At 36.9% G+C, this 60,948-nt stretch overlaps 2 protein-coding genes across 3 annotated transcripts; one reads left to right on the top strand and one right to left on the bottom strand.

Annotated features, from left to right (window-relative positions):
- Nucleotides 1–9,135: 9,135 nt before the first annotated feature.
- Nucleotides 9,136–40,939, bottom strand: senp7b (SUMO specific peptidase 7b). Of its 2 annotated transcripts, none has more exons than XM_081385577.1 (22): nt 40,762–40,939; nt 39,131–39,235; nt 38,875–38,975; nt 38,377–38,628; nt 38,184–38,272; nt 35,961–36,142; nt 34,635–34,932; nt 31,901–31,998; nt 27,557–27,697; nt 24,708–24,741; nt 20,752–20,961; nt 18,518–18,750; nt 16,507–16,589; nt 15,108–15,224; nt 14,909–15,028; nt 14,611–14,703; nt 12,738–12,874; nt 12,036–12,100; nt 11,847–11,890; nt 11,603–11,671; nt 10,355–10,505; nt 9,136–9,511 (listed from the first exon to the last, which is right to left on the bottom strand). In XM_081385577.1, the coding sequence occupies exons 1-22, from the start codon at nt 40,801–40,803 to the stop codon at nt 9,365–9,367; spliced, it is 2,811 nt and encodes a 936-aa protein (XP_081241703.1). In that variant the 5' UTR covers nt 40,804–40,939; the 3' UTR covers nt 9,136–9,364. The 2 variants fall into 2 exon arrangements, with proteins under 2 accessions (XP_081241703.1, XP_081241704.1); XM_081385578.1 differs by having other exon boundaries at nt 40,771–40,936.
- A 610-nt stretch (nt 40,940–41,549) lies between these two features.
- LOC308701924 (CD276 antigen) lies at nt 41,550–45,568 on the top strand. The gene is made up of 4 exons (XM_081384403.1): nt 41,550–41,714; nt 42,589–42,629; nt 42,718–43,038; nt 44,473–45,568. The coding sequence occupies exons 1-4, from the start codon at nt 41,683–41,685 to the stop codon at nt 44,595–44,597; spliced, it is 519 nt and encodes a 172-aa protein (XP_081240529.1). The 5' UTR covers nt 41,550–41,682; the 3' UTR covers nt 44,598–45,568.
- The last annotated feature ends 15,380 nt before the right edge of the window (nt 45,569–60,948 follow it).

Here is a 60,948-nt window from a genome sequence, read left to right as displayed (position 1 = left end):
TACCATGATATTAACATGGTACTCCACGAAGGTAAATGTCTGTAAGCAGTTCTCACCTTGTTGATGTCATCGAAGCCGCTCCTACCCTCTGCAAAATACCATAAAAGTCAGTTTTCTTCTTTTTTTCGTTTGCAAGAATTTTCTGTATCTTTGAACCAAGTTAACAGTGTTGATTTGATAATTATTTGTTTGGTATCATTACATAGACAAGGATACTTACACTTGATATCAGAGCAAGGTGCTCAGCTGACTGGCTAAAGCTCCGGCCAATGTCAAACACGCTAACACTGCTGTTTTGACATTTCCTCATCCAGATCTGGTACTCTTCTTTCTCGGGTAAACGATCCCAGAAGATTTTGAAAGCTTCCCAAACTGTTTCCTGGCACACTAAGGAACAGAAACAATTGCAAACATAGATACACATTCCAATAAGCATGCAAACCCATACAATGCAAACACACACTTAAATAAGTTGGGGGTGGGGGGGTGGGGGGGGGGTTACCTATTTTCGACTAGTTCTGAATACTTTTACAATTCAGTTTAACAAAGCATCAATAAATAGTGTATAAAACAGTCAATTTATGTTAATTAGTTAATTAGCTTTAGCAACACGCTAACCTAAAACTGGAATCAGTCGCGAATTGAATCTCCAGAGCATTTTGCTAATTAAACAATGCACTTTGTAGATTTGCTGTCTATAGTGAGCTCCAGAACACTCACTTATGAGGTTCAATTTCAGTGCCTGCCAGTGTAGACAGCAGACAGTTAGGCAGCTCACTAGATTTTGGAAAAGATCTAGTGAGAGAAACTATAAACAGTGGAGAAGAAATAATCTGCCAAAACACCAGCTATGAACTCCGCTGTAGTGGAAATTGACATCACTTATAATGGATACCCCTTTCATTTAGAAGACAGAAATAACAGAATTATTTCTTTATTTCAAAATTGAATAAAGAAAAAGCAATAACTAACATAATGGAAACATCTCTTATCCACACACGTCAATTGTTCCAGACAAAGTTTTCTTTTATTTCTCAGTTTGTGAACCAAAATTACTATTTTCGGTATGCGCCGCATACTTTCTAAATGTATCCAAGCAAGTGGAAAATTAAATGCGCAGATGGAGGATGTTAACCCTTGCTAGACATTTTGCGGCTCCAGTCGAAATGTTCCAGCTACATCTGCCCGCCATACCGAAAATGTATGACGACTACCAGAACTCAAGTGCGTAGGAGGGCAGAGGTCACCAGTTTTCCTGGCAGAGCGAAGGATCTGATCACTGTCTACAGTGATTCAGTAGCATTGGGGACTTCAGGAGAGCGAGAGGGAGAAATGGGGAATTCTGGCCTTTCCTACTGGAACGACACATTTTGACAACATTTGACTAACAGTGCTAGACAGACACCCCAGATACTTTGCCAGCCACACCTTCGTTATCAGTTTTAAAGGGAAAGTTCACTCCAAAATAAAATTAAAAAATCCTTATTTACTCAACATCATGTTGTTTAAAACCCATATGACTTCAATTTTTCCATGGAACTCTAAATAAACCACTTTTGGTTTCCATACAACCAAAGTGAAAACATTTTTAAAAGTATCATATAAGTAGTTCAACTAACTTGCACGCTATATACAGTATCAAGCACAATGTTTGTTTTTACATTTTTTAGGGGAAATAATTCCTTTAGCATATAGTGGGGACACATTAATGTTTTATTTGTATTTTTAAATCAATTATTCACTCAAATTGTTATGGTGATTATATCATTTGTAATAAAAAATGGTATTGAATTATAAAAATGCAAAATAGACACATTTACAAGTCGTTGCAGACTTTTGGACCCCACTGAACATGTAATAAAGCATCAGAGTGCCCTATAATAGGTTGCCGCGGCTAAATGTAATCAACTTTCCATTGACACACTGCAAGAATAACCTTTAAGTAAAATGGCAACACTTGTTTCACGAGTTGTCGTAATTAGATTCACTAGGGTCATCTGGGTCCTATTAATGCAAACAGCGAGAGACATTATTCTCAGCGGTGGTCTCCAGCAGGGGTTTAATACTTTGATTGCATCTAACTTCAAAATGCTAATATGTGATCTTTAGAAAGAACATCGATGTGGAAAAGTGTGTTGAGTGCGTCTGAATATTTGTGCATGATTATATGTACGACGGAGACAAAGAGAGCGTGTGTGTCTGTCGTTTCGAAATCGTGGTTCAAATATGTGGTTACTTGGATGTTAATGAAAATGGTCAGGTTGGCTTAGTTTATTAATATTGATGAAAAGTGGAGCCGTATTTTTTCTCACATAATGATCTCAAAGAGCATCCATTTACACTATAGAAGTCTTCTGCAACACACTGTACCTTTACAATTACCATTCTTGGCCACTATCCCAGAAACGCAAGTAAAACCGTAAGAAATGTCTGGTTCTTACCTCGAAGGTGAAAGTAGTTGAGATGATTCTGTACAGCCTGTTTCACCGTCTCATGTGAGCAAAGTTTAACTCCATTGGGGAACAGAAGGTCTCTCTTCCGTCTGGAGAGAGCCATTTTCCCCTCACCAGACACATAACTCAATGTTTTACCTTTACCTGCCGCCACTGAGCGATTCAAAACGTCATTGGCATCCAAAAAAGTTGTATATCCATTTGCTAAATAATCCTCATGAGTTTCAGCACCTTATGCAGAACGAAGAATACATGGTCACAAGATTGCAAGCATCACAAAACTCCTCAAGATCCATTTGTAGAGTAGATACATACCTGCATCAATGGAACAGTGTCCGGTCAACGAGAATAGTAACACCACAGCCCACCAAATGCATTTAAAAGGTACATCAGGCATAATGATTCCTTATTCCAGCACACTTTAGAGAAAAATTCTTCAATTTTTAGTTTACGAACAGCTGTAATTTAGGCATCCCTACTTGCAGCCCCAAAAACTAATCAATAGAGTTGAATTAATTAGTCTGCATTGTCAGAACATCCTTTCCTTGTCACAGAGGGATGCGATCACGTAGCTTTGAGCTGACGTCTCCCCATGCGGCTTAGCAGATGGCTCTTTGGAAGATTTTTCTTGCCCACTAATCCTATTTGTTAATTCTTCTGAGGAAGCTTGTCGAGAAGTCAGTGATACTCTTTTATTGCTCACCTGTAGGATCCGTCTGGATGCAGAGACATCCATATTCTGATTTGTGGATTAAGTCCTGTAATTTATGGTCTGATGCGTTGATGAGTTCAATTATGCGAGTGGCTTCGTTGTGCTCCATGGCTGCTATTGTGTGCAATAGGATTTCAATCTGAAGAGAGTTGCAATGATATCACTGTACGTGGTTAATTGCGCAATCTACCGTGATGCTACAAGGAAAGATCTCTTGTTAAATGTTTGACTAGATGTGACATCTTCTAGGGTTATCCCTTTGTCTACAAGTTTGCCACGTGCTGTGACCAAACAGCTTACAGGGACTTCATCTTTATTGGGTTTTGGGTGTGTTCCATCATGGCAGGGATAGTACGAACAGATGGGCACAAGCATGAGCCAAATAATACCAGGTTCGGTAAGGTATCAATGGGTTGGTGGAGGATATCAAAAGCAAAGCTGTTCATTCAACATATATCGAGTTAAATTTTACTATAAATTACACTTTGTAAAGAGAAACTTTGAATGTTGGCTTGGCAAAGCCTTGTCTGGAAGCTTAAGTTTAGTTTACAGTCTGAAGGTTATGTAGGCGTTATGCAATTTGACAGAACAATAGATAGAACAATAGAACAATAGAACGAAAGAACGATAGAACGATAGAACGATAGATAGATAGATAGATAGATAGATAGATAGATAGATAGATAGATAGATAGATAGATAGATAGATAGATAGATAGATAGATAGATAGATAGATAGATAGATAGATAGATAGATAGATAGATAGATTTTCATGTAGTTCAGCTGTCATAATAATAAATGTCATTTCATGTCACTTCTTGTTTAGATTAATATAGTTTTAAAGCAGAGTTATTTTAATATAATTTATGTACTATAAATATATAAATAAATAAATAAATATATATATATATATATATAATCAGCATATTAGAATGATTTCTGAAGGATCATAAGACACCAAAGACTGGAGTACTTGCTGATGAAAATTCAGCTTTGCATCACAAAAATAAATTACATTTTAAAGTATATTAAAAAAGAGAACGATTATTTTAAATTGTAATAATATTTCATAATATTACTGTTTTTTTTTTTTTTTTTTTTTTTTTAACTGCAGGCTTGATAAGCATAAGAGACTTCTTTCAAAAACATTAAAAATAGTAACGTTTCCAAACTTTTGACTGGTACTGTATATATATATATACTATCATATTATTTTGAATACGCTTATATTTGTATATTTTCAATTTTCATTTTAGTTTAAGTTTTAGTCATTTTTTTTAGTTTTCTGTTTCCTACATACTTCAGTTATAGTTTCATTAATTTAAGTACTTATTTCAGATAGTTGGCAAAGCAACATTTAAGTTTTTAAGTTTTTCATAAATTTCTCATCAATCATTTATAGTGTATTTCATTTCAGCTTTATTTCATTTAACGGTAACCATTTTTAATCATTTCAGTTTCAGTGAAACAACAACAACACTGTTTAAAATGCCATAGTTCTTAATTTTTTTTTTTATGATGGATTTAAAAAGTTTTTTGGGAGGGACAAGGGTAAAGCAATAAAATCTATACATAAAAGGCATTTGAAAAAAGATTTTCAAAAATGATTATTATTATTATATGAAGAGGACTCACTTATCCTGACAAGCAGACATTTTGCAGTAGTAGATTCCCATTATCACTACTACTTTCTTCAGCAGGAAGTTGTGTAAGAGTTTAGGTAACGTTTGGCTTCACATGTGTCCTGATAGAAAGAGAAAGGAAAGGCTGGAGCAGGTCATCACGGCACATCACCTATTGAATTCAGACAGAACGCTCGGCTCTACCTGCTTTTTTGGACTGCAACATTATGTCTGCCATCCAAGCGGAAAAGACAAAGTTAGTGACAGACTGCGACAGTGACATTTCAAGGTTTAATCATTAGACGTTATTTATTGGATAAAATGGTAAATAGTTGGATGCTCGCCCGGCGGATTATCCGGGCAGTTGTCCAGAGAGCCGGATAAAACTGTAATCGTCACAGACACTTCCACTCACATTTACCGTACTTGCTTGATATGATTTAGCAGAAAGCCACTTACAGTTCATATGCACTTCTTAAATATTTGAACAGAGAGATGTTTTGTAGAAAGTCCTGGCTGCTCTTTTCCACTCAATGAACGTGAATGAGCTATGAAAATGACTATATTCTGTGGAACAAAAACAAGATGTTTATGTTTTTAATGATTATATATCCAATGTATTGAATATTGTACAGCTTAGTATTATTTATATAATTAGCAATTATATCATTAATTAGAAGTATTATAATTAATAACTAATAATAATAATATAATGATTATTATTGTTATTACTAAAACAAGGATGTGAGTGGCCAAACTATTCTTAATTAATTTTGATGATATAACAATACGAATAATAATAAAAAGCATATACTATAGTTACTATAACCCTATACATGTAGTTAATTAATATTAGTCAGTACTTAAATATATAATTACACTGTAAACCAGACACCTTTAAGGTCAAAAGTGTAAACAATTAATTAAATAAATGATTATTATTACAATAAAACAAATATTTAATAATACTAATTATTATTATTATAAAATATTTTTTTATCAATCAGATCCTTCCTGGTTTTAATTGCTAGGACTGAACCTGAAACCAGAGGCCTAGTTGTCAGAGTAGATTGCGGGGCATGAAACAGGGTTGAGGGGTGTGTGCAGGATCCCGTGTTTTCAGAGGCTTTAATTCAGCTCTAATCTCAGAGTCTAGTCCAGATTAACTAATCTAGTGCCATTTAGTGTAAAGTTGCAGCACTGGGGCATGACATTGCCTACCTACTTCCATTGTCAGACCTGATTAGGGGAAAGCCCAACAAAGATCCTAAATCCCACTGCAACATCCCAGTCAGACCATGACTTAAAGGTCACACACACACACACACACACACACACACACACACACACACACACACACACACACACACACACACACACACAGAGAGAAGGAGAGATCACGGTTAGAGCATTGCTGTCCAGCTATGATGTGGGAGAGTCAGTACAGTTCTCCAAAATCATATAGTGGAAACAGTGGGGTTCAAAAGTCTTCTATAATGCATTCTATTGTAATAAATAAATAAATAAATAAATAAATAAATAAATAAATAAATAAATAAATAAATAAATAAATAAATAAATAAATAAATAAATAAATAAATAAATAAATAAATAAATAAATAAATAAATAAATAAATAAATAAATAAATAAATAAATAAATAAATAAATAAATAAATATATATATATATATATATATATATATATATATATATATATATATATATATATATATATATATAATATTATCAGCAAATCAGTTAGATTGAAAAATGCATTCAAACTTTTTCAAAAATAAAATAAAATAAAATGTTCGGGGGCCTTTTTAGTGAGGCAAAAAATAAAAAAAAGGTATAGGGAAGTGGCGATTCTTGTACAGGTACAGCAATAATCTCTTAATTTTCCTTGCGGGAATCCTTTACTATCCTCAGGAATAATCTCCAAGTCAACAACATTTGAATTAGTGAGAGAAAGAGATGGCACCCTGCAGCGGGCAGCTTTAAATCCCATTCCCATCCAAACACCGCCCATCTGCTCCGATCACCAACACTCGCCTGCTCTCCTTCAGTCCCACTCCGTTCATGCATTCAACAGTATTCCCCAATGAAGGATGAGCTTGATGTATGATACTCATATTGGGATCATATATATACAAAACGGACATCTCTGATTTCATCACATTTTCCGCCATATTGGATTTTGTCCAAAACTTGTTTTTTCCAACTAGTCCTAGGGTTTTCGCTCGATTGGAACCAAACCAGGGCAGAAATATTAGATGGAGTCGATCACTAATTATCAGAATTTGTGATTCACCATCGCGACAAAACGTGAAGTGGGTGTGGCCACTTTTACTAAAATGGCTATAACTTTTGAACGAAATGAGATATTTTCACCAAACTTGGTACACATATGAGCAGAGTTTGGCTGTTTGGTAGCATGAAAAGAGGGATAAACCGTTAATCCAAATGACTTGAAAATGGGGACAGTCCCGTATCTTGAAAAACATGGCCGCCACCGAACAATGAAATTTGAACACCTATTAGACAAGGTTAACAGAGGCTGATCGGAATGAAACTCAATGGGTCTGTTTGACTCATGAACCCAAAGGTCTGTGAGAATTTTTTACGCATGTGTGTATATGATTGTGGTATATTACGTGATGTTTAACACATACATGCAATATTCATATCATGTTAGGTCTCCTCATTCTGCATCAAGAACCACTAATGCATGGTCATTTTTCTACATAGTAAACATAAGTTATTCTATGATAAATATATGAAATAGTAGACTGATGGTGAAATTTCACCCTAAAATCAACAGAAAAAAAAACAACTCTTTATATTTTGTATTCTGACATTATTTATAAGACAATTAAGCATATTACAGCCAAATATGCTTTTTTTATATTAGGTTTTATATTCTAACTATTCACCCTGACACTCTTTGTAATTTTTATTTTCTTTGAAATAGCCACAAATTGCACAGCTAGCAAATGTTTCCATTTACTACTAAATACTTAAATTCTTCGTTGTCATGCATCCAATTAATACAAGTCTAAATCTATAATTATTTTCTTTGGAAGCAAAATGCACATGTAAAACCAATCAGCGTGGGCCATCAAACCTTTTTCCAAGTGAATGCTTAAAGTAGCGCAGCAGGGGTTGATAATGCCTGTACAGTGAAAGCTAACTTTCATTTTCTTTCAAAAACTTTAATTTCTTTTCATCAATCTCCATTTTGAAAGTTTTCCATTAATGAAAAGCATTTTAAATATATGCCAGGTACTGGATAAATAAAGTTTATTATTTTAGGAGGCAGTGAGGGGTCCAGCTGAGCTCTGGCCAACTCACACAAACATTAGAGAAAGCAGGCCGAAGCTTTGTTTCAATTTAATCGCAGAGCAGACGGTCGTGTTCTCTTGTGCCTCTGGAAAAATAACTGCTTTTATGTTCTTCTTTTGTCTTTAATGGACCAAATAACTTCATTATGGGGCTTCCAGAACTGCTTGAACTCTCAGGAACACAAACATGCTTGTTTGTAGTGATGGCACTATTGGTTCCAGCTGCGGCTGTCAGGGATATCTATTTAGATTTAGTGACGTTCAGTCAGTAAAAGCATTACGCCGAATAAGATCATTTGGAAATCTGCGGTTAAAACTCTACGTCAAAATCTGCTAAGGGAACAAGAGTTTAAAAAAGTGACTTTTCACTATTATTTACAACAGGATCTGCATTTTAATGGTTTAAATAAAAGATTTTTGACTGAAAAGCAACACATGTCAGTCTCTGAGTAACACAAACTTCATTTGGTAAAATAAGTATAATGACCTACGCAAAAAGCATTTAGAACATCTCGAGCACATTTTATAATTACCCAAGCATAGTTCACCACTCATGCATGTTATCACAACCGTGACTTGTTGTCGGTTGGTTATACACTGCTGCTGTTGATTATTATTAGTAAGTATGGACTTGCTACTGATAATATATGCACAGACACGCTGCTGTGAGCATGTACGATACGCTGCTGCATGAATAGACATGCATCAATCCTGCAGCAGATCTAGACAGGTGGAGCTGGGGGAGGTGGAGGGGTTCAAAGGAACTCTGATAGCGCACTGCAGGACTAGCTTACAGCAAATACTGAACCAGACCATTTAAATATTGAGAAAGCAATCTCATTGGATGCAGGATCAGCAGAGGCCAATCATCCGCCATGCGGATATGATGTGATAGCTTGCAGATTGCATGTAAAGGACCTCTGCGCCCTGTAGAGTTTCATCACTTAAGTATACATATATATACACGTATGTATGAGGTATTGAAATAAGAAATTCAAACTCAATTTAAAATATTCAACTTTTTTTATTCAAGTAGACTAAATTTTTGTGCAGAAATCAATAAAACGGATGAAATTGAAGTCACGTTTAAAAGCCATTTTAATACAAATAAATACAAAGTTAAATTATAAATATATCCTTTATCTTTTAATCAGTAAAAAAAACCTAAAACAAACAAACAAAATGACAGGCCCTAATTGTTGTTTGTATACCGAGAGGGCATTTTCCCGCAGTTTTTATTTGAGGCTGTGCTCAGCCCCGCCCCCTTGTCTCCGGTACAGCTGCAGCACCAGCTCCCGCAGCTCCCTCCTCTTCATGCGCACCTGATTCCGTGGAAACCAATGCTCCAATCGCAGAGGGAGATCAAAGTGAACCACTGGATTCTGAGTGGAGAAAGTTTAACAAATCAAGGACCGATTTATGGCATATCGCTATTGAGTCGGCACTTATTTTGAATAAGTATTCACTTCACAACCGCTAAAAAATACGTCCTATATAGTATGATTGTTATCTGGATGTACTACATTCGCCATGTTGTCATTATCACGTGACCTATCAGTATTGCGTCGCTTCCCTGCCATTCATAAAACCTCTCTCGTGGCCTCATGGGATAGTAAAGTGCCCATCGTATCCACACTTCAGAATCTCGCAGGAAGTAGTAGGTCATCCGGGGACTTTTGCCTACTCTGTGAATTCGGACATACTTCATTTGTCACACGCTGTTTTTCGCCTACTATATAGTAGGGAAGTATGTGATTTCAGATGCAGCCCATGTAAAGCTGACATTTGGAAGCTGGTTAGGACACTGTAAAATAAAGTGTTACCTAAAAATCACGTGTTCTGCATAGGATTGTTTTTTGCGATGGTTCCCTGGCCTGTATTAACTTTTTTTTCTTTATCAACTAATTCCATACTTTAAAGTATGTAGTTTTCCATTTCTAGCGCAGTACATGATTTACTACAAACTGGTGCTCAGTTCAAGGCTGCAGACAAAACAGGTGTAACTTGAGTTCCTGAGATCCCAATCTCTTGCGTTGCTGAACGGCTGAGCGCAAAATGTCAGGCAACTTGGATGACCAACGTTTCTCTAGTGCTGTAACGTTAGACTGTACTCTGACATTTAGAACTGAGGGAACTAAAAAGCACTGACCCGGTACAAAAAGCACCACGTAGGCGAGGTATCGGGCGAAAGCCAACATTTTGCGATCAGCTCAGTATGAAGGTACCTGTAGGAAGCTCTCCACGTACTGCAGCAGGTACAGGCCACAGTCGCTGCTGTTGTCCTGGAGCGGGACCCTAGAGAGACTCCCACTTAAGCTCTCACTGGTAAAAGTTCGAGCGCTTCCTTTCCGAACCTCCCATTCCACCTGCAGGTACCTGAGGGATGACATCACAGGTAAATCACAGGGATGAGGTTCTCTGACATGACTGAACACAGTTAAACCTGTTCAATCTAGGGCTGCACGATATATCAAAATAAAATCAATATCACGATATGGCTTAGTGTGATTGTCAAATTGCGCAGGCTGCAATTTAATAAATATATGCATATGCGCTACACGTTCCAGAGTGAAGCGTGGTATTTATACACCTGATATTAAGCGTGTAAATGAACTCAAGCTTCACTCTGAAACCAGCAGTGCATATTTTTATTAGCTGGGAACTCGTCAAAATAAATATTAATGCTGTGAAATGAATAAATTGCATTTCTCAATTTTTATAACGGTGTTATAACAGATTTATTTTTTTATATTTTTTTTTTTAGTAATCAAATTAAAATATTTTTTCATTATTTTAGTCATATTGAATTGGTCAAAAACTATGGGAATGTAGCCTATAAAAACTCAAGAAAACAGATTTTTTTTAATAATAAATCACAAAATTTGAATACTTTATTATTTTATAGTAATATTGAACTGGTCAAAACAGTGGGAATGAGGCCTATAAAAAGTATGAAAATATCTCCTATGAAAATATCTCAGTAGAGATAATTATTTTATTTTATTTTTTACTTTTTACACTTGCTAATAAATTCAATTTATTGAATTTATTGAGATCCACCAATAGCACATCACAACCATCCAATCAATTCCTGATGAACAAAATCAAGTCCGCCCTCCCTGTTTCACTCGGATATACGTCACAATTTAAAAGAATAGATTATCGTTCTCCGTTTCAAGCTGACTTCAGTCTTCAGAGTACAAAGCAATTTTTCAGCCTTTTAAAAAATGTATTTATATATAAAATCACCCCAGTCACTCATTAATGATTAATTCTTTCCACAAATAGCTATTCAAGTCATCTGGGGAAAATGTATTTTTTTTATACCGCAGAAAAACTAAATAATTGCATTGTCAGTTTAGTTTCCAGTATCATGCAGCCCTAGACGAAATAAAGTTAAACATCAATACAAATATCAGCAATTGCATTAATCCATTCCCGTAGTTGTTATTGCATTCCGGTGAATGACTCACTCTCGTAACAGTGTGTAGATCCGCTGGTGGTAAGACAGCTTTAGAGAATCCATGACCAGAATACAGGGCCTGAGGTTCAACCGGGGAAACAGACAAAACAGCGGATCAGATAACGGGATCAGGAACCCATCTCACCCGAGGAGCCCTCTTTTAGCACGGCAGGCTAATACAGTGTCTTGAAGAAGTATTTGACCACATGATATTTGCCCCCTGAGATCAAGATCAAGAGAATGAAGATTTGTACCTCCTGCAGACGGTCTCTCTTGTGCAACTGTGTGCTGTGCAGTCCTAAAAACACACACAAAGACCCATCAGATTCCTTCATGCTGTTTTACTGTACATGAAAATCAGTTAATAAACTCAAACTGTAACGTCAATCCAAAGATTGAATGATGATATCTGAGTATTTAAAATGTGTGTGTAGTGAGATTACCGGTAGGTCGTGTGATCTCGGCTCACTGGGTTTCAATCCCTTTCCTTTTGGCTGCTGTGAATTGTCTGGAATTACAGAAAAGAAACGTTATAAATGTATTATTATAATTTTTTTTTTGTGTCTGTTCTGTAAGTTGGTTTCTCTTTACGATAAGGGCACAAAATTGGAGTGAGAACTATTAGATATGTTTAATGAAATATTTTATTGTTTAACCAAAAAATGATCTTTCATGAAAAGAGAAAAAAACCCAGACTAATAGAGAATAACTTCAAAATTCATAATTAGTCTGACAACAATGGCACACACACACACGCAACCCTGTTACTGTTCAATTTTCCCTGAAATTCTGACCTACGAAGTGACATCTGAAATAAATATTAATGTTATTTACAGTTTTATTTAATATTTAATAATTATTTTGTAAATGCTATAGTTAGTAAATAATTATTTAAAGAACACATTTTTTTTATAAAAAAAAAAAAAAAACATTCTAATAAAAATATTTTCTTACACAAAGTTTACAGTTAATTGCATTCATCAACCTCAGCTATTGAACACTGATACCAATTATATTTATAAAAAAAAAAAGGGATAGCATAATCAAATTTAATAATCAATTCAACTTCAACCTTGGTAAAAAAAAAAAAAAAAATTTAAATAAAATCATATATAAATATATACATACATACATATTATACATACCTCTTTGACATTCCCCTGCAGAGCTCCCTTTGGCTGTCTGGCTCCCATCCCGGGACACAGGGCCTTTGTCTCTCCACTGTACGTACTGAGCCCGTTCCAGACCGGGGAAACAGATCACCACGAGGTACCAGTGAGCCCTGGACAGACAGTAAACAGAGAAAACAGCAGAGGAAGTGGAAGTCAGTGATCTGTGATAAAGCCTTATTTCCATCGCCAAAAACATCCTGTAGGTCTGGATACTGATACTGCTTAAAAAACAACAACATTTGTTCTTCTTTTGATGTTATTCAGCTTAAACATAATATTTCTGCATCTGCTCTGAAATGACAAAAAAAGAAATAATATTTACCTACATATATTTCAACTAAAACTATTATGTTATAAAATTATATACTAAGTTTAATCTGCTGAAATTCATGAGAAATATTAATATTAAATGTATTGAATGCTGAATATAGAATGTATTATTAAACATTATATTATATAATGTCATGCAAGATTTTTTAAGATACATATAAATGGATCATTTGTTAATGTACGTTAATAGAAATGTACCAAGATACTAAGGATTGCTCATGCTAATTTGCCAAATGAAAGTGCATTCAAATGTGAAAATGAACAATTCGCCAGCACAATCATTGTGAAAACACTGTGCATATTTGCTATTTCACCCAGTCCTAGAACAAGTAATCCCTGAACTGGGAGAATGGACATCCCCAAGCTTTGTGAATCATCTGTGTGCCATGTCATACGTATGCGAGTGAATGTCCGTTTCAGTGAATGTCCTAATGTGCCAATTTGCTTTTATGAGAACATTGAGTACGATGTCAGAATTCCCTGTTCCCTCTCTATTAGAACAGAGACTTGTTTGACCTTGTTAAAGTGATTTATCCTCTCGAACATAAAGCACAATCCATTATCCTCCGCTGTTCTCGGATATTAAACCACGCTGAACATCTAAATGGGGCTTCCTCGTTCAGCTTGGTCATAAAACGAAAGAACAGTCTGTAACGTGAGTTTGAGATTTACTAACTATTTGTGAGGATTTGTTAAGTGTCTATTAGTTTTGTCTCACTTTTTTTGTCTCACTTCACTTGTTGGGAATTCACTCTGTTCCAAAACATCAAGTTTCTGGAAATATTGATTATAAATAAACATACACACTACTGTTCAAAAGTTTAGGGTCAGTAAGACCCTCTCCCAAGGTTTTTTTTTTTCTCCATTAGGTCACCTGATGAAGTTTTTCGGTTCCTTGCCACTGTTGCCTTTGGCATGCTCAGTTGGGGATATTTGGGGATATTTAATTTAATTAATCAATCAACAATACTATTGATCAGCATTACCAAACGTGGACGTTTTCCACTAGAAATATTGATGTATCATTTTAATTTAATACTGTGAAGCTGCAACCTGTGTTGTGAAAAGCGCTATATAAATAAACTTGACTTATTTTTATTGTTTTTTTAAATAAAGGAATACTTTTATTCAACAAAGACGCATTCAATTGATCAAAAGTGCCAGTAAGCACAACATTGATAATAATAATAAATGTTTCTTGAGCATCAAATCAGCATATCAGAATGATTTCTGAAGGATCATGTGACACTGAAGACAGGAGTAATGATGCTAAAAATTCAGCTTTGATCACAGGAATAAATTAGCCTACACTTTTAAAATATATTCACAAAGAATTTCTTTTAAATTTAATAATATTTCTCAAAATTTCTGTTTTTACTGTATTTGTGATTATATAAATCACATATACATATACATATACATATACATATATATATACACATATATATATATACCAGTATTTGGTGTTCATCTGAATCGTGCACATGTGTGTTTTACATTTAAATTCCCCACTTACTCCTGATTAACGGGTATAAAAAGGTAGTCTTTGCTAAAGATGTCCACGTGACGGGTCCATGTTCTCACTCTCTGATGTCGTCTGTGTGGGGCTCTGTGGGAAAACACCACATGGACATTCCCATCAGCATGAAACTCACAATTTAGCAAGACATTTAGGAACTGACTTTAACTTTAGGGTGTACTGTCACTTTAAACGCTTATACTGGATTTAAAGAGACAGTACACCCAAAAAAGTTCCTTTAGTGATTCTTGCTGGAAACCAAAGACTGTAAAAAGGTCTTTGAGTGATTTCTTACGTGCTGCCGGTCTCTTCCGGGCAGCTAGTGTCTTTTCGAGTAAGTTGTTTGTAGAAGAAGCTGCTGAAGATGTGAGATCTTTCGGCCACATCCTTGTCGGCTCTTTCCAACAGAAGGTACCTGAAGGGAGTATTCAGTAGTAGGGTAAGGGAAAATATTACATCACATTTCACAAGCTCAGAAGCACCGTTGGACTCACTTGAGGTAGAAGTCGATGATGACGTCGTTGAGAAACTCGCCATCCTTGAGGCACTCCAGGTCCTCGGTTGTCACTGTAATGCCGCCCTTGGAGGGGGGAGGTGGGTACTGGATCAGCCTGGTGGAAAATTTTCAAACAAACTGTAACTTCAGCTTCCAAAAATAAAATCCTCTTTGCTAATCATGACATATCAATATTGACTTACAAATTAAATCTTAATTTCACTGCCTGTATGGAAACTTCAACAACTTGATGGAAAGTTAGTGGTATGGAAAGCTCTCAAAAGGGCCAGGGAACGTCAACGTTTGGGTTCCAGCTACTGAGCTTATGGCTTAATCATTGCTTTCAGAAGAGAAATTAAAGGTGAAATATGTCATTTCTGCACCTCTAGTGGCACCAAAAAGAATTGTAAAAATAATGGCAAGTTAAAACAAGTTTTAAACAGGCAGCCAAAAACTAAGGTAAGTCAATCAATATAAATAAATATGCATGTTATACAATACTTCAGTATTTATATGGATAATATATGAATATTTCTTTTGATTGTAATGCATTGACAATATAAAAAGTCAATTATTTAATTCTGCAAACAACATTTAGAAAAAAGTGGTGCAGGGATAATGTATTTTTGTAGGTAAAAACCCAGAAACGAGTTCAATTTTAGCCCTTCCGTTTCCATCGTCCCAAAGTCAATGTTTTTTTTTAATGGGTTTTTGGTTAAATGGCTGAAATAAGGTCTGTGGAGAACATAAGCTCAAGTTACTTTCACGTTTTTTTGTCTATGGCATAAAATACATCAGTAATACCATGTGATTTTTAAAGATTTTACTTGTTGTCAGGGACATTAATCATCATCAACAAGTAAACTCATCTTCTCACTAGCCTCGTTATGTTTAGAATAACGCTCTTGCAAACTATTATAATGCAAACATTCAAGAAATTCTTTTTAAAAATATGTGACTGAAAGAGTTGTTGAAGCTTAACGACGGTGACGTTGAAGTCGTGCGACCGTAGAGTAGTTCGTTCATAGTCTACGTTTAGCTTTTTACTTCTGGTGATTGCATTTAGGCTTCAAAATTCTGAAGTTGTGTTCATTTGTGAAGATTATCATGATGAATAAAACATGCAAGAATCATAAACTTTTCTTGATCACAGAGCTGATTTTCGGCAATAATTCAAAAACCATTGAAAAAAATCCTATTGAGTTTTTGTCAAGTGAACCAGGATAATGCGAACTTCCAGGCTGACCTACAAAAATACATTACTTAAGCACTCTATATCACATTTTTGTATTATTTTAAATGAGTCTGTATACATGAAAATATATAGCTGCCTTTATATTTTAGGAAATACAGTATCATCATATTGGGGGGTACTTGGCATTAAACATCAACAGTACCTGCGGGCTAAGCTCTGTTGGCGGCTGTTGCTCCGGAGAGGTCTCCTGACCGTCGGCAAGCTGCTGGTCTCACTCACGTTCTCCTGTTGGGGAAAAGTGAACCGGGTCAGATCACTCTAAACAGTTGGTGGTACTCCAAACACCTGTGGTTGGAGAACCCGAACCTACTGACCTTCTCATTAGCTTCGGTTTCCACTCGAGCATGCAAATGGAATTGGATTTTGTTGAAAAGAGGATTGTAAATATGGGTTGGGAAAATGTAAAGAGAGCAAACATGATATACTCAAAGTGGCAGTGGCGATATGGGTTCAGAAAAAGGAAAATGAAAAGTGAGTAGAGCGACGCCATGTGCTCTCTTTAGGGCGGATAGCCGGGCTTCATTTCTGTTGAGCGCTGAGCCAGATCATAAAACGCAAGAAAAGAAAGAAAGGAGAACGCGTCTGAGGTGGCCTACTTCCATCGCTGCCAGCTGGCAACCATCAAAAGCGAAAAAGAACGTGTCACACCCCAAGAGCCCTGACGCCCACACGCAGATGTTGCCCCAAAAAAGACCTACATGCGTACTAAAGTTGTAGTACCCACAAATTGCAGCAGCCGTGAGCCCACGCACACGTAATATAGACTCTGGAGAGAGTGACACAATGGCCACTTCCACAGATCCAGAGAGAAAGGGAACTGCGCAGCTACTATCCCTAAAAGCAGCCAACTTTCCTTCTCCGTCTCATATCTACACACCAACACAGCCTCCATGGACCATGGCTAACCTCACTCCTGCTCTTATATTGGGCCGTATAATTCCTCTGGTGCCTCTATCATGCCTGCACTCAAGCAAGTTCCTGCCAATATCTGGCCAACCCATTGAACACTGGAAGAGGAAGCAATGGAGAGGGGCATAGGAATGGATAGATGGACAAAAAAAAAAAATGAAGGCATGAGGGAATGAATGAATGTATTATTGGACAAAGAAACTGAAGGAGGAATGGATGAATGAATAGATGGATGGATGGACAAAATAAAGGAAGAATGATGAAAGAAACTGAAGAGCAGATGGATGGACAGAATAAAAAAGAATAGATAAATGGATGGATGGATAGAAGGATGGACAAAAGAATGAATTAAGGATGAAAAACTGAGTGAATGGAGAGAAAAAAGAAAAGGACCAAAACAGATGGATGGAAAAAATGAATAATGGAAGAAAGAAACAGATGGATGGATGGATGGATGGATGGGGTGGATGGATGGACGGACAGAAAAAAGGAACAGATGATGCACTGGTGAATGGATGAATGGATGGCAGGCAGACAAAAGAAAAGAAAGGATAGCACAGACAAGATGGATGGATGGAAAAAATGAAAAATGGAAGAAATAAATGGATGGATGGACAGAAAAAAAGAAACAGATGATGCACTGATGAATGGACGAATGTATGGACAGACAGACAAAAGAAAAGGAAGGATAGGATAGACAAGTGGATGGATGGATGGATGGAAAAATTAATAATGGAAGAAAGAAACGGATGGATGGACAGAAAAAAATATAGATGGAAGGACAGACGGATGGACAAAAGAATTGATGGACAGACAAAAGCATGGATGCCAGGAACAAAGGAACAGAAGGATGGACGGACAACCAATGTTTGGATGGATGGATTAAAGAATGGATGAAATTATGGACAAAACAATGAATGGATGCATGCATAAAAAGATGGATGGATGGACAAAAGGTTGGATGGATGGATGAACGGACAATGAAATCGATGTTTGGAAGGATGGGTGGATTAAAGAATGGATGAAATGATGGAAAAACGATGGATGGATGGATGACAGACGGACAGACAAAGAAATGGATGAATGGATGGATGGATGCATGGATGGATGGAAAGACAAATAAATCGAAGTGTGGAAGGATGTATGGATGGATAAAATAATGACCGGATGGAATATATTAGATGGAAGGACCAATGGATGGATGGAATGAATGGATGGATGGACAGACGGATGTGTGAGCTGACCTTTGCGGTGTCCTGTCCAGCGTCCTTCACGTTTTGTCCCAGCAGTGAGAGGAGGTGTTCGCCGCGTGGGTGATAATGAAGCTGATTCAGCCCATCCGCCCAGGACAGAGCGTTACTCAAAGTTTCCTGACCGTATTTCAGGCCAATCACGTCCATGAGGGACGCCAACAGGGCCGTCTGAAGATCCTCTAACTGACCAGTCAACACCAGCAGGACAAAAGGACAGGCCTGTCCTGGAAAAACAATAGAACAATATAAACCACATTTGTTCATTTCTTTTTTTATTTTATTAATTGAGTTTGTTTCATTTGATTTGTTTGTCTGCAGCATTTAACTCCGATCAGATGGTGGATGATCCATCTAGAAATGCTCACTGGGTGGCCAAAATTAATAATAATAATAAAAAAAGAGTTTGCTAACACACATACACGCCACATAATAGAACTCCAAACACATGAGCACCAGACTGAATGAATTAATCTTTTAATGGCCGCCGATCACACACACACACACACACACACACACACACGCACTGCAGGTAATGCCTGTATGTTAATGCTTTAATACTGGTTGACGGCTCGTCACACAAGCTTCGATAACCGCATGGTGCCATTAAAACTGGCTGCGCTCTCATTACAGAGATCAAGGGTGTGTGTATAATGTGTATACTAAGCAGGGTGATAATCAAAGCCAATTAGAAAATAGGGTTAGATGTTTAATATACAGTTATGACTAGCAGGATTTTAGACCACTGTTCAATGTTATTATTATCATTAATAATAATAACATTGAACAGTGATATTATTATTATCATTAATAAATGTATTGGTATGCTGTTTATTGTATAAATGTTAATTATTGAACATGTTATTGAAAATAAATCACAATTAAGAGTATAACAGCTCCTAAGTAAAGCTGTTTATAGTAGGACTGTACTATTTCTGATTTAAAAAAAAATATTTTTAAATACATTTTTTAGTAATAATAAATATTATTATTATTATTATTATTAGATAAAAAAAATATTGAAAAAATAAAATCAAGAATTTAAGGGAAAAATTAAATAAGTCTTCATTTCATTTTCAAAAGATGAAGCTTTCATTTTGGCAGAAAACCGCAGGGAGCCCTTAAAGTTTCTATTTTGTTGACAAAAGCCGGTTTATAAGTGCTTCTCATTACAAGTTTGGGAAGATATTTGGTGCATGTTGCGTTACCAAAGGCAAGTTATAAGTGAACTTTTACATTTACTGTGAACTGAGCCGATTTAAGACACTGAAAACATTGAATCATGAGCAGTTTGTGTGTAAAAGAACACAGTGCCACACTTCACTCTGAAACACGCAGCGCACATAAGTTTTGAATTAAATCGACTTGATAAATCGCACTAAACCATATAGCGATTTCATTTTGATTTTGATTAATCAGCCCTCATTTATCAATAATTAGCCCTAGTTTAAAAGTTTCTGAGTAACATCGCAACTTGCCACATTAATATAAAACATATTAATGATACAATTTATAAAAATGCTATGAAAATTGTATTTATTTAAAGTTTTTAGAACCAGATCTGCTTAAAATGTTCATTTTAGCACAACTACAACTGTGCAATAGCTACAACTACATATTTGATGTCTACTATATAACTTCTTTATGTACCATATTTATGGTATTTATTTATAGTCATTAGTGAAATGTTTACTTTATTTTAAATTCTTGATTACACAAGATAGTAAATATGACTTTGATATCCATCAAGACAAGCCTAAAGTTCGACACATGCATAGTACAACTGATTTTCTATACTCTACAAGATGTGAGAGGGCAGCACTGAGTCGTATCATTTACAAAACATTCGCTCCGAACGATAGAAGAAGAAAAGTAATGGATCCGCAGTCGCATGCAAAGTTTAGAGCAAGAACCAAAACAAAAATGATGAATGCTATGCTGCTTTGTTTTGTTTTTAGAACAGCGTGTTGTTTTGTATTGTTCGTTCTGCACTCTTCGACTACTGCATATTGCCACCTAGTGGACGCCTCTGTCTTAACATTCACCTTGTGCAAGCACTTATGTATGTGTACCATCCACGTAAACAAAAATTGGGCAAAAATTGCCCTTCGTGGGCAATTAATGACAAAAATTACGTTGCGCGGACCATCGTTGAACACAAGTATTCTTTGGGCTTAGCTGCAGCTCATGTGGATCCATTCCAAGAAATCTCCAGTACAGGCCCTCACCTGAAGTGTGTACTGTGTGCAGCACAGACAGCTCTTTCTGAAGAAGCCTGGATTGAGCATCCGACACCACGAGGAAGAGGAGAGAAGGGGCGGGCTCTTCCGTGCTCGATAACAAACCGCCGTCACGGGACAGTCCACCATCCCACACGCCGTACAAGCATAGCTGAGAGCATGACACGCTAACGGCTACCTCACCCTCCCCATCCACACCTACAAATACAAGAAACAAGCAGGATTATTTCACTTTGGTTACAGATATTTTAAATACAGTATGACGAAGCTTCGCTAAAAAGTAAAAACAAAACTGTTGAGTAAATGATTCAATGATTTGCTCAAAACATACTAGTCAGTGCTAGATAGTATTAGATGGAAGGACAAAAATTTTACTTTAAAGGTCCCGTTCTATGCCCCTTTTCACAAGATGTAAAATAAGTCTCTGATGTCCCCAGAGTGTGTATGTGAAGTTTGAGCTCAAAATACCCAACAGATCATTTTTTACAGCATGTTTAAATTGACATTTTTTGGGGCTCAGAAAAACGAGCCGTTTCAGTGTGTCCCCTTTAAATGCAAATAAGCTGCTGCTGGACGACACAGGGGGCGGAGCTTCATGAGCTCGTGCTCAGTCTGTCAGGAAAAATTCATCTCACGGAATGATGATAATATCAGAAACTCTCAGTAACGGCGTTCATTTCGAGTCGGACAATAATGCCTACAGAGTCAGAGTGCTGTATAGAGATGAAACAGGTATGGTTTAGTAGTTTAATTACGGTTATTATAACGTATTTGTCATCTGCTTGTAGGCTATGTATCCATTATTTATTAATAGCCTACAAGTCTGCTGTCTGAATGATGATCAAAAATGTACTGATGAGTTTAATAAAGTTTATTGTACATCACACAAAAGATGAAGCGTCAGTTTTACTTCAGAAAATCACCGTAAGAGCTGAGTAAACACAGTAGGCTAAGCTATAAGAAGTGCGCAAGCAGCCAGTAGAGTTGAGGGAGCATTCCTGTGGGCGGAGGTTAGTCAAGAAACGGTTCTGGTGATGTCACTAATGCAGGATGTAGAGGGGTGTAGTCCAATCGAGCCGTTTTTTGTAGTCTACTTCTGTTAAATAAAATATCTCGCTTGGCATTGAACTTTGAGCTTTATAATTTTACAGATATTATTTATGCTCTAACAGCAACATTACACACTAACTAAAGTTTGAAACATGGAATCGCATGCAACGGGACCTTTAAGTCAACATTTGTGGTCTATTTTCCTGTTGAATTTCCGGTTTATTTTGTTAAAGTCAACATAAAATCAAAATTGGCCTATTTACTAAAAAAAATATTTTGATATTTAATCAAAATGTATTAACTAGCTCATCCTCCAAAACCACTAGTCTATTCCGTGGACGTCACTCAAGCTGTGTCCAAACATCACACACACTAAGTAGCTACTACATTTTATGACCAATGACCTTCGCAATGTTAAAAAAGTACGTTCTATATAGTATAAATGTGTGTATGAATGAAATCTGGACGTTCTACATTCATCATGTTGTCATTGTAACATGACCTACACATTCACAACTTCTCTCCCTCCTTTTGGAATTTCATTAGAAATAGTAGGTCTAAACTCTTACAAGTTGGTCATACTACTTTCTGCTCGTACTGATTTTTTGCTTACTATATAGTAGGCATTTTCTAATGCAGAGTTAGACTGCACATGTTAATTATTAAAGCATAATGCTAACAAACAGCAAAATAGCTATTTAGCCACTGATTTAACAAACTAGCAATGGTGCATTATAGTACGGAACACCAATTTATTGCGATCTAAAGTGCCACCATATATTTTCTCTTGTTAAATATCCTCTTTCCCTCAGAAAGTCACAAACCTATCCCGAAGCCTGCATAACTTGGCACAAATGATGTGTTGTATTGTCTCTGGAGTGGGTAGCTTATGTACAAAGACCATAGAAAGCTAAGAATAGAGAGCCACTTGTCTGAAACCCTCATAAGCATCTTATAAGCATCTTATACACACACAGGTGCTCTATTGAACACATTCAGTAATACTGGGATGACTAAAGTCACGCAAATACGTTCTCTGCTCTTCCTCTGTCTCACACACATAAATAGAGCCTTAATCTGAGCCGTCTTAACGGGAGAGGAGGGAGAGAGAGAGAGAGAGAGAGGGTCACAGACAGTTGAGGAGAGCTGTCACCCAGGACAAAACAGGGTGAAGGGTCAAAGAACTCTGCAGTCTGCTGGACGCTGATCCAATGAGCGAATCGGGTGTAATTACACTTCTGGGCCACATGGGGCAGTCTTTGCATATAAACTATGTATAAATCATCAGAAATGCTCATTGGATGTTTAAATTGTAAATCATTATTACACTAACTCACTCTTCTCTTAGCTAACATGCATGTGTCATACAATATAATGTGAAACACCTGCTTAAACGAGTCTGGTTTTCAACGCTCTTTCCAGCTTGAGCACCAGACTGAATAAATTAGTCCTTTACAGTAATGGTCACACACGCACACACACATGTGCAGACACACTTACGGTTAAAGAAAAAAGTTAAAAATATACATTTTATATAATTAGATAATTATAAATAATTATTAAATAAACTATTAAATGATTAAAGGGGGGGTACAATGGTGTTTCATGTATTCAGAGTTGTTTACGGTGTTAAAGAGATGGATTCTCATGCTTAACATGGCCAAAGTTTTTTAAAAATATTTCGGACGAATAACGGAGAATTTCTGTGCCGAAAATCTTACTTCCGGGTTGGTACAAGTTTCGGCTGTTTGTTTTTTTTTACCGTGGATCTAATGACGTAGACCAGAGTGGAACTCCTTATATGAGCATTTCTCCCGGAAAAGCGAGACCGCGCACCTCAACGCGCTTCAACAGGAAATCATCGGCAGCGCTGCATAGTGTCTCCAAAGTGTTTTTGGTGAGGGAAAGCTTACTAAAGAACCCAGCGTTAGGAACAGTGGATGCAGAAACGAGTTGTGTAGACTGTTTGTTCCCTGCATTTCGACGATGAATGTTTTATAAACAAAGCCCAGATCGACGGATTCTCTCTATGGCTCTGGCTTCGCCCATACGGCCCGCCTCCAGACGCTTGTTTTTTTCCGGAAAGACTCGGTACAGCCTATTTTCTCTTATAAATATAATAAAACTAAAGACTTTTTGGAGATATGAAGGATGCAATACTACTCTATAGGTACTCAAGATTAACAGGAGATTGAGTGAAAATGAGCATTTCACCCCCCCTTTAAATCACTATGTTTACATTTATCATTTTAAACTAATTGTATATTGTAGTATTTTTTACATTGTTTAACTAAATGTAAATATATTATCAAATAATTATTAAATAAATTATTAAATCATTTTATTTTACAAAGGTGTAAGCATATTAGCAAATAAATAATTACATCATTTTATATTTATAATTAAACTATCATTTGAATTTGATATTCATTTTAAAAATATTTTTCAAAAAAATATAAGATGAAAATATGTTATCAAATAATTATCATACAAATTATTAAATGCATTATTCCATTAAATAATTTAATTTAACAATTACATTTAATTGAAATTGAAAATTTCAAAGTTATTTAAAAAAAATATTTTTTATACAATTCGGTGTAAATATATACAATTAATAATACATTAAATATGTTAAATATTAATAATACTTACAAGTATAATAAATATAATTAATTATTACATAATTTTAAAATTAGCCTTATATTGTATTATTATTATTGTTAATTACTATTTAGTATTTAGATTTATTAATGATTTCAAAAGTATTTATTAACTTAGATGTTGATGGTCAGGTATCTTCTTTCTAGCTTGTTCTTTCTCCTCATTTCTCAATCCCTATAATTTGTTTAAAAAAAAAAAAACATCAACAACATATTATTACTTGTAAATACCTTTCAGTGGTACAGAGATTCCTTCATCTGTGATCTATAAAAGAAAGAGGGAAAACATTGCATTAAAAGAAAAGCCAAACATGGACGGGACAACAAAAGGACAAAGTCTGTCCATTAACAGATTGAATATATAAAAGAGTTATTCTGCTGTTATTGTGCCACAGATGGAAAAGCAGAAAGGAAGAAAGTCACATAAAAAGTGGTTAATGAAACCAAACCAGAGAAGAGGACGTTCACGCTGGGATTCGTTCTGATAAAGACAACAAATGCTTGACACTTTCTGTCCGTTCCAAAAGTGAGCTTCCTCGCTCCTACACTGGCTGTTTGCTTTTCCAAACTGATGCTGATGCCAAACTATACGCATTAATATTCAACATGAAGCAGGATAAATGTATAGAATAGACACAATTTGTGTTAAATACAGAGGTAAGTTTTTGTTAGGCAAAAATGCATAATTTCTTTTTTTATTTGTTAGTGCACAAAATTGAAATTATATAATTTACATGAAAACTAAATCAATTATTTTACATGTGCCAATTAATGATGATCATTTTGAATTTGCAAAAATTACTTGTGATCAGTGAATCATGAATTAATTGACAAATCACATACTTTTCAAATAGTTTTATTAAAAATAATGTAAATATTATTTTAAACTACTGTGTGTATCTGTAGTAATACATTATAACTATTTTTTTCTTACTTTGTCAACCATCTTTTTTTGCTAAGCTCATAATTTTTTTTTTTTCTTCTTACTATCCAACATCTTGGATGTTTTTTACTGAGATAATATTTTTTTATATAATATTTTTATTATAATCATTATTATCTTGGATGATTTTTACCGAGATCATATTTTTTATATACTATTTTTATTATTATCATTACTATCATTATCCACCATTTTGGTTGTTTTTACCGAGATTGTATTTTTATATACTATTTTTATTATTATCGTTATTACCATTATCCACCATTTTGGCTGTTTTTACTGAGATCATATTTTTATAATACTATTTTATTATTATCATTAGTATTATTATCCACCATCTTGGTTGTTTTTACTGAGATCATATTTTTTATATACTAATTTTATTATTATCATTATTATTATGTACCATCTAGGATGTTTGTTTTTTTTCTCTGAGATCAAATTTGTATATTATTATTATTATTATTCACAATAATGCAATTTTTATATTATTATACATATTTATCTTGTTATAAAATACAATTATATTATTTACATATTTATCTTGTTTATTTACAACCTTGTTTCACACAGTTTATATATGACAAATTTGTTTACTTTTTATGGTAAATAGAGGCAGCTCTCAAGGTTTTGGAAAAGAGATGCACCTGTTAAGCACATCATAAACACATCCTAAAAACCAGCCCCTTCATGAGACCTTAACTATTGCTTAATGGCTTGTAAAGAGAGAAGAAAACTCCCTGAAAATAACACTGTGTCATGTGCTGTTGAAGCATTACTGGACAAACAGTGATAAGCGGTGCTGTTCTCCACGGTCAACAACAATCGTTGTTGTTGTTGTTCTAATCAAAACTGCTTTCTGCCGCTCTGCAGTGTTTGGGGTTCAACAGTTGGAATTTTCTGGCAAACAACGGTTCTGTTGGTCTCTTAATCACATCTGCAGAGCAACGCAGACTAGCTGTTGTTCTGTGGTTTGTAGCAGGACCGGCCAATTAAAATACTGGAATAACAGATGTCCTTCATTAAACAAACAACAACAAAAATCAAAACTGCGTGATTGGCCAATGTGCAGAACGAAAGTGCTGGAAGCATGTGTTGGAAAATGATCCAGAGAAAACTGAAAGATCCACCAGATAAGAGAAATGAAGGGGTCATGACATGTGCTTTTTTATTTTAATGTTGCTTGAGGTTCACATATAATGTTAATAAAGTTTTCACACAAAAAAAAAAACAATATGCGGAGAAACTAGTATTTCCAGACCCTCTCTGTCTGAAATGATCCATTTTTAAAGGGATAGTTCACCCAAAAATGAAAATTAGCCCATGATTTACACACACTCAAGCCATCCTAGGTGTATATGACATTCTTCTTTCAGACGAATACAATCTGAGTTATACTAAAAAATGTCCTGGCTCTTCCAAGCTTTATAATGGCAGTTTCTGTTTTGAAGTCCATAAAAGTGCATCTATCCATCATAAAAATGCTCCACACTGCTCCGGGGGGTTAATAAAGGCCTTCTGAAGCGAAGCGATGAGTTTGTGTAAAAAAAATATTCATATTTAACATTCTAGCTTCTGGCCAAACGGCCATACTCAGTCTACTTACGCCTAAAGCGCAACTTACGAAACTTGTGACGTCAGAAGTCGCATTACTCGCATAAGCTGAGCTTTACACTTAAATGGAATCTGTATGTTCGTTTGGCCAGAAGCTAGTTATTTTACTTTATAAAGTTTTAAATATGGATATTTTCGTACACAAACTCATCTCATCACTCCTTTATTAACCCCCCGGAGCAGTGTGGAGTTTCTTTATGATAGATGCACTTTTATGGACTTCAAAACAAAAACAGCAATTCACTGCCATTCATTAGTATAACTCAGATTGTATTTGTCTGAAAGAAGAAAGTCATATACACCGAGGATGACTTGAGGGTGAAATCATGGGCTAATTTTAATTTTTGGGTGAACTATCCCTTTAAGAGGCGGATCCCTCTTCTAAAGCTTATCAGTAAATAAATACCTCATATGTCAAAAGATCATATCATGACCCCGTTAAGATCTTCCGGCTGATGTAAAATGGTCACTTTTCTAATTTCTTATAATTATGAATGATATTATCAGCGCAAGACTTTCTCACCACAACGGTCCCGTTAGCCTGTGCCTCGACTGTGTCGTAATGAAGTCTGGTGAAGTCCAGTTCCATGATGGAAGGCACTTCTACTTTGGTCGTTGATCTTTCACCTCCTGCGTTTGCCTTTGGGCTCTTTTGGTTCCCTGACTGAAGCGTGAAGAAAGAGAAAGTCATCAGAGAGAGAGAGAAAAAAAAAAAAGACCTTTACTGTTAGCTATAACATTGTTCGTGTAAATAGACAAAAATTTGGCCAGAAATATGGCTCAAGTTTTTAAAAACTTCAATAAACTTGAAATTACTTCACAAAATTACTTGCTTTTGATACATTATTTAAACCAATTATTATTGCCTCGTCGATATTATATATGTATTTCAAGTCATTTTAAAGGCTATTAACTTAGGTCAATTTTTTATGATCATTAAAATATTATCCAATTCCTCAATTAATTTCCAAAATAATCATTGACAGCCCTAGATTAGTTACATTTTAATTAAAATGCACCTGTATTGTTTTGCTTTTTGTGACTTTCACTCGAATAAAAGACTATTTTTCCAGTCATATTTTGTCATTGACAATTTCTTATAGTGTTTCTTAAAAATATCATCTCGTCTCGTTCTCATGAACCCAATAGTGTGTATCGTCTCGTCTCATTTGTAAATTTATCCACGGTGACTTGCTGTCGTCTGAATTGTGTTATTCTCATTTTCCTTGGACGTAACGGAAATAAACAAAATCTGCTTTTCTTGAAATTACAAAAGACAAAAGCACAGCATGTTTCTCATTTCGTCTGCATGTCAAACTGAAGGTGAATACACTAACTGATATTGACAAACACCTGAGTCGTATTGCTCTAATCAACCTCAAACATCCCGACCCTGTGATCAAGAGCCCAAAGCTTCTCTCAAAGGCGTTTCGAGTTCAGAATTGAGCAAAAATCCAAAATGCTGCCTTCCAAACTTACAAGCCTCTCATACCAGGGAGCCACAATGGATTTGTTCACCTGTCACGAAAAACAATGCTAACTGAAGATGTGTCCAGCTCGGACAAACAATTCTTACCATTCTGACAATGGACATTTGTTGAAAGAGTTTGGTGAATCGTTGTAAAACTAAGACAAATTCAAAACTCCACAACCATACTGAAGGAATCTAGACTTCAAAAGACAGATGTACATGTTTATTCGGCACGGTTTCAAAGCTTCTTTAAATGAAGAGTTACACACAAACGGGAGTATGTTAGGATAACACTTATGGGGACATTTAAAGATCAATAAAAGATGTACAAAGTTTACGATTCCACATTGATTCTGCCACAGAAAAGCATTTATTCACTAGTACTGTTTGAAAGTTTGGGTTAGGGTTAGGGTTAGTTTTTTGTTTCTTTATTGAAAGAAATGAATACTATTATTCAGCAAGGATGCATTACATTGATTAAAAAACTGACAGTAAAGACATTTATAATGTTACAGCAGGTTTATATTTCAAATAAATGTTCTTTTGAATTTTCTATTCATCAAAGAATCCTGTAAAAAAAAAATCATGGTTTCCACAAAAATATTAAGTGGCGGAACTGATTTCAACATTGATAATAATAATAAATGTTTCTTGAGCAGCAAATCATCATATTAGCTGATTTCTGAAGGATCATGTGACACTGAAGACTGGAGTAATGATGCTGAAAATTCAGCTTTGATCACAGGAATAAATTTAATTTTTAAAAATTCTAAAATAGTAAACATGTATTTAAAATTATAATAGTATTTATGACTAATTTTTTATATATATGTTTTTACTGTATTTTTGCTAAGAATGAATGCAGCCTTGGTGAGATACTCCTACCAACCTCTACCTTTTTTAAATCGTAAACTAAAAGACAATAGAAAATATCAACAATGCTTTTACATTATCAACATGCTTTTATTATCAATGTTAAAGGGCACCTATTATGCAAAATTCACTTTTACATGGTGTTTGAACATAAATGTGTGTTGGCAGTGTGTGAGCAAAACCAACCTAGAATGATAAAAATCCACCCAGTAGTTTTTTTACTATCTCAATAAATCATAAGCACTGTCTCAGAACGCCCTGTTCTAGATTTTCCTCATTGTGACGTAGAAATGAGCTAAGCCCCACCGACGTGATTTGATTGACATCTGGTTTTGGCATAGACCCCGCCCTCGGTGATCTGCATCCTCAGCGACAGCCGGTAATGTCTCCTAAGAAGTGTAGGTGTTCTGTTGTGGGATGTAAGAATGGACATACTAGTCTTCACTGACATCAGAGGCACTGAAAACGCAGCGGATGGATTTTATTTATGAAGAAAAGGCACCACTTAAACTTCCTAAATACGAGATTCATTTTCTGACTGACTGTTTAGTGAACGAGGGTCAAAGTTAATCCTAGAGTGTGGATCGTTGCCTACAGTTCGCGATCCAACGTCACCTCCAGAAGAAGTGTATTTTATGATTTTTGAGCAAATAGTCATTTCAATCGATGTCAGCCAGTTCAACAACAAATGCGTCTAAAGCTATTTATTGTCGTCGTCAACTCGTCATAGGATGTCTCAACAAACAACATCAGACAGTTTTATGTCACGTAGGCATTTTTTTGCAGCATTTACAAATGTAAATAAATTAAGGTCTGCTCTATCTCCATAGACAGTAGGCTATATAAACGTCTATCTCCCTCCCCTTAAGAAATAAATAAAAAAATTAGTTTGTACTTCACAGTAGTGTGTGTGTGTGTGTGTGTGTAGTTTAAAAAAATTGCGCGAACGTTATCACAGTTCGTGTGTGTGTGTGTGTGTGTGTGTGTGTGTGTGTGTGTGTGTGTGTGTGTGTGTGTGTGTTGCACATCCATAATGGCAAAAGGGACGCGATTAAAACTTTGTAAGTACAGAAATGTATCAAATAACCATTCCGAGACGTTTAGTCCATTCTCTTTCGTGTTTATTCTGTGCCGGACTCTCTTCATCATCTAGATCCAGCAGCAGGGCGGGGATATGCAGCTCATTTACATTTAAAGTGGTAGACGCCAAAACAGCTCTTTTTAAAACAGGCCCCAAAAATGACATTTTCAAATGGTTATAATAAATTAACTGTGCCGTATTTTGTGCTGAAACTTCACAAATGCATTCTGTGGACACCCAAGACCAATATTACATCTTCTAAAAAGGGGCATAATAGGTGCCCTTTAATGCATTCAGTTTCTTTTTAAGAAAACTATATTATGTTTACATCATGTATGAGAATATGCAAAAATGCAATAATAAAACAACTTTAACCACAATTTATGGACTTAATTTCACATGTTTTTGACACTGACCTGTAAATTCGGGGTTAACCTAATTGACCTGTTAGTCATACGGGGTGGGCACAATGGATAAGACACATGCCTTTGGTGTGAGAGACCCGGGTTCGAATCCACTGTGAGACACCAATGTGTCCCTGAGCAAGACACTTAACCCCTAGTTGCTCCAGAGGCGTGCGACCTCTGACATATATAGCAATTGTAAGTCGCTTTGGATCAAAGCGTCAGCTAAATGAATAAATGTAAATGAATAAATGTAAATGTAAATTAATGTTTCGCCTAATGAGTTTGGCTGGTAAGTGGAATTTTTAAGAGGACCTATTATGCTTTTTTACATATACAGCTTTTTATAGTGTGTAATGTTGCCGTTCTGCAAAGTTACGAAGAGTTATTCTCTATATCTCCCTGAAACGCCTTAGTCTTGAGTTTTCATCTGGGAACAAACACGTCACAATATTCATTATTTAAGTAATTCGCAAAATAAAATGGCGAGGCCTGGTTGAGTTAGTTAGTAGTGTGTTAAAACTCGTGGTTATGGCAAGGGTGTGGCATTTCCCAAACACGCTCGAAACAGTTGACCAATCACAACACACTGGTCCAGTCGACCAATCAGAGCACATTGTGCTTTTCAGAAGGAGGGGCTTCATTGAGACAGGAACTAAACTGAACATTACTGACAGACTGGGAAGAGACAGAGGAGCTGCAACAATGTTGAATAAGTGAAAAAATACAGTGTTTTTTGAACATTGGAGCATGAAAAACTATTCTAGTAGATCCCAAAAGCAAAATCAAGACTTTGTAAAAGTCTATGTATAATTATGGCCTCTTTAATTGTTGAGTGTCAATAATAAATGTCACTAGATATTATTTTTGTTTAGCATCCCGGCTAGGTTTGATTCATAAATAAACTATTTGTAACATAAATAGGAACTTTTGTAATCAGCTTTTAAGTGTGTGCTAAATGAATAAAAGTTCATTATACACAGTCATTAACTTGAGTGTGGACATATCTTAAATCTACACCCTTTCTTTATCCGTTACCTGAGCATCCCTGATCCCCTCAGAGATCCGCTGCTCTTGCAAACTTCCAGAGACGTCATTCATCTCCTCGGCTCCTTCATCATCGCTGGACAGCACGACTGAAGGGGAAAGAGATTGACCAATCAGAAGCAAGCACCAGAACTATGCGTTAAAATGCCCTTGAACAAGAGGTCAGATGTTCTTTCTTCCATTGAAGCACACAGGATGTTCTTCAAAACACGAATCAAAAGGTTTTGCACATCATATGCAGATAATATAATTTGCGATGAAAACTATATTAAATTAGGAACGAATGAAGAATAGAAGCAGTGGTCTCAGACTTCTGGACCACACCGCACATGTCTAAACGTTCTGGAGGACAAAAAAAACAAACTTCAGGCCTCCTAGATAAACTTCTGATGCTACATTTTCCAATGAGGTAAATGTGAGTGTTGACAGATGTTTCCTTCAGTAAACAGTTTGTATGTGTATTTGAAAAGTTCACATGATTAACATCATCAAGGGTCGAATGATCGTTTTTACACTGTGTTCTTACAATTCAATATTATGTTTTGAATTGGAAAGTTACCGGCCAATTTTTACTTGCATTTGGCGCTTGATGAGTGTTAATTGTGGACCATGTATTTATCTTTTTCTCTTCTTCTCTGCAGAAGAGGCTTCTCTTTGGCTGGGTCCCATAATGGGCTTTGGGAGAGAAACGGGGACATGGGTAATCCTCTCTCTCTTTTTTTTTCATCCTTCACCTCCTTCCCTTCCTCTTCCTGTCTACCAATTCATCAGAAAACAATAACAAATTCAATGCTGCCCATCTGGTTTTGCTACATTAAAAATGGCTCATATTGGACATATTTGCAAACTAAGTGGACATTTGTAAGCCATTCAAATCAATCCAATCGAATCCTCTTTGTCAGATCATCACTAGAGGAAAAAAATGAATGTGAACTAAAGCTTTTAACAATGGAAAAAGGATTTATTATTTTTTATACTTATTAGAAAAATTATTATTTTAGGCCAGATCTTTTCAATGAATCAGTTGATATGGTTCACAAAACCAGTCTGAATGAACTCATTGACTTTATGATCTGGAAAAGAAGATTATCAGTGAAGAATGAAGCTGTTTCTCAAACAAAGCTATCTTAAGACTTTAGAAGAACTGTAACAATGTGAAGGTGCATAATTAATGACATAATTACGTTTTTTTTTTTTTTTGGATGAACTATTCCTTTAACGGCAACCATAATAGGGGATAAAGAGTTTAGAACGAGCAAGTCCTAGCTGATCATGAGGAGGAGGATGGTGCATCTGCGCTCCTCTCTAGCAGACAGAGGTGTAATGGGCTTTACTCAGAACTTGAGGTCAGGATTGTAGTAATCTAGATTGTGAGAGTGAATGCTGCTATTCTGCACACCTCACACTTAAAGACATTAATCTTTATAAGCTCATCCTTCATCCAATGACAGCTCAGAACAGACGCCACCTCCAAGTACAATGGGACCGACCGTCTCTGAAAATACTTAATTTTTTAACAAGTTGGGTTAATTCAGTTTCACTCTCTTTTTTTACGTTCACACTTAATCTGCATTTCTAAATCCAGATTCCACTTTGTGCATTAGTGGAAGTTTACAAATTTATTTAGTGATGCACAATATACTATATATTTAGGGATGTTGGTTGAAGAGATTCCCCCTTCCATATGTAAAGCGATTTGAGTACCTAGAAAAGCGCTATATAAATGTAACAAATTAATAATTGTAACTAATTATACATCTGTTCAATAGCAGTTATCAGAAATAGGCTTCTTTTGTTACCTGTCAAGTTAATTCAGTTTCACTCTTTTTTTTAACGCACACACTCACATAAAAACTGTATTTCTTAATCAAGAAATTTTTTTTATAGAATCTATCAAAATCAGAAATGTAATTGTGCATGTTAATTTCCTCTATTTTTACATTTAGATTAAGTTAAGTTAATCTTTAGAAACACTAATAATGTATTAACATTGTTAAATGTAATCTTTAACAAATCTCAAGATGAATATCCATTTTTATTATGTAAATTATAATGTTGTGATGCCTAAATTTACTTGTAGCATTTAATGATTTTAGTTTTTAGCCACAATACTTAAGAATTTTCATATCAGCCCAAAACAAAACATTCTAATCAGCTTATCGCATTTGTCAGAATAAATGTAATTTTGGTGTATCTTTATTTTTTATTATTTTTATTTATTATTATTACTTACTATAAATGTCAACAAGTTCTTTGATGGCACAAGTCATATCTGGGGTCTAAAATGTCATGAATTGACTTGAAGACTTGAAGTTTTTGACTTGGGCGAGTAAGCAACCACCCAGATCACCATAGCAATTTCACAGCAAAGTTCTGGAAACTCCCTGTGGTTACGAGTTTTGCACAAGCAAGCAACATTCACATTTTTGTTAGAAAATGTACATATCTAGTTGGTTGTTATTTTGACCTCCTGACCGTTTCCAAGAACAAACCTGGTGCCTCTGCCAATCAGCGTGTTTAAGAAAAACGTCTTCCATTAAAGGCAAATGCAGCAAGTTCACTTTTTTCAAGTGTTTATGGGGTAAGCTGGCATACACATGCATGCAAAAGCTGTTAAACGAACTACCCAGCACCCTGGAGGGTAAGAAAGTTTAAATAAGGCTAGATTGCCCTCAATGTTTGAGAAGTTGTGGAAAGAATCAAATGAAAAAACAATCAAACGTACTTGGCTCTGTGGAGCTGGGCTTGGTTCTCTTGTAGGTCTTGCAGAAACTGTGGGGCTTCCTCCTCAATCTATTGCAGTAAACAGACCCAAAGGGGTCTTTGCTCTTGGCCTCTGGTGGGGAAATCAGCAGGTTTTTTTTAACAGGCACAGAGGTGGTAGCTCTTTCTCCAGAGGACCTGAGATGCCTAGTTTGAGCTTCCTGAACTTGGCGGCCTGAATGGCTGGATTGATGATTGGACGGTTTGGAAACAGATTCTTCATTCGACACATTTCCATTCTTGTTTTTGCTTGCTGCTTTCTGGGGTCAAAATACAAGGGACAACAAAGAATAAAGTGGTTACAGATGGCATAAAGGATCCTTTTGAAATATCTAATATTTTAATATTTACTAGGTAACATGACTGAACGCTTCAGAAAGGCTACAAAGCAACTTGAACGGTAGAACTATCCCTTTAATATTTATGACCTAAGACTTTGCTATAGTAGGATTTGTAATATAGCCATCAGTTACCATTACAAGCTAATGAATATTTAAGAAGCCTTGCTATGGTAAAGGCTCAGATCATGAATATTACTGTAAGTAACAGGACTGGAGGGTTTTGAGGCAAGATCACATCAGTATGACTTAATTTATATTTATGAGCGGTGAAGGTGAAGGTATGCTTCATGAATATTAATTAGGTAACATGACTGGATGGTCATTGTGACCTCATTTATATGTCAATACATTGTTCTGGACACTCTAGGGTTAAAAAGCAATGTCAGACCTAATAAATAATTATTAGTCGACCTTTCCATGGTAGGATTAGTAAATTCACCGCCAGTGTACCAAGGACATTATGACCCAAGAAATATCTACGAGCCTTACTATGGTAAAGGATTAAATCAAGAATATTATCCTCATACTTCTGGAAATTTAGAGTCAAGACTGCGGCATAGTTCATTTTTCACGTAGCAACATTGCTTTGAACCAACTAATATTTACAAGTCCTATTACGGTGAAGGTTTGGTTCATGAATATTAATTAGGCAACACACAGGGTGGTCCAGGTTAATATTCATGAGCTACGGCTTTACCATGAACTGCATTATGTTAAAATAATGGCTCATAAATATAAATTAGCTCAAACTGACGTTGCTTGCTTCATAACCTTCCTGGGTACAATGGTTAATTCATGATAACTGGTTATGTAACATGACTGGATGCTCCAGTAAACAACACCCGTCTCTAATTAATATTCATTAGCTAAGACTTCACCTTAGTAATGTACTTTATTGACGTCTGGACTTGACTGGCTTTCACTGAATGACAAGAACACCATCTCACCTCAGAGACGGCACAAACAGAACCTGTGGGCTTTAATTTGCGGTCAGTCTGCGAGACGTGATCCAGGTCCTCTGGAGTAGACGACCGCGATGTCTCTTTCGCCGGAGAACTGCCTTGTGTCTCTTCCGTTTCTTCATCCTCATGGAAAAGCCCACATGCCTCCAGTTGCCCCGGATCCAGGCCTAACAAGATGGAATGATGGAGAACTTGGTTAAATAAAAAAAAAAGAAGAAGAAAATTCTAGGACTTTACAAGCAGCACATAACCTTCTCCTAACGACTTTTACGCACTCTCCAGTACATATAAAATGGCCTTATTGAGCAAATATCATTCCTCCACCTTGGTGGAGGTCACATCAGCCATGAAACGGGGCTAAATCGCCAAAATCCCCAGAGACGTGGAACTAGACAGAGTATAAGCGAGAGGGCCAGCAAGAAAGAGAGCAGCAAGACCATTTTAACAGATCCATAAAGTTAAGCATTTGTTTATTTATCAGCGATCCGAAGCCAGGAAAACTCTGATGCCGTCCAATATTATGTAGAGCAGGCAGTGAAGGAGGGTCAAAGGAAAGGAGACAGCTGCGAGATGTTAAACATACCGCCTGAAGCACAATGGAGGGAAAGAAGAGAAAGACAAAGCTGATCATTAAGGTACTTAGAGATGCAGAGACTTAGTAAAGCCCAGAAACTGAGCATTTTCCCTCATTAGCTTCTTGATAATCTACATCAGATATCTCAGCCAAAGTTTACAGTTTACTTTAACTGCTTATTTAGTTTAACGATCCAACTCATTAGGGAGAAACCAAAGTCTCTTTCTGAATTTCACAGGAACAGTCATGCTATATCATGTTTGTGTTTTTGGCAAGAGTCAGTATATAGGTCAATTTTCTGAAGATTATGGTGTGCACGTCAAAAACTCTGTGCCACAGTTCTAAAGTGGTTGCCAAGTCATAAAAAGGTGTAAGTAATAAAATATTTAATAAATTATATAAACATTATATAAAAAAGATATAATTGTGAATGTTAATAGGACACTATTAAACTATATATATATATATTATTTATGCAATCTACACCTTGTATTATATAAGTATATATTTAAAAAATTAATATTATATATTAACTACATATGTATTTATAAATAATGTAAATGTGTACTTTTTTATAATAAAAAATATATAAATAAATGTATAGTAAAATAAATGTTCAAAAAGTGGAAAAGAGAGAGTGAAATCTGAATTGAATGTGAATCCAAGAAAAGAGTGAAACCGAATTAACCCGACAGGTGAGAAGAGAAACCTTACAAAACAAAATGGTTTTGCTCGTTCATTAGAAGCCTAAAAGCATTTTGCACTGCCATACAGCACTTGCGAAGATGTATCGATCTTATTATCATTAACAAAGGGTATGTTTACATGACAACGATGCACTAAATGAAACATTTTTTCTTTGTGTTTTTGCGTACAGACAAAAATATTGTTAAAACAATGCCTATTCACAAGGATCCGTGAAAACGACTAAAAACGCTGTATGTTGCTGCCAGGCCAGTAGATGGCGATGTCACTTTGTAAAGAAACACTACACACCTATAGACCGAACACCTAATGCCAGTGCATGACATCACCATTTGCACAAATACACATTTTTGTAGTTTACACAGAAACGGTCAAAAACTTGCACTTTGAAACCCGTTTTCAAAACTTTTCAGGCCCCCAAAACGGCATTGTCGGGTAAATGAACGGCACAAACGCAATAAAAGTTTTCAGTTTTTAGCTGAAAACGGTGTCGTTTAAACAGCCCCTAAAGCTAAAAGAAAAACCATTAATGTTAATTGAAATAAATTACCAGAAATAAAATATACTTTTTGTAAGCAATATTTCAGTTAGTTTCAAAAGCAACATTTCTAATTTTCATTTAGTTGAAGTTGCTTAGTAAAATTAAGTAAAATTACTAGTGCTGTCAAATCGATTAATCGCATATGACATATAGTTTGTCTTCTACATAACATTATGTGTGTATATATATATTATATTTATATATATCTATGGGTGTGTGTGTGTGTGTGCCTGTGTATAATATAATAGTACATATACACATATATTACGTAAACAAAAACTTATTTGTTAGATGCGATTAATCGCGATTAATCGCGATTAATCGATTTGACAGCACTAAAAATGACTAAAACTAAAATTAGTGATGCTAAAATAACACAGGGATGAACCTCTACGAATCTTGAACGAGCTTTCAGACGCCCCCGAATGGTTCTCATCATGGCAGAGAAGAGTATCCGACGCTCTTTTGGGTCTCCAACTGAAACACATACACATACATGTTATAAAACCCACTAGATCATACCATTATCTCCTTCTCTAGACCATGTGCACTAACCGCCACACCATGGTTCCGATTCTCACCTGCTATTTCCTGGGAAGTCTCTCCCTGCGGAGGGAGTTTGACACTGGGGTCTGAAACCGGTCGTCTCTGACAACTTATTAGGCGTCCCGTTCGCTCGAACAGGGCAGACTTTTATTGCCTGTTTGTTCATTTTAAAACTAAACAGCCCACGTGTGGATCCTTTGGGAAGGTTATCCGAGCAGGCGCGCGTGACGCGGCCTGGCGTCCGTGCGTCAGGTGAGAGATCCGGTCTGTCACCGCTGAGGGATGGCCTGATGGGACACAAATACAAATAAAATGAGCCGTTATGCAACTGATAATGATATTTTTCTCTTTAAATGTGGCTCATATCCTTGTTACAATGTATGTTAAGTATGACTACTTAAAAGTTGCAATCCTAGGTTTAATACTTAAGGTTAGGGATTGTTTCAAATCTTTCGGCTCAGCTGTTCTCAGCAAACACCAGTCTCAAAGTAAATAAACAGCTCCATCTAGTGATGGTTTATCTGAAGTCTTACCTCACAGATTCACTCCTCTGTCCGTCTTTTGACAGCTTATTTCCATTAGAACTGGATTTATGAAGCGTCCTTCCATTAAGAGTGGTTGAACCCCATTGCATCTGCGAAACGAGAAATGTTTGAAGAACAAAAGGAGTGGATTTACATTAAACTACAGTATTAGCATTGACTTATAGAAGCTTATCTATTCTCTCAAATGAGACTGTGAATGGAGAACACATTTATATGGACATTTGTCTATATGATGTTACATTACCTTGTGCGTGTTGCTGTCCTGCAGTCGAGACAGTGGAGACTGCATGTCAAGACTGCATGAATCTGACGGCTGCTTCTTTTTGGGGATTCTGAAGGGGACATCCATCTGCAAAAAAATACAATAATTGATAGGATTTTCAAGTCAGAATGTATTTGTAAACTCAGTTCACTTTTACACCATAATAAATCAACTTTATAAACTATAACAGAAGTATAATTTATATAAACAGGGTTTCTGCAGGTTTTTAATGTAAGACTTTTTTTAAGAGCAAGTAGCCTAAAGAACATTTAAGGAATAAATTGAAGAATTTAAAGACAAATTGAACAATTCTCAAAATGCAAATGTCTAGGAAGCACACAATGAGTTAACAAACTTCCAACAGATCTCCATTACTTTTTAATTCATTTTACAATAGAATATTCCACTAGAATATGGAAATAGCCATAACTTTTAGTGTGCCCCCAAAAACATAAAAATAAAAAGTGGTTCCAGTACAAATGTCTAAAGATTCATAATTCAAAATACATTTACTTGAGAATCAAATTCTGTGAAATTGATCAAAATGAAGTGAGTTTATGATTAAAACAAGAACAATCATCTGCCAATATTGTTGAAAAAAGGTCATATCCCACTGAAAGATATTTGTACTTGATTTAAGAATAAACTCACTTCATTTTGAAACATTTCTCAGAAAAAAAAGACTTTGTATCTTCATTTTGCATCTCAAGTAAATGTATCAGGATTTAAGGATATTAAAGGATATGTGTATTGGAAAATAAGTCAAAATGTTTGCAGCACAAGCAACATTTAATGCCATGACTTTATGAATTTAAGGCTTTCTGCTCGATTTTAAGACCTTAAATTGTGTGGATTGAGACTTTTTAACATTGATTAATACTATTACAGTCAATTATTACTATGAATCACTTTCGGAAATAAAATCAAACTTAAGTTTTACAAATAAAAGAAGTTCTTAAATATAAATATACAGATATTCTGCTGCAATTTACACATACTTTGCAGTTTGATCTTTAAAAAGGTACTGAGTGTTCCAAGTGCAAAATAATAATAATAATAATTATATGAATTGTGATATTGGCAGCCTGAATATTTTAAGTTCCTACTTTATTTTTACAAACCAAATTTATATGCAAAATTGAAATCTGTCCAAGTAGCTCAGGTTTGTAATCACTGTTTGATCTTTCTGTCTTCCATAATTATTATTATTATTAATAATTAGGCTAGTGTACTTCATCTGTACGTAAACAACAGTGACCAAACCTGTCAAATATATCAGAGCAATCCAGCAACCTTAAACATCCTGAAATCCCTCATTCGCATGGGGTTGAGATTTAACGTTAACGTTATAAGACTGTTTAGATGTTTATATGCCCACCTGACAACCAAAACTGCTAGTCACTAATCAAACACAGATTCGAGTATAACACACCATGCACGAGCTAATCTTGTATAATTTTGATAATATAAGTGTCTAGAACCTCTAGATATCATGAACGTGATTGATATCAAACAGTTTAAGCTTTTAGCATTGGCTGTTCAACTCCAGGGCCATTAATATTGCACATCTGAGCTGATATTGGTCTTATAAGCTTCATAAATGCCATACTTACAGCACACACCTGTCTGAGACTCGCTCTATAAATATCAGGCATGGGCTATGAACGGGTAAAGGCACTGATAACTCATTCTGGTCAGCAGAATAGCAATAAGTGCACTAAGAAGTGAGCATCCCTCTTTCTGTTTATGTCCGACGTTTTTCCCGAGTCTTCTTCTTCTTCTTCTTCTTCTGCAGTTGAAAGTTGTGGCGGGTAAATAATCGGAATCGTGATTGCGCCATCTCCTGGATGAACAACATCAAGCATTATTTGTTTGTCAGGGTTTATTTCTAATGCAATAACATTCAAACAAATCAGAAGATTATACCAAACTAAATAACATTGCTTAAGATCATGACAAAAAGCAGCATTGACTAATATGTTCCATGTCCATATCAACTGTAGCCTATAGGCTAACAAATTTAACTAGTATAATATGGAGACGTCTTTTTGGAAATACCCAGTGTTACTGATTTTATTGTTCGTTTTTGCAGTGTGTGGCTCGTATGATTTTTATTTTAGATTAAGGTAAGCTCTTTAAATTAAAGATAGGCTATGTATTCGAAAATGAAACAAACATAACAAACACACCAGTGCTGTTATATACAAATATTGTATACAAAAGTTATACAGTATAATTTATATATTTTATTCATATAATGTGTATTATTTATTTTACTCGACAATAGATATATGTATATATATATATATATATATATATATATATATATATATATATATATATATATATATATATATATATATATATATATATATATATATATATATATAAAAAATAAAGAGATGAGAATAACAACTAGTGAGAGCATGCGCACTGGCACTGCGCACGCAGTTGCGCTTCGTTGTACAGTAAGATGCAAATTGAGATAAGCTTCACCGTTAAATTTAGTTGAGTTTAATTTGTCAAATAACTATATGTTGGTAAAATTGTACATCATGTTCAAAAGGTACGTTGTGCTGAAATTGTCGTGTCGCAGTAGACATCTTTATCCTCTGGCCTTCATAACAAAGGCGCAGTGTTACGATAGCTACCGTTAGACTAGAGGCTTTGTGCTAGCTGCTTCAGTCGGTATATCTGTAAATATTCCTACATTTACGATGATAACGTGTCCTAAATATTCCCAGCAACGGAGAAATCTAATTTCCAATTTGTACGTTCAAAAATGATCCGTCTGTTTGCGCAGATAATATGTCTAACGTTACATTAACTTAGCTGTTATTTATTTCTAATAATTAGCTTGCCAGGCTACTTAAACATAAACAATCTGGAATTCATGAAAACTAAATTAAAATACATCAAATGTCATCGAATATATTTCATATTGCATGATGTGTTGATATAGTTTAGGCTATGTATGTATTATTATTATATCTGACGTCAAACTGCACCTGTTGCACCTCATTTCAGATCAATTCATGTATTGATTAATGTAAGAAATGTATTGTATAATGCAAGAATATGGTTTAAAAGATTTTAAATGATCTAAATACACTGTTGTCCATTACCATTGGTGTAAATGTAGCCTATAACTGTCAAATTGACACAGAATTTATGTACAAAACAACTATATATTCACACTTCTACAAAAGCCGCCTGTCAGTGTAAACTGCACTACTAGAGGTTTCATCACCCACTTTTGTCATCGTAAATGACGTTTTGTTGACCTCTGTGTCTCTGCGACACCTGTTGTTGAAGTCTCGGTCCCCTCAGGAAAAGATGTTTCTAACTAGTACCCTGAGGCATATCTTTAATATTGGGAATAGTAGTTATCACAGTTTACTGTTTCTGTATGACAAACCTCTTTGTGTTTGTTTTTGCAGTGTGTTGTTCGTCTGTTTCTTTATACTAGTTTTGAGCGAAGGTAAGCACATAATATTGCTGATATTTATTTGAATCAGCTTGGAAGTAAACATTCACATGTTCATGGTCTGCCTCTGCTTTTGTTTCAGCATCTGTGGATAAAACCATTCAGGTTTTTATCGGAGATTCTACAGTTTTTCCGTGTCATTCTCCCCGGCAACCTACAATATTTACTGCATACTGGAGATATCAGGACAGCAAGAATGTTTATGACATACAAGATGGTGTAGGATCGACTAAGGAGCAGGACCCAGCGTACATAAGCAGAGCTGAAAGTTTTCCTGCAGAATATTCAAAAGGAAACTTCTCCCTCAAACTTAGGAAACTTCAGAAAGTTGATGCAGGGTCGTACTGCTGCTTCCTCCCCGAATTTAGTTCTCATCAAACATGCACAGTACTTCAAGTCAGAGGTGCGATGAATTGGTTGCCATTATTAGCTCTTAAAATTCTTGATGTTAAATATCAGTAATTGGGATTTAAGTGTGGCTAGTGTGTATTTTTTCCCATGATATAATATTTTCTCTTATCCCAGTTGAATGTGCTAAACACAACCGTACAGTAAGCTGTTCGTAGGTTTACGTCCGGAATGTAAACCCTGAGGTTTGGTGGCACTTATAATAGATAAAATAATACATAAGATAAATAAGCTGTTAAGTGAGGAGGAAGTGTACTGTGACCGAGAAGTTCAACACAGCATGTCTGAGACCAAAAAATAAAACAATTTTGAAAAAAAAAAAAGACTAAATCTCAAAAACACACAAAAAACTGATTTGACAAACAAAATAACCAGCCTGACATAATACATAAAAAATCTGTTTGACAAAGAAAATAAACTATAAACAAAAAAAAACAAACTACTATAACAAAATGACAAATTTGACAAAAAAGTCAAACAAAATAACCAGTCTGACAAACAAAATAACAGACTATAAACTAAATAACAAATTAATATAAAAAATAAAATAATTTGACCAAAAAATAAAACAAAATAACCAGTCTGACAAACAAAATAACAGACTATAAACTAAATAATAAATTAATATAACAAAAAAAACAAAAACAAATTTGACCCAAAAAATAAAACAAAATAACCAGTCTGACAAACAAAATAACAACTTTTAAAACAAAATAACAAATCTGACAAAATAAATTCTAAAACAAAATAACCAGTCTGGCAAACAAAATAACAGACTATAAACTAAATAATAAATTAATATAACAAAAAAAAAAAATTGACCCAAAAAATAAAACAAAATAACCAGTCTGACAAACAAAATAACAACTTTTAAAACAAAAAAACAAATCTGACAAAATAAATTCTAAAACAAAATAACCAGTCTGGCAAACAAAATAACAGACTATAAACTAAATAATAAATTAATATAACAAAAAAAAAAAATTGACCCAAAAAATAAAACAAAATAACCAGTCTGACAAACAAAATAACAGACTATAAACTAAATAACAAATTAATAAAAAATAAAATAAAAATAAAATTTGACCCAAAAAATAAAACAAAATAACCAGTCTGACAAACAAAATAACAACTTTTAAAACAAAATAACAAATCTGACAAAATAAATTCTAAAACAAAATCACTAGTTTGGCAAACAAAATGGTCCGTGTACCTTCCGATAATTTTGGGATTTTTTATTTTTTTTTGGAATGTTTGGAAACGATCATTCTTGCACTTTCATTTGGTGTTGTTGCTTTTGGCACAGACTTCACACACTTCTCCTCTGGAGTTTTAGTGCGTTTCCTAATGATCGTCCACACTGTGAGTCAGTACTAGCCCTACGTGCTACAGTTTTTTTCATTCTTCTTTCATTGTTTTTGTGTTTTAGAGGGACCAATGGGAATCCAAGAGAAGCCAGGCTCAAACCGTGGCGTTGAATCCAAAGCAGAGAGGATTGTATCTCTGTTAATTCCTTTCTTCGCTGGGACTATTCTGATCTGGTTGTGCGAGTGATTGTGGGCAATATAACAGAAAGCACACACTTGTGCAGGGACCAGCTTTTTGCAATATTATGACAGAGTCAAAAAACCAAAACGATATCTGTTGAATTAGGACCATATCCTACTATGTTTTTGCTGGACCAGAGTAAGAACCACAAAATTACATTCCATGTGCAGTGGTTCATCAATATGTAATTTTGATAAACATTTAGACGCACAAACAACATATCTGACATGTTATAGACCAATAAACACAGTCTGTTTACTGGACTGTACTTTAGTTTCCGCCATTCAGCTTGCAAAACATCCGGAACATTTCCAGTGGACAAAACCAATAAATGTTTGGCATTAATGGCATTTATTAACACTTAACAGTGTCCATTCACATAAATTAAAATATGGCATCTACCCTGACGAGGTCAATCGTTTGCGTTTTTCAGTAATCTCAAAGATTTGACGTGATGCAGTGTTTTTGTTGTGCGATACTAGTTGTAACTACAACTGTTTACAGCAATTCTGTTGGACTAGCTTTATTGTATTTATTTATTTATTTATTTATTTATTTATTTAATTTTAAATGAGCTAATTTATTTAAAAAAAAATGTATTTAACTTATTCAAACATTTGTCATGTAAACATCTCAAGACTTAAGCTGTGTAACAATATTCTTCCTGGAATAGTGCAAGTAAATGTGTTCTGTCTGTTGTTGTTTTTTACTAGTTTTGACAAAATGAAATTGCATAACGTTTGACTTATAAGAATTTCTAATGAAACTAAAGAAAATTATATAAGAAAAGGCCGTCTCAATGACATGTTTAGGGACCAATCAGTTTGTTTTACATGTCACTTAGAGGCGGGTTGATCTGAAACAGGTGATGTTGCAATGTCAGGCACATGTTTTGATGGTACCATGTGAAACCATTTTCTTAGTTTTGTAACTCTTTAAAGTCTTGTGTTCAGCAATAAATGACCCTTTCTCATTTCATTTCTTCTTCCACCTGCAGTTTCATCCTCCGTCAGTCTGCATGTTCCACAACAGAAATTGCCCAATAATAGGGGATAAAGAATGTTCAGATGGTCAGCATGGCGGCTGCTCTTATTATTTCTAAGCCACTGACATGTTCTTATACGTTTTAATGTATTTGTAGAAACTACTACTCCTGTCTTAGTGCTCCATCTATATATGTATGGATCACTTATTGATATAGTGCTATTTTGTTTTTGTTTTTTTGACAAAAATAGTGTCATATTAATTGAATTTGCACTGTAAAATGAAACCACCTTTATTAGAAATCATAATATTGTACATAACTGATAATTTTAAAGAACATCACGATTAGTACATAATTCAAAGGAATTACCCCCAAAAATGTTTTGGTGTACAAGTTTATTTATTTTTTGCATTATATATACTTTACCTTTATGATATTGTCACTGCTTAAACACTGCTATTGTGCTTATCATTCCATTATCATTATCCCCATTATCATCATACGTGGAAAACCCAAAGGAAAAACGTTTCTGTTTTTAGTACATTGTTTAGTATGTTAATTTAACGATACATATAAGATTGTCCAGTTTATTATAGGATTAATATTATACAGTTTTATTAGCACACATTGACAGAAATGACACTGAAATTGTTACAAGTCTCATTCATATACAAACATTGACGAAAGCCAAGTTGTGCACGATTAAAATGAATGAAATATCATTTATGTCAAATAATTTACGTTCGACTGCACTGAGAAGAGTGGAAAGACTAAAAATAAAGATTATATTTTCAAAAGACGAGTCAGAAACAGTGCCTTTAACATTCACTTCAGTCACCTTTAACACTGTCAGTTCAGTTCTGATCAGTATCAGATTAAAATACAAAGGACCAACATGTTATTTTCTGAAATGCATGTAAAAGGGATGACAATACTTAATGTGCAGATACTTGATAAATGTACATGAATACAGTAACTGAGCAAATCTACTTTTCAACACACTGATTGAAGAGATCTGAACTCTACACTAAAAAATAAAAGATAAGAAAAAAACTGATGAACAAAGACACAATTAGTGTCAGTTCTCCATGTAGTCCTCCATGGTTCCCTCTTCCTACTGGTCTATCTGTGAGACAAAACAACAACGGTAAAGTTTGTTACATTAGTTTGACCAGTCACTAACTTAATTCATAATTTCAGTTTTTACTATGAAAATCTTCAGATTATACACACTTTTGACTTGAAGCTCTATGTCAGTTTGATTTTGACATGGCCCTGTGATGTAACAGGTATACTTCCTTGCATCAGTTTTTTTAAGATCGTTGAGTTTGATGGAGACATTGCCTTTCTTTTGCTCATCAGGGAATGTTTCAACTCTGTTCTTGTACTCTGGGCTCTGAGCTTGGTCTTCAACTGTTTTGTTGCCAGTTATGTCAAACACAATCTTGCCTTCTTTATCTCTCCAGTGTACACTACATTCATTTTTAAATATTTTATCCTGAAGCTCACTTTCAGGGATAGAACATGACAAGAGAACAGAGTCTCCAATAAAACCCCAAACTGTGTCCACTGAAGAAGAGAAGGAACCTAAAAAATAAAGCAAAAACACTGTTTGGCTTCTGCATGTGACATGAGGGTCCATTTCAAATTTTTAATCTCTCACCTGCGATATACAGCAGAAACACTGAGATAATGATGTACCAACTGTAGAAAAAGAAGATAAAAAGATATCAACAGCGTGCTAACCCTTCACCCACACCTTCTTTCCAATATTCACAATCATCGCAAAGGAACTGGTTCTAGTCCACACTGAATCATGTGCTTCTCCCCATTCAGTAACATTCTTCTCTTTGTGTTTTGATCACAAAGTTTTTTGTGATTTTGAAGTTTCATCAACATCACCATCTTTTCTTTCACAGCAACAGATGTTGATTAACAGCATAGCTTGTCTAGCGCTGTAGTTTGAATAAAGCACGTGCACTAACATAGACCCAATATGAGCTTTTTACTTAAAATGTATACTAATCAGAAATGAATTATTAAAAGCATAGTAAAACAAGTAGCAATTTATTTGATCCACACCCTATAATACCGTTCTCTGTCTCGGCCTAACCTAAAGCTAGACCGTACAACCGTATTACATCAAACCTTTAACATCAAAAAATTAAAAGCATTGCTTCCATTCTACTTTCTCAAAATTCACTAAAACATACCTGTGTCCCATGATGTTTTGGTTTTATAACCAGCCAAATTAAAATGTAAATGTATATCTAATACAAAATTTACGTAACTATCCGAGTAAGCGCCACGTGTAGTTCACATACAGTCGACGTGGCAGTGAGAGACGCATGGCGCATACGCATGCGTATATGTAATGTGACGTTTTCAGGTGGCTAAGAAAAAAAAGTCACATGCTAATTGTATCTTTTTTGACAAGCTAGAAATGTATTTGGTTTACCATTAATATCCTATTGTTTATTATTATTATTATTATTATTATTATTGTTTATGTTATGTTGCCTTTTCATTTACAAAATGCTCCCCAAGAGGTATTTGAACCCAAGAGGTCACTTATAGAGTAACTGGCAAATTTTTCTGACTACTCAGAAATTTATTGTATGATTTTGTATGTATTTATTTATAAACATCACTGCTCTTATCTGGTTAGTTTTTCATGGCTATAGTTTTGGGAAAGGTACTATATTACTGAATAAGACAAATATAATACAACTAAGACACACCTTTGATGAAGAACTGTGCTTGGTTGCTGAAGATGGAATAAATCCTTCTTGATTCTTGAGTTGACTTTGAGGGGAAAATATTGAAATACAGTTTCATGTAGTTCTTTTCCTCATCTGAAATCTGATTCCAGTCTTGTGTGGACTTTTATGTTATTTCCTGTTGTGTGACAAGTTGTGTAGTCCTTTGTAGTTTTTCTTATTGATTAGTTCCTAATTGTTCCCAGGTCTTGTTTGCCAATCTCCCCTTGAGTGTATTTATACCCAAGTGTTTCTCATGTTCTTTGTCTTGTGTTTTTTTTTTTTTTTGGATGTATGTTTGGTGATGCTCGTTCGGTTTTCTGGTTTCCTGGTTTCCTGGTTGCCTGGTTGCCTGGTTACCTGGTTGCCTGGTTGCCGTGGTCTTTTGTTGTTTTGTTATTAAACTATAAATATGCATTTGGATCCAGCTCTTCTTTTGTTTTTTTTTTAGTTCACCCAGCATACACATTCTTTCTTTGTGCCATCTTGTCTTTCGGGGGGAAAAAAAGAAGTGTCACAGGAATTCAATTTTTAAATTTTTAAGATTCCATGTCTTGTTCATCAAGTTCCTCAGTGATCTGCAAATGTTTAAAAATAGTAAAGATAGTAAAATATAACATACAAATAAAATAAAAAATAAAGAACTTAAAAATAAAAAGTTTTTTTTTTTTCGGTTTGAATTTGCTATAAAATGTATTATCTGCAGATGAATACAAAAGAAATCTAAATAAATGAATTGCTGCTCTTTGTCAAGGAAAAGAAAGTAGATGAGATGTGACTTACCTTAAGGTCATTTACTTTTGCCACAATCTAAAAAGATTAGCTTGACAGTGTCCTGTCTTTTTTTCTCATCTTCTCTCTGTTAAAGAGATGCTCTTCTGCTCTTGCCAGAATCTGTAGACTATACAGGTGATGAGGAAATAAAGAGGAGCTTTAGTTGTGATGGGAGGAGCAGAATCCACCTGATGAAAACTATTTTTAACTATTACAGGAATGACAAGCCATACCAGTTTACATTTTAAAATGTCAAGTACTTGGTAGAATACTGTGTGATCTGATCTGTCATTGGTGTTGTTTTAATAAAATATGACCCAAATAAAAACAGTTCAGCTGAAAGGACGAATATGAAAGAAGGTCACCTGACCTTTATTTGGCTTTAAATCAGTGTGTGCAATAGGCCTACAGGAAAGGATCTTCAAAACAACACATAAACTCTAAGACTTCCAAGGTAAGATGACTCAAATATAAGTTAAATCTGGAAACTCAAATGCAGCTCAGTAACAAAAGGTCAATGACAAAAAAAGTCATGGGGAAATGCAAAACATCAAAATGCAAAAGACATTGGGAAATGCAAACCATAGAAATGCAAAGTGGAGAATTTGTGATTTCATTAAACCAGGCTTCCTCATCACACTGTTTCGAAATGTTTAAACTTTAAAGGCCCACTGAAGTGCCTTGAAATGCGCAGCATTATGTTGAGGTAATTTCCCCTGAAACAGGAAGACAGGGCGGGGCATATCAGACAGCTCCTCCCCTTTTTAAAATAGCCAATAGCATTTAGTTTATAGCACAGCTCGGCCAGGGCCAATGAAAGCTGCAGTTTCCTCCAAATCTCTGACCATTACTTCTCCATGTCGCTTTAAAATATATAATTCTGTGCAGAATTCAGATATGTTTTGTGGTCTGTGGTGACTCGATCATATGATCCTCTCTGTGCTATCGTGTCTCTGGACCGGAGCTGACTGTTTGATCGCTGTGGCGGTTCGATTGAAACTAACCTGAAATCAGGCTTCATTCACCCCAATGGAAAGCATATTTACACCGTCTGAATCGTTCCCTCTCCCCTATATAATGCCCGATCACCACTCAATTTTAATCTGGTCCTGGGAATGTCTAAAATCATCTGACTTGACAAACTTAGAGTCCTTGGTGGTTTATGTATATGAAGATGCTCCAAATATGAAGGTGCCAAGTTGTGTAATGCTTCATAAACTAGAATCAACAATTTAAAATCAATCCTATATTTAAAGCTGCAGTCCGCCGTTTTTCCTCTTTGTCGCCATCTCTGTTCGAAATCTGCAATTGCAGTTATTCGCGGAATTATCAACTTTACGTGCATTGTGCCTCGGCAGGGCACAGCGGGGATGAATCCGATGTTTTGAGGAGAATGTGCGGCTGTCAATCACAGCGCTGGTGGTGTGGATACTGGTGTGGAATCACAGATTCTACTTTTTGGAGGTATGACCAACATAAGAATTTTCACCGGAAAACGTCGTCTGAACAAGTAACATCTACTTTTGTTCTGACCAACTAATGTTAAGGGGAAAAAAGCATTGCAATAAATCACACTGATTAAAGGAGAACTCCGGTCAATTTTAACATTGAGCTCATTTTTTTGTACATTTGGAGTGCTGTCAGTACAGAGAACAACGACAAAAATCAGTGTTGCCTACACCGAGTTATTCTATTTTTAAAATTTGCACCCTGTTGACTTCAATGGGGCAATGATGTTATTTAAGCCAGCGCAAATACCCGTGTTTACATCCTGTTTTCGGTGGAAGTCCAAAGTAGTCGATTGCCGAGTTCACACGCGTGATCATAGGTAACTAAACCTATGCGCGTGAACTCGGCAATCGACTACTTTGGACTTCCACCGAAAACAGGATGTAAACACAGGTATTTGCGCTGGCTTAAATAACATCATTTTTATCCATTTCTTTCACATCTACTGCAGTCAGATTCACTCGTGTTCACTCTGAAGGAATCACTCACATTTTCTGTGCACTTGTAATGACACATCAAGGATGTTAAGAGGCTAAAAGCAGGTTTAGTACTTGCCCCATTGAAGTCAACAGGGTGCAAATTTTAAAAATAGAATAACTCGGTGTAGGCAACACCAATTTTTGTCGTTGTTCTCTGTATTGACAGCACTCCAAATGTACAAAAAAATGAGCTCAATGTTAAAATTGACCGGAGTTCTCCTTTAAATCTAACAATCGCTTATCATATCATGTCAAACCGTGCAAATTATACTTTGTTCTCAAATTGTTAATGTTAACAACATCAGCATTGCGTGACTACATTTAATGCCCTTCCGATATTTAGCCTTGTTTTCGCATGGCCCGGTTGCAGACTCTTTTTTTTCTCCGAAGTCTTTCGCGTTTTACAACGGGTGAATCTCCAGTTGTCACTGGTGATTGTTGTTTGAACCTTTCTGGATCCGCCATCAAATTGACAAGTTTAATTATATTAAGTGCTGTGAGAAAAGGCTATAAATCTCCACCTCCAACATCCTCACACGCAACATAGCCTACTAGCCCAGACTCCTCCTTTACAGATGTGACTAAATGACGCAAACACATGCTTGAATTTCCCGTGGAAATCTACCAGTGCCACTGGAATTAAATACATTATTACAAGCTTACCATTTTGAATCGAGCTAAGGCAAGCAGAAAGTTTTGAACACTGGCTGGTTATGTACTTGCTCAAAAATTTATTTTGGATAATTTTTAACCCAAAAAAGCTACGGACTGCAACTTTAATTGGCAACCAGTGAATTACAATACCGTAAATACTTTTATTTTCCCAAATTGCCGAACTGCACCAGCTTGTATTTGAGACAGGCGTCTATATGAGACAGGCCTTTAATTTAGTGTTGAGAAGTTGTTCATTGAGTGTAGGCCTAGAGATAATGATCCAAATAGCATAGGCTGATAGACGGAAAGCATGACAGCAGAGGGTACCAAATCTGTGTTTGTGTTTTACAGATCAGTTAATGTAAGAATTAGCCTACTATATTTCCGTATGTCTAAAGGGAGTCGCACATCAGACGAGAAGCGCAGCGCCACGTCTCTAAAATTCGAACACATTATTCTCTCTGAGTGTACATTGTCTCAAACCGTCGTTAATGTATGACTTCACCCTGTGCTGCAATATACATTCAGTTTTACATTCATTTACAGAAATCAGCTGCTTGAATGAAAATTGCTGCTGTTACCCGATTTTCAGGTGATATTCTCAATTCATTCAGTTAACGGACGCTCTGAGGTAAAGTGAATTCAGACTGCAGACTAAGCAACGATTGTATTTAATTGTACAGTACAATCATAACATAGTACAGACATGATCTTAATTCCATAATATCCTTAAACATAATATTGCTGGCCATAAACTGACAAAGTGCGCGTCCGGTGTGCGATACCTCGAGTTGTCATAGACGTGAGCCGGTGCTACGCTTCTCATACGGTGTGCGACCCCCTTTAGATCGTTGGCAGCATAAAAAAACGAAACGATGTGACAGCCATGGGCTGAACAATACAAGTTACCGGTAATATCCATCGAGCCTATGAACTAGTTGCCCGATACACATCAACAAGAAAGAATGAAGTTTACCCTGTAAAACAACTGCAATCATGTGATATAAAAGGACCCTATTCATCACTATCATCATCACCGCGATCCTCACCTACAAGTTCATTGGCGAATTCCTCCTCCTCGTTGCTCTCCTCCACTTCTCCCTCTCCGACCTCCACTAACTCTGCCTGCCTTGCTAGCGCTAACAGCTCCCGCCCAGATGCGCGGGGCTTTCTTGCGTGCGCAATCTGCTCCATAAAACTGGCTTAAACAGACGATCTGACGGGTTTTAGAAGATTAAATACATCTTTATTTATCCAAACATGTAGCGTGTAAAACCAGGCGTGTATAGGCGTTTATTTGGGACTCGGCTATTATTTGAAGTTTTACGGTAATCTCTAACAGAGATGAAAGCATAATCTTCCCAAAATTACTAGATGACAAAAATGGTTAAACCTTTGCTTTGGATCTCAGATAAAAGAAACAGGATTTGACCTCAGAATTTGTTGATCAACTTTCAGAAAGTGTCCAAACTACACCAATATTCTTTACCACTGATTTACAGAAGGGGGCAAAATTGCCCAAATCTGAGAAATGTTGGGGGTCTAGAGCCCCAAACCAGATTATTTCAGTTTTGCTTTCATTTAAATGTAGTGATATTCATGATTTGGTACTCGGAATTTGTCTTCTGTATTTAACCCATGCATTTAGTGCATACACATTAGGAGTAGTGAGTAGTGAAAGGGACACCAGGCAAGTCTTTCATGCTTTCAAACACTCATAAAAACGAACTGTTGTCCCTCCCCCCTCGCCACGAGCAACCCAGCTGAGCAGAGGAACCGGCTATTTCAAAACCAGTTATGTATACCGAGGCAAGTAAAGCAATATTTTATTTCCAACTGATGGCGTTTTTTTTTTGTGTGTGTGTGTGTGTGTTGTCATGCATACTAGTAGGCTATTTTTACCGGGAACGAACTATATGAACGAGGCGGATTACTGCTTTCGTGTTTGTTTGTTTGAGGGAGAGTGGGTATGTATGAGCATAAAAAAATATATATATCGGAGGCTAATCAGACGCGTTGACTTAGTGACATAAAATAAAAATGTAAGTACACAAATAAAACCGACAGAGGAACGGCCAAACAACTAAGTTACAGAAATCAAAAGTGTTTGCTAATGACAATGCTAACATCAAAGTTATAGTATCTAGGCTTCTGTTTCTCTCAGTTCTCGCCATTCTGAAAAAGCCGGTCCGATAGTCTGACTCTGACTTCTTGCTCGGTCAGTCTCCCGTTTCCTCTTTCGTTGTGTAACGTGGAGTTGAAGGGAAGCTGAGCCACGAGGCTATTAGCATAGCTCCGGCATGAAATAAAGTAGCGAGGCAGGAGACGAAGTGGAGGGATTTCCACACTGCATATTTATTTCTCAGATACAGACCATACAAGCCAGGTCTCACGGCATATAAACAATACCTTCAGCAAAAATAATAACCGGACAGAAAATGTTCGTGACCTATAGCCTTCACCAGCGTCCACATTACTCAAGTCAAGGAAGTCGAGTGAGGGTTAAAGGTGATACCCAGTGACAAAACAAAAAGGAGGCACCACCGTGTGGCGTCAACTGGTAATGCTCCGCTACACTCCGGCTGTATCATATTCCCCCCTGGTAATAACAAGGCTGTCCTCAGCCGTACACAAATGAAGAAGCAGCCAAGCTACGCTTAACACCTCATTATACATGAACTTGATGAAAAGTTAGCCGTTACACACAGAGAAAGACACAATGATTAGCCTACAGATATACATATCAATGAACAGAGTATACAATTAAAACAGAGAAATACCTAGTAAACATATCAGGTGAATGAGTACAGTGTAATATCCCAATTTTATAGTTTTTAGCAAAAGCTTTTTTTTTTTTTTTTTTTTTTTTAATGGTGGCCTATAAAAGCCTGAACCACACAGCAAAAATGAGGAGATAAAGACTTCAGAAACACTCTGCAAGGAAATTTGAACTTTAGCAAAACCTATACCACCAAAGTAGGATACACAATGTAAACACAAGGTATGCAAAAAAATAGTACCATGACTCTGAACTGTGAAAGGTGCATTGCATTTCAATCTTTAACACATGCGTTGCATAACAAATTCTTGCTTATTACAGGTCAAGTCTGTCAGTATGGTAAGCGTTTGTCCATCTGCTGGCCGACCAACCAGACGTGATTCTGGGGCGACGTCTCGGTCTGAGGTCGTAACGGTCAGTGTTACCAGGGTTTGAATCAGACACACTCATAGCTGAACGGTCCACAGAGTCAAAGTCCATGACTGGCGCTGGGCCAGAGTCAGTGTTACCATACGAGTCAAAACACATGTCTGCAACAGGGAGGTGAGCCTGGCTGTCAATCTGGGTGATGGGCTCATCGTCATCCCGAGCCCAAGTTTCAGTTTGCTCTTCAGCCGCAGTACGCCTGCCGGGGGAAACAGAGTCCCAAGTGTGGAAAGGTTGCAAGTTAACTACATGAAAGACCCCAGCATCCAAACCGGTGTCCAGCTTAGTCAGTCTGTAGGTGACATCTCCCAGTTTTTGACTAACACGGAGTGGGCCTGTGAACAGGGGTGCCAGTTTAGCAGTAAAGTTGGACTGTGAGTCCGATCTGGGATGTGTCTTAACCCTAACAAGGTCACCAACAGCATAAGAGGCCTGACGGCGTCTCAAGTCATAATAGTGTTTTTGTCTTTTGTGACTGTGGTCAAGAGCCGCTCTTGCGTGGTCATGAGCTTCCTGTAGAGAGGCCCTGAGTGTCTCTGGGTACGGCACACCAGGATCATCCACACCGTCACTGGATGGGTTTGTTATGAGGTCAAGTGGGGTGTCCAGCTCCCGACCATAAAGCATCATGGAGGGGCTGAGGCTTGTGCTGTCATGTGGGGCTGTACGCAGAGCAAAGCAGATTTGTGACAGGTATTTATCCCATGCAGTGTGTTTGTCCCCAACATAGGCACGTATGGCAGTTTTGAGAGTCCTGTTAACGCGTTCAGTCGCATTTGTTTGAGGGTGGTAGGCAGTGGTGAGCCTGTGTACAGATCCCAGAGTGGAAACAACATGTTCAAACAACTCACTGACAAAGGGTGAACCTCTGTCGGAGATCAGGTAGGTTGGGGAACCATGTCTTGCAAACACCTCACTGACAAATTTTCCTGCTGCCACCTGCGCCGTTGCTTCCTTAACTGCACACACTTCAATCCACTTAGAGAAATAGTCAACAAAAACCAGCAAGTGGGAGTTACCGGATGCCGTCCGGGGCAATGGGCCGACGAAATCCACACCTGTGTACTGCCAGGGCTTTTGGGGAGAGATGGGAACCATGAGACCAGCCGGTCTCCTCTGGCTTGGTTTAGTGAGCTGACACACTGAGCAGGACATGACATATCGCTTGACATCTGCTGCTATCTTGGGCCAAAAAAATCTTAACCGCAGCCTTGCTAATGTCTTTGAAAAACCGAGATGACCTGCAGTGGGGTGGTCATGATAATAGGACAGCAAGGTGCCACGGATTGATGTAGGCGCGTAAAGCTTCAGTTCTTTCAGAGGATGCAAACCACATCTGGCTTTCGGGTCAGAGTAGAAAAGCAGACTATCATGAACGACAAATTGTGGGGGGCTGTTTATGTCTGAGTCAGTGTTCGGATTCACCTCTAGATTTCTGAGAAGCTGGCCAATGTCCGGGTCATCATTCTGTAGCTGTTTCAAATGCGAGCGATCTGCCAAGAGCACTGGGGGTAGAGCGCGGAGGTCCAAACTGCCGATAACAGCGTAGTCGGGCAACAGGTCTATGGGGGCGTCGTCAGTCAGGGGCAGGGGGTTGCGTGATAGCGCATCTGGCACAGTGTTGCGAGTGCCGGGCTTGTGCACTATTGAGAAATCAAAGTCTTGGAGTCGCAGTGACCAGCGAGCCAGCCGGCCCGAGGGGTTTGGGCGGGACATGAGCCACCTGAGGCTGTTGTGGTCGGTAAAAATGGTTACATTTCCACGTAAGGTCTGAAATGTTCAAGAGCCCAAATCACAGCCAAACACTCTTTTTCTGGGGTGGAGTATGGCCTTTCTGCTTTGTGAAGAGAGCGACTTGCATAAGCCACAGCAGCCTCTCGACCGTCTGAGTCTTTCTGCATCAGTGCAGCTCCAAGCCCAAGGTCACAAGCATCAGTGTGAATGAAAAAAGATCTTGTGAAGTCGGGGAATCTTAGGACGGGTGCAGATGTGATGAACTTCTTCAAATTTTCCATGGATTCTTGGCATTTGTCATCCCAGCGGAAGACAGCATCTTTCCTCGTGAGCACATGGAGGGGCTCTGCATGGCGAGCGTAGTTCGGGACAAACCGCCGGTAGTATCCGGTCAGTCCGAGGAACTGTCTGACATTTTTCACGGTGGATGGGGCCTGGAACTTTGTCACAGCTTGTATTTTGTTCTCATCAGGTTTTATGTCAGAGGGTGTGATGCGGTAGCCGAGGAATGTGAGTTCACTCAGACAGAACTGACATTTCTTTAGCTTCAATGAGAGACCGGCGGTTTTGAGTCTTTCAAGTACCTCTTTCAGGTCCTTCAGGTGCTGCTCGAAGGTGGGGGAAGCAACGACGATATCATCTAGATACACAGCACATGTTTTGTAAATGAGACCAGCCAGTACAGTGTTCATTAGCCTCTGAAACGTAGCTGGGGCGTTGCAGAGACCAAAAGGGAGTACACGAAATTGAAAGAGACCACAGTGTGAAATAAAGGCTGTCTTTGATCGTGACTCTTCTGCAACTGCCACCTGCCAGTATCCTCGTGCTAAGTCCAGTGTTGTGATGAACTGCCCCCTCGCCAGAAAGTCAAGCGAGTCGTCAATACGTGGTAAGGGGTATGAGTCTTTTTGTGTGACTTGGTTGACGCCTCTATAGTCCACACAGAATCTTGGGTCAGAGCCAGGCCTGTTAAAGGGTTAGTTCACCCAAAAATGAAAATTCTGTCAGTAATTACTCACCGTCATGTTGTTCCAACCATGTAAGTCTTTCGTTCATCTTCGGAACACAAATTAAGATATTTTTGATGAAATCTGACAGAATTCTGACTCTTCCATAGGCTTCCAGTGTGACCGAAACTCACCGGCCCAGAATAGTTATTAAAACATCGTTAAAATAGTCCAAGTGACTCCAGTGGCTCAATCTTAAGTATATCAAGCGACGAGAATACTTTTTGTGCGCAAAAACAAACAAAAATACCGACTTTATTCCACTATTCAATTCCTTCTCTCTGGGCCTCGTAGTGTTTTTGCGTAGCGCGTCTGTGTTGCACGTCATCACGCAACACACACATGACCTTCTTCGGCCAATTGTGAGCCTACGTGGTGACGTGCAACACAGACGCGCTACGCAAAAACACTACGAGGCCCAGAGAGAAGGAATTGAATAGTGGAATAAAGTCGGTATTTTTGTTTGTTTTTGCGCACAAAAAGTATTCTCGTCGCTTGATATACTTAAGATTGAGCCACTGGAGTCACTTGGACTATTTTAACGATGTTTTTAATAACTATTCTGGGCCGGTGAGTTTCGGTCACACTGGAAGCCTATGGAAGAGTCAGAATTCTGTCAGATTTCATCAAAAATATCTTAATTTGTGTTCCGAAGATGAACGAAAGACTTACATGGTTGGAACAACATGAGGGTGAGTAATTACTGACAGAATTTTCATTTTTGGGTGAACTAACCCTTTAACAATAACGACAGGTGCAGCCCACGGGCCAGTGGAAGGCTCAATAATGCCGTCTTGTAACATCTGCTCAACCTGTTCTTCAATGATTCTTTTCTTTGTTGGAGAGGTGCGATAAGGAGGGAGGTTAATGGGCTTCGCGTCCCCAGTGTCAATTTGGTGTTCAGCCATTGAAGTGCGCCCCAGATGACCATCAAACATGTCACCGAACTGGGTGAGGAGATTGAGCATCGCTGCTTTCTGTCCATCCTCAAGGCTTGCCTCAGCGACTTTGGACCCGAGACTGGTTTGCAAGGCGTCCAGTGACATGATGGCTCCCCCTGCAGTGAATGATTCATCGATACAGTCCTCATCCTCGTCCACCACAGGGCAAGGGATGTCATCCATTAAGACGGTTCTGGATGGGACGTGGATGGTCAGAGAGGCTCGAATCATGAAATCCATGCCTAGGATGAAAGGGGATGACAGGTTAGGGATTATGGCAAAACGTTGGTAGAAGCGTTTCCCCATGAAGCCAATAGAGAGCCAAGTCACACCGTCAGGTGTACATGAATCATTATTGGCAAGGCTCACTGTTGGACCTATCCACTGATGCGTTTTCCTTGGATAAGAGTCATTAACACAGATGAGATCTGCGCGCACCGCAGATAGTGAAGCGCCTGTGTCTAAGGTTGCTTCCACAGGCACAGCATTAAAGTTCACTTTAGTTCTCAGTGGTGTATTCCAGGGAGCCTTGGAGTCAGTGTCCTCAACGTGACATAGGACGTGCTGTTCCTGTGGGATTGAGGCAAGTGGATGAGGCTCAGTCAGCGTCTGGAGGGAGGATTGCCTCTGCGAAATGTCCTCCCTCCTCTGAAGTTTCCCGACTGCCTGTATGGAGGTGGTGTGTCAAAAGACAAGCTGTCTGTCTCGACGCGTTGCACACCGACATCTGTAGACACAGGTGCTAGGGTTGAGGAATTTGGTACAGGCTGTGACTTAGGAAGTGATGGCACCTGAGATACGGTGTTGCAGGTTGGGCAGGTGCGAGACGTGAACCCAGGGCGAGAGCATTTATAGCAATGGGGCTCAGTATTCTGGTTTCTCCTCACATGTGGGGGAGGAGACTGGTGTCCACTTGGCCCCAGGACCTCATGGAGTTCATGTGCACGCAGTAACAAGTCCATCACTGAGGGGATAGGGGCTCCATACAGTGCAACTCTATATTTTTCCAAAGAATGTTTACTTATCAGTTCAATCTGCTCTTGTTCAGGTGGTGGGCTCCTTAATTTATTAAACTCCCCCAGCATGTGAGCTACGAATGTTGGGAGGGGCTCATGTGGTGCTTGGACACGGTCGAGAATGCCTCTCAGGACACATTCTTGGCGGTCAGATGGCAGAAAAACAGTTTTAAACAGCTGGCAGAATTTGGCCCATGTGGTGACATGTGAACTGAGAGCTTTAAACCATTTACCTGGCTCTTTTGCAAGGAAACGTGGCAGCTCGTATAGTATCTGCATGTCTGTCAAGTTTAGTGAAGCTCTGTAGGTGTTGACAGCCTGCAACCAGTCTTCAGGGGGCACTTTACCATCACCAGCAAACACAAGGGGCTCGAGCTTTGCATGATGTAATGCAGCAGTGATCACTCTAGATGTGTTGCTCAGCTCGAGTGAAGGGGGCTGCAGAAAATAGCCTGAGTGATTACCTTGAGCACCAGAATCTGATGTGGGGCCCGATTTGGTAACAGCAGGTGTGAATGGGGTTGAAGTGGCCATGGGGGTTGGTTTCAGTTGCTGAGTGTCAGGACTGACAGAGTGGATTTCATCCCACCGTTTAAGTAAGCCACGCTGTAGTTCCAGCGAGTCGTTCAGACACTCACGTAGCTTTTCAACCTCCGACTGCAGATCCTGAACTTGGTTTTCTAGGTCCGCAGTAGTGCGGTGGGGGACAGTGTACCCAGTCAAACTTATAAGGTCCATGTCTGGGTCAAAGTCAGAATCACCAGCTTGTGTTTTTGGGCGAGTTGCCATTATCTGCACTTTTAAGTCAAATACCCACAATGAAATCAGCTTTAACGCTGTCAAGGAGCAAGAGTAATATAACTGCCCAACCTTAAACTTAATAACAAAAGCTCTACTAGAATACACTTAGCACTGCATAACAACACGTGCACCAAACGCATTAAATACCAAAAAGTATGGCAATATGAGAAAACCACTGAAAATGTGGTACTACAGTGGCACAATACAGGCAACTCAAAACTTCAAATACATTTAACATTTTTTTTTATTTTTTTTTTTATATAGTCACACGGTTCTCCAAAATACTCAGAGTCCAACTCCCCGAGATAATATTATGTTCGCGAGTGTTTAGCAGGCCGTCAGCAGACACATATCCAATGCACTCGGCAGTCAGGGAGGCAACGTGAAGTTCACACAGTTATCAGCTCTCACGGCTGTAATCACGGTAGCTTTAGCTCTAGCAGAAGGGGACACGTGCGTCGAAGAGGACGGCGAAATACACACTCACGCGGAC

Source organism: Scardinius erythrophthalmus (genome assembly GCF_964197995.2).
Source record: "Scardinius erythrophthalmus genome assembly, chromosome: 14".
NCBI lineage: Eukaryota > Metazoa > Chordata > Actinopteri > Cypriniformes > Leuciscidae > Scardinius > Scardinius erythrophthalmus.
Note: the sequence above shows the minus strand (reverse complement) of the source record. Positions and strands in the feature narration are given on the sequence as shown.

What these genes read in the sequence shown, in the direction of transcription:
- senp7b (XM_081385577.1), bottom strand. Translation starts at nt 40,803, where the DNA reads ATGCCTGATATTTATAGAGCGAGTCTCAGACAGGTGTGTGCT. An exon ending in GACTTCCCAGGAAATAGCAG is followed by an intron (nt 38,273 to 38,376) that starts GTGAGAATCGGA and finishes TATGTGTTTCAG; the next exon opens with TTGGAGACCCAAAAGAGCGT. An exon ending in ACGTGGAGAGCTTCCTACAG is followed by an intron (nt 9,512 to 10,354) that starts GTACCTTCATAC and finishes TTCTCCACTCAG; the next exon opens with AATCCAGTGGTTCACTTTGA.
- LOC308701924 (XM_081384403.1), top strand. Translation starts at nt 41,683, where the DNA reads ATGTTGGTAAAATTGTACATCATGTTCAAAAG. An exon ending in TTGTACATCATGTTCAAAAG is followed by an intron (nt 41,715 to 42,588) that starts GTACGTTGTGCT and finishes TTGTTTTTGCAG; the next exon opens with TGTGTTGTTCGTCTGTTTCT. An exon ending in TATACTAGTTTTGAGCGAAG is followed by an intron (nt 42,630 to 42,717) that starts GTAAGCACATAA and finishes CTTTTGTTTCAG; the next exon opens with CATCTGTGGATAAAACCATT.